The sequence below is a fragment of the Molossus molossus genome, unplaced genomic scaffold, assembly GCF_014108415.1.
Source record: "Molossus molossus isolate mMolMol1 unplaced genomic scaffold, mMolMol1.p scaffold_m16_p_19, whole genome shotgun sequence".
NCBI lineage: Eukaryota > Metazoa > Chordata > Mammalia > Chiroptera > Molossidae > Molossus > Molossus molossus.
In genome coordinates this window covers 34,543,778-34,614,979 of record NW_023425354.1, presented here as the reverse complement: position 1 = coordinate 34,614,979, position 71,202 = coordinate 34,543,778, and the positions used below count along the sequence as shown (strand labels likewise).

The window sequence follows — 71,202 nt, the reverse complement described above, 5'->3', positions numbered from 1 at the left end:
AGTGGAGATGGAGAGGGGTGTTTCTCGGGGCCTCCTTTTCTTCTGGAAAGAGGAAGCTTGCGGAGAAGACCAGCTCTGACAGATCATCTTGGGCCTCTGCTCATCTCATAAGAAACAGGGCATCCTTTTTGGCACTGGGTTCCCTATGCAGCAGGACCCCCCACACGTGCAGCATGCCTACTGTGTGACCCTTTGGGTTGCTCCAGTGGTGTGTAGTGCTTTTCATGAAACTGTCTTGTGTATTATACTGAAGCCTTGGTTTAGGGTGTTATGTTCGGAGTAGGAAGTGTTCTTTCCCTCCTAGGAATGTGGGAGGGACAGCCAGCACCAAAATAGTGAGATCTCTGTCCCAGGGACGGGACCTAGTCATCCGCAAGTGGCCTTTCTGACTTTTATAAGAATTCTTTCTGGAGTCTGTTCTACAAACTATTATTTAAAGAGTGGCATGGGTTATGTTGCTTAGTGATGAACCACATAACCTTTGGAATTGGGCTTAGATTCAAACCTCATTCCTGCCTTTCACTAGCTATGGAATCTTAAGTGAGGTACTTCTTTGAACTTCAGTTTTCTCATCCATAAAATGAAAACAATAATACCTGTCATATAAAATACCCCATCGAGGATAAAGTGAAATTATGTATACGATCTGACACATATAAATGCCCCCCAAATGGTAGCCATTGTTATTTGAGTCAGGATGGCACAGGTATGTGATAAGCACTCCTGTGTCGTGTCGTGTCCTGTCCGAGGGACCTGCCAGCCTCACTGCCACCTGCACTCTAATCTCACCTCTCCGTACCTCCTGTGCTGAGATAACAGTATGTTTACTAAGCCAGAGGCCCTGAAAGATCCTGCATTATTGGGGAAAATGAAATGCTGTTTCAGTGGAACTTTATTAGCTCTAAAATGAATTGCATTCATAGTCCTCAAAATGCAGGCTCCTGTGTCAACTCCAGGTATGACACTGCACAGCCTTTTCCGTCCCCATCACCTCTTCAGTGGTCGGCCCTGAGGATGTGCTCCAGTAGTCGGCCAGGGCCCTTGGGCTCTGCTGCTGAGCTGCCCTCGTGAGAAGAGCACCTGTAATCTCTAGGCTTTCCCCCCCACCTCCCAAGGCCGAGGCCTGCAAGTCCATTGAGTACGCAATGAAGAAGTGTCCTAACGGCATGTTCTCTGAGATCAAGTATGATGGGGAGCGAGTCCAGGTGCATAAGAACGGAGACCACTTCAGCTACTTCAGCCGCAGTCTCAAGCCTGTCCTACCTCACAAGGTAAGGTCCCTGCCTTCCTACCAGGACTGTCTTTCCCTTCTGCCTCTAAGGCTCCGAGGGCCAGAGTGCCATAGCCATTCCAGCTCTGGTACACAATAGGTTTGTTTTATATTCTTTGAGTGAATGAATGAATTTATTTATTCATTTATGGACTCTTCCAATAATGAGGGGTTGCTCAGTAGGCCAGTTGGACTCGGTTAGTCAGCACAGAGCCCAGAGGGCAGTGATGTCTCCCCTGCCCAGTGATGCTGGGACAGTGAGTCTGTCTGGCGAGTGACTTGTTGTGCTTGTCTTTTGCGTTTCCATTTCCTTTGTTTCCTCCCATGAGATAAATTATGGCTCAGATACAAAGGGGCTTTTGGGTCATCATCATTCATGAATTTGTTCAACAGATATTTATCAGGTGCTTAGTCTGTCCTAGGCACTGTTTGGACATACAGCAGTATAAAAATTTTTAAAAGTCCCTGTCCAGCCGGGGTGGCTCAGTGGACTGAGTGTTGTCCCATGGACTGAGAGATTCCGGTTCACTTTCCAGTAGGGGGCGTGCAGGAGGCAGCCAACCGATGTTTCTCTCTCACGTCGATGTTTCTCTTTCTCCCTTCCTCTCTCCCTAAAAAATCAATAAAAATATATTTTTAAAAAAAAGCCCCACTGGGGACATCTGGGAGCCCAAACCCCTGCCTTTAATGGGGCATTGAGAACCTCATTTCTCAGCCCTTCTCAGCTCTCAGGGCCTCTGGGAGGGGCATCTTCAAGGAAAAGCAGCTAGTGAGTACATGGACTTCCCATCCTTGCTGCCCCTTCTTTCCCACCTCAGAGCCCCTGGTTGCAGGCGCTGTGGTGTGTGGCTCACATCCTTCCTGCTGGCACAGAGCAGCAAGGCTGTTCGTTTCAGGTGTCCAGAGGACAGCCGAGCAGTGCTTCCCCGGGGAGCCCGGGTGCGCAGTAAAACGGCTAAGGCACGGCTCCTGGCGAGCTGGCCAATGGGCACCTCCTGTTACCCAGGAGAAGGTGAAGCTCAGCTTCCCAGAGTGCGAGCCCTCTCCCTGCTCTCCCTTACCAAAGTTTCGCTCACCTGTTTCTCCTGTGGCTTCGGCTCGTGAGGGGATTGAAACAGAGTGGGATGGGTGTGTGCAGATCTCTCCTGTCCCCGGTTTAAGAATCGCACGTGTGTATGGCCGATGTGCCCTGCCCAGGGGAAGAACTGGACCACAGTCATCTCTCTGGACCTCACTGCTGGCATCACTTAGTGGGGGCTGCCATGGATAACAGTGGGACTTCTCCCTGCCTGGAACTGTCAGAGACTGGGGCTCGGCCTTGTTCAGAAAAAGTCCAATTCCAAATTTCCTTTCCTACTCATTTGAAGATGGCTATGGGTTCAGAGAAGACTCTTCCTGCATTTCCTTGCTGCTCCTAGGGGATTCATTTCCCCTTTTCTATATATTTTCCATCCAATCTGTTTTTCCCCACAGATCTCTGCCTGCTCACCTCTCCTCCTTCCCTTCCATGTTGACCTGTCCTCACATATTCTCTGTTTCTTCCTTTTCCTCCAAACTCTCCTCTGTAGCCCACAGAAAGGGGCTCAACATGTGCCACCCTCTTCCTGGGTCTGGACAGGGGTTCTGAAGCATACCTTATTCCTTTTGTCCAGGTGGCTGACAAGGCCTAGGGTTTTTTTGCACAGTAGCTGGGCTTCCACATGTTGGTATTCTATGTTCCTTCTGGGGCCTGGGTTTTGCTTTCTGTGGCTTGGTTTCAGGTCCCTACTGCCTACTTCTCCCTCATCTAAGTGACCCTTCTGCCTCCAGGTGGCCCACTTTAAGGACTACATCCCTCAGGCTTTCCCTGGGGGCCACAGTATGATCTTGGACTCTGAAGTGCTCCTGATTGACAACAAGACAGGCAAACCATTGCCCTTTGGGACTCTGGGTGTGCACAAGGTACTGGGTCAGGGCAAATGTGCAAGACTGAGTGTGTGCGTGTGTGTGTGTGTGTGTGCACGCTCATCAGTCTGAAAGGGAAGAATTGATCACTCACTTAGGTTTGGGCTTATTCTTCATTTCTGAACTTTTTCTGAATTAACCCAGAGTTTAGATGTGTTTTTTGCATCAAACGGGGCTAGTATTGGGAACTAACTATAATTGGGTAGGTCTCCATTAAATGCCCTTATGGACCAGGGGCTTCAAAGCACAAATAGGACTTTTCTGTCAGGTGCTGCAGAGGGTCTCCAGAAGTAGACTGGTATTACCCACTTCTCACGCCCTCTTATTTTCTCCCTCATACCTACTGCCCTCCTTTTCTCCGACAGAAAGCCGCCTTCCAGGATGCTAATGTCTGCCTGTTTGTTTTTGATTGTATCTACTTCAATGGTGTCAGCTTGATGGACAGGTGAGGAATCTATTTTCAGTTCCAGGGTGGAGAGGTGGGGGTTCATATTATAAGAGGGCAAGGAAGGGGCTGGATCACACGCTTCTTTGAGCCAGGAGCTGGGCAGCGCCAGGGCAGCAGCAGAGGGGAGCTGAGAGGTAGCACACTTGCTACACAGCCACCTCCCCATCTAGTGTTAGGAAGAGAAGACGTGGTGACTAGATCTCATCTGTGAGAGCTTAAGTCACAGTCCCTGCTCCCCCGCCCCCCAACTTTCCCTGCTACAGCAAGATGGACTGTTGAGAAATAGACTGTTGACAAGAAATAGACTGTGAGCACAGTGGGATTTTCCGTTTATTTCTCCAACAGCACCCACGGGGACAGAAGGCAGATGGTTTTCAGCTCAGAGGTTTTGCTTTCGGAAAAGGCTGACAGCAGGAAGCACAAGATTGTGGGGGGTTGTGAGTGGGACCGTCTTAGGGAGAACGAGCAGTCTTGACTTAGCTGCCTCCAAATTCTTAGGCCCAAGAAACCAGTGTTAGCCTCTTCCACAGAGTGTGTCCCTGCCACCACCCTCTCACACTGACCCACACCCTCGCATGTGGAAGGGAAGGGAGAAAGAATTGTTGGGAGCAGGAGTTGGGTTTGGGCTTCGTCCTGCGGCTTACTAGCCTGCGGACCCAAGAACCAACCAGCCTTGGGCCTGGGATAAGGCAGGGTTGCCGGGGATAAAAAACAAGAGTCGGAGTCATTTCCCAGTTGGGACTGAATTCATACAGTCTGTTTGGGCTAGAGGCCAGTTCTCCCATGGCTCAATAAAGCAGACACCGGAACTGCAGGGTGAGGTGGCTCTGTGCCACAGCTCACATTGTCATCTTTGGTCACGGGGGAGCCCCTGTAGCCCTCTCGGGCACAACTGTTAGATACAAGGGCTTTAAGCCATGGCAGACCCTCTGCTGAAGCCAGATGTCATTGTGTCCCCTCCCTTTTAGAACTAATGGGGTGGGGGGTGCAGCCTGACCTGATCCAGCTCTCGCATCCCCTAGGCCTCTGTGTGAGCGGCGGAAGTTTCTTCATGATAACATGGTTGAAATTCCCAACCGGATCATGTTCTCAGAAATGAAGCAAGTTACGGTGAGTGAAGACTCCACCCTAGGCAGCACCCTAGTGGTTTGAAAGCAGGCAGAGAACCCTGGGGTCAGAGGTGACTGAGAATGCGTTAGTCACTCTCTTATGGGGCTGCTGACTGTGAGTACTGTCTCCTAGTCCCCTCTGAGGAGGGCTCCCTGTCTGGCAGGGACCCTGCTTTGCAAGCCCTTTGTTCTTTGTATTCAAGTCTGGGTATTTCCAGTGGGCACTTTAGTAGTGGGCGAAAAGGAACCACCTCCACCTCACTCCCATGCACCTTCTCGATTCCCACACCTCCTATTTTCAACATCTCTCCTGTTATCCCTCAGAAAGCTTCAGACTTGGTTGACATGATAAATCGGGTGATCCGAGAGGGGTTGGAAGGGCTGGTGCTGAAGGACGCAAAGGTAAGACCTGCAGCCTTGGCTTTCTCCTGCGCACTGAGCCCTCCTGCTGAGCCTTTCCAGCCCTGGCCAGGAGGTGGCAGTGTGGTCTGAGGGGCTCGGGGTGGGTGCTGAGCCAGCATCTCTCCAGGGTTGGAGCTCGAGAACAGGTTGCTGTTGTCTCCTGTGGTGCCCGGGGCCGAAGGGCTCTTCCCTGGATTGAGACGGGCACTGTGGAAGGTCCAGTTATGTTGTGGGAAGAGGTAAATCCCACCCTCATGGAGTTTCCATTGTAGTTCTTGGTCTCTCTCTCGCTTCCCCTCAGGGTACATACGAGCCTGGAAAGCGGCATTGGCTGAAAGTGAAGAAAGACTATTTGAACGAGGGGGCCATGGCTGACACAGCTGACCTGGTGGTCCTGGGGGCCTTCTACGGGCAAGGGAGCAAAGGTCAGGGTGGGCTCTGGTCCCTGGGATGATACTTCTTTGAAAGGCAGCACTCAGGGTACACGTTGGCCATTTTACTGACTTGATTTGCCAGCAAAGCCTATTGTGACTTCCACAGTTCTGGCCTCAGGGGCCCCAATCTAGCCATGTCACCCCAGGCAGTCAGCAACACCTGAGAGCTAAAGACAGGCAGGAGGTAGTCAGACGAGAATACCCTGTGTTCGCCTGGCACAGAGAAACTCACCACCAACTGTTCAGGGCCTGGCAGCTTTCCCCAGGGAAAACCTCCATTTATTTCCAGGCTGGAGGTGAAGCTGGGATCTGAGGAACTAGTACTGTTAGAACCTGCTATATGCCCGGCACTGTCCACTTGCTTTTACTTCTCACCAGAGTCCAACAGATTGTGTGATATCTCTAATTTACTGAAGAGGAAACGGGGGCTTGTAAAGGTTAACCCTGTATAGCCAGTCCGAGGCGGAGCCGAGCGGTGGGCTCTGGCTCTGGCGCTGAGGCCAAGGCCCAGCCCCTCCTCTCCAGCAGGCGGCCTCCCAGGGCTGTGGGGCTGGCAGAGATGGCTCCCTCCACCACAGCTCAGCCCATCCCCCCAGGTGGCATGATGTCCATCTTCCTCATGGGCTGCTACGACCCCAGCAGCCAGAAGTGGTGCACAGTCACCAAGTGTTCAGGCGGCCATGACGACGCGACGCTGGCCCGCCTGCAGAAGGAGCTGGACATGGTGAAGATCAGCAAGGTGAGGGCTGCACTTGGGGGACTGCAGGTATCGTTGATCTGTCTCCAGAGAGGAGAGCGCTGCTTGGCCACGGGAATAGTGCTCGGCCTCCGAAGTCCAGTGGAAACCAGGCTGCACGCCCTATGGGCCACACCGGCTCTGGGCAGGGAGGGCCCCTTGGCGAGGGTCAGCCTTCTGCACTGGCACCTCTTCTCATGGTCCCGTGACCAAGAGGGGGTTTGAGTCTGGTTTTGGCTTGGGAACAGCCCAGGACAACATCTTTTTTTCCTCCTGCAGGATCCCAGCAAGATACCCAGCTGGCTGAAAATCAACAAGATCTACTATCCTGACTTCATCGTCCCAGACCCGAAGGTATCAACCCAGTGCCTGCGGTCCTTCAGCCCACAATGAGCTTGGAAATTCTCTAGGGCCACAGAGAGGCCTTCTCAACCTCATTGACAGTCCACTAGGCGCAGGGATCTGGACTTTCAGACAAGTGACAGGCACAGAGATGGCCAGTCAACACTAAGGAAGCAGCCTCAGTAGAGAGGGAAAGAGACTGCCCATCCCCAGTCAGATGCTCTGCTCTAGAAGTGACCTGGCCGAATCCCTTCTTGCAGAAAGAGAAACTGAGGCCCAAAGAAGAGACAGTGCTTCCCTAAGGTCACATAGCAGAAGCAGCAACAGTGATACTTGACCCAGTTCCTGCCCGTTAGCCAGTGCTTGGGTCTCAGTCGTCCTGTACTGTAGCTGGTTGGGAGGTACTACTGCTTAACCCGTGAGTGACCTGCCTTGCTCCTGACAGAGAGCTGCCGTGTGGGAGATCACAGGGGCTGAGTTCTCCAAATCGGAGGCTCACACAGCCGACGGCATCTCCATCCGATTCCCTCGCTGCACCCGAATCCGGGATGATAAGGACTGGAAATCTGCCACTAACCTCCCCCAACTTAAGGTGCCAGCTGCATGTGTGTCCTCTGCCCACTGTCCCAGCCTTGAAACCTTGGGCGTTTGGCCTGTCCTCTGTCTTCTCCTTTCCCCCATTCCATTGAGACGCAGGGAGCTGTTAGAAGGGAGACCAAGCTGCTGCAGGGCCAGGAGCAGCAGCTCTAGGCATCAGGCCTGCTGGGGGCTGCGCCCTGGGTCCTGGTCTCACAGCCTCCTGCTGAGGGCTTGCCCCAGGCTAGTCTCCATGTTGTTAAGAGCTGGGGAACGGAGAACAGTGATGTTTACTAGCTTCTCAAGGAAACAGCCACAGTTTAGAAAAGCACCAAGGAAGCAGCTTTTCTCTGTCCGTCTTCCCTTTTTGTTCCCCAGCCACGTGTGCCTAAAACAGACAACACAGACCACCTGTGAGGCCAGCAGCTGAGAAAGGTCTGACACCACTTGCCATTGTCCCTCCCCTCCGCAGGAACTGTACCAGCTGTCCAAGGAAAGGGCAGACTTCACTGTAGTGGCTGGAGACGAGGGGAGCTCCACTACCGGGGGCAGCAGCGGAGAGAATGGGGGCGCCTCGGGGCCTGCTGTGTCTCAGAAGGCCAGAACCTCCCCCAAGCAGTCTTCTACCAGTGCCAAGAAGGCAGGAGGGAAGCCGAGTCACCCCAACAGCAAAAGTGGTAAGAAGGGAGGAAGCACTGTGAGGACAGACATCAGAGGACAGGGACCGGTTCCCATTCCAGCTCTCAGATCATGTGCTTCTGTCCATGCAGCTGACATTGACTGCATTCCTATTGGGTGTTCAGCCATGGGCCAGAATCCATGCTGCTGGCACCCTCCATCTGCTCAGGAAACCCGATGACAGGACTCTGGGAAAGCCATCTGACCTGGGCACTACCTGAGCTCTCCCTTCTCACCCATGCTCAGAGCAGAGGAAGGCCGGGCCCTCTCTCTGCTGCCTGACTTCAGGGTCCATTGTCAGCTCCTCTTACCCTCCTCTCCATTCTGATCCTGAGCTCTCTCCTGCAGGCCCCAAGCTGGCTGCAGAGCCTTCTGTGAAAGCGGGAGAGAAGCTGGTCACGAAGTCTTCCGTGAAGGTGGGGGAGAAGCGGAAGGCTTCAGACGAGACCCCATGCCAAGCAAAGGTGAGAGAGTAGGCATGCACCAAGGGGGTGTTCCCGCCCAGGGCTTCATGTTCCCAACACTGCACTTGAACTTTGAGATGATCAAAGATGTTTTCAGGACTAACAGCCAAACCTCCTCCCCTCCTGCGGCTGCTCTACCCTGTTCCCTCTTGTTGCCTTGCAGAGGCAGCTGGCCAGTGAGCAGAGGGGCAGAGCTGTGTCTGCAGGCAGGAGGTAGACAGCCCAGCCTAGCCAAGAGAGGCTGCAGGGACCACCCGGCCGCTGATCCCAAGGCACACTTTATATTAAAGGGGAGAAACCCAGTCTGGGTATGGGAGTGCAGCAGTGTGAGTTTGTGCTCGGCCAGCGAGGAGGGAGAGGCCACGCCCTGGGCTCAGTGGCTGTCCTCTCACCTGAGAAGCCTTTTTCCTTTTGTACTTCCTCCGCCTTTGACTACAGCTGTCAGCCACCCATTGAGACCAGTAACTAGGCTCAACCTGTGGGGAGCTGATGGCCCAAAGGGCAGACAGAGAAGTAAACGTTTGGTCACTATATAAAGTACAGTCATGCCCCTCTCCCCCGTCAGCCCAGACTAAGCACAGAAGTCTGGCAGCTCAGACCCCAAACCCTGTCCCCAGCAAACCTGTTGAGAACCTTGGCTGCCTTTTCCCTACCTGGAGCCCTTGAATCCAACCACAGTAATGTGCTGGGCTCCTGGCCCCAGCCTAGCTGTATGCAGGGGATGCTTGGTGGAGCAACATCCCTGCCCACTAGCCACTGATGTTCTCGGAGACATGTGTTTTTCCCTTCTCCAGGCTCCAGTGCTGAGACCTGTCCCCTTCCTCTAGGCAGGGTTGGAGGGGAGTGTTAGTCCTGTGTGATCTCAAGTGGCTGGAGGATAGGGGCGTTTATACCTGTGCCTTTTCTCCAGTAAACTCTACTCATGTCCTGATGCTAGCTGGGCTCTGTCTCCGGCTCTTGTTCTAACCCTGCCCTCTGGCCTGTGCTCATCTGCATGGAGACCCACCTGCCCCAGCACAGGATCAGCCCCACTTCTGGCCCCACCCTGACCCGCGTGCGTTTGCAGGTGCTGCTGGACATCTTCACTGGGGTGCGGCTCTACCTGCCGCCCTCCACACCAGACTTCAGCCGTCTCAGACGCTACTTTGTGGCATTTGATGGGGACCTGGTACAGGAATTTGATGTGGCCTCAGCCACACATGTGCTGGGTAGCAGGGACAAGAACCCTGAGGCCCAGCAGATCTCCCCAGAGTGGATTTGGGCATGTATCCGGAAACGAAGACTGGTAGCTCCCTGCTAGGACTGCTGCCTTCCCTCTGCCTCCAGGCCTACCCTTCCCTGTGGCTGGGGCAGAAACGGGCGGGGATGGACTTCTTCTCCAAGAATTGTGTCTTCCAAAACCCACACCCGTGCACGGTCTCTCTCCGCCCAGGAGTCAGGTGCTCTGGGTGCCACCAGGGAAGTCATTTTCTCCTACTGGTCTATTTAGATCTTTCAGATCTGGGTGCTGGTTTTGTCTTTTTGTTCTTTAAAAAGGAACCTTTCTTCCTCTTTGAAATAAAATATCTTATGGTTATCTCTGTCTTCCCCCAGTTCCACCTCCTGTAATTTCCCAAGTGATTACGGAGTGAAGTGAAGGCAGGGCTGCTGAGGTCTGTCCCCAGAGCCAGCCCAGTGGAGTCTTCCTCCTCCCTGCCTGCCCTTCACTTCCACACTCCTTTTAAAGTTGTTTCTGACACTGCTCTCCCTCAGAAATGCTGCTTATATTGGCAGACCTTGTATTCAGCCTGGCCCTTTTTACCAGGAATGAAGCCTCATTTGAAAGAAAACAAAATGAATTTTATTACTTGTCTGTGTTTTCTTGTTACAGGGTATGGGTCTGCTTTGAAGGGAGGGAACCCAGGATCAGGTAGGGAAATGAGACCCTTATGAAGAAAAAGAAGGTTGTTTGGGCTACTCCTCTGGGGGATACAATGCTCCAAGAGGATCTGCCTCCCCAAAATCTGGAAATAAGACTGCTCTTTAGTATAACCACCTGAGGACAAATCTATACAGCCTGCTTATAAAGAAAGACCCCTGTGCCACCGAGGCTGATTTATTTGCATAAAAGGAAAACAATGTAGTGTAGACAAGTGCTGTTCAGTACAACTTTCTGCACAGTGGAAACATGCTGTAGATCTGAATTAGCTAATACAAGTTAGCCACGTTGGCTGTTGAGCATTTGAAATGTGGCCAACACAACTGCAGAATGTGGCTAGTGCCTACCACAGTGGATAGTGCAGACCTGGTTCAAAGCTAAGCTCAAATTTCAACATCTAAGCTTCCGTTCCTCCAAAAGGAATGGGGATCGGAACTGCACCTAAATCATAGGGTTGCTGGAGAGAATACGTGAACTCAAGTTAAGTTCTGTAAAGCACTTAGCACAGCCTAGCTGAGTTGGGAGAATCCACAATGGCATGCATGTTCAGACCCTACCAGAGAGAGTCCTGGCTTTTCTCCACTTCCACAGCCCCCATCTGTGTGGGACATCTCACACTCGGTCTGAATGCAGGCTCCTCAGGTGGCCACACTGATTCCTGTGTTCTCAGGCCCGCTGACTCCTGACAGTTCCCATTAAAAAATTAGCAGGCTTGTGTATCCTCCCGTGAGGTAGGTGAATGTGTGTCTGGACCTATAAGATTGAAGACCACTATCTCCCCCAGCCCTCTGGTGTGTTCAGCTAAGGTAATGTACTCTATGGGGAGGCTGCTTGCCAGTCAGCTTGGAGGCCAACTTTAACCTGATGGACCTGGGTTTCCACCTGCTGGTTAAAATGTGTTGGGAGGAAGGGGCAGGAGGGGGAGGTACTGCCATCTCTGGCTCAGGACATCGGTTTTGAATAGGCACCATTCAGTCTGGCTTAAGTACTAGGAATAAGACACTCTTTTTATTCTATCCTCAGTGGAGACAAAAGCTGCTCCTCCTCTGAGCACTGACCTACATAAACTTCCACCCCCTCCAGCCTTCTCAGACCAAACTGGACAAGGCAGCAGAACAAGGCAGTCCCCTTGAGAATCTGCCAGAGGACACTGATACTGCCCTTTGGCCCCGCTGACCTAGACCCAGCCCCACCTGTCCTTACAGGGCGCTTACACTCAAGGTGCAAACTCACAGCAAAGGGGCGGTTCTGCTGGGTGTGATCTTCAATTCACTGTCTAAGGTGTTTTGCCTATTTCCTTCCATTCTTTCTGACACGATTTTCTTGGCTGCTGAGATTATACCATATACACGATTTTGTATCTTTTTGTGTATTTCCACAGACTTTGGGCTTTTGTTTATAACAGCAGACAGGTCATCCCAGGTGCTCAATGGGTCACAGCCCAGAACAATGAGGACAAAGGGCTTTGGCTCAGCCTCAAGCCTTAACACACTTTGGACAAGTCTCTCCTCAGACATAGGGCAGAAGTGCGCATAATCTAGCTCTCCCAAAGGCTGCATGCTCAGAGGCCCCCTCCCCTGGGCATGTGATCAATGAGGCATGTATGGGCCTGTGTACACACAGCAGTCTGCCTATGAAGCTGGGCCGACCTCAGCAGTTCTCCAACTACCACATATATCCAAAAGCTACCATCCACCTCTCAGGGTCACCTGAAGACTTAACTGGGCACATTGGCTGTCCTCAGACTCCTCTCCAAATACATCTTTAAGGCCCATCTCTTACCAAATCCATGTCAATGTCTAAACTCTAAACTCACTTAGTGCTTCTTCCTATCTAGTCTTACGATTGATTGGTCCTTTTTCTCCTCAGTTCCCATCCTCATTTAGGCTGTTCCATGGCCTCTCCCATATAGTAGTGAAATCTTAAGTCACAACACCACCAAGCTTCAGTTTCCTTGTGTGTTGAACAGGGCTCCTTGACCAAAGCCACATGACATGACCCAAGCATCTCCAAAAATGATACTCAATAGCATACCTGTGTGCACACACCTGGGATCAGCCTGTGGTTTATCAACTCTTGTCAGTCTTAACTATCAGACCTCTGGCAACCTCACACCAGATAGGACAGATATCTATAATGAAACTTTATTACAAAATTATAAAGCAGAGCTCTGTAACAAAAAATACACATTTGGGTTTGTATTAACACCCAAGTCAGAGAATCTTAATATAAGCCATTTGAAGTAACATATTCACATCCAAAAAATTTCAACGAATTTATACAATATATATTGAGCACTAATTCCTGTACAGCTTATTCTTACTAGTTTGGATCCAAGTATTCCAACGTTATGAACCAGTCAGCTTTCTTTTTTTTTAAGTCTCAACTGAAATTTCTAAACAATCACAGCAAAAGCCAAGGAATAATTGGAAGAATTATATGTTTTCATGATGATTAAAACCAACAAAAGATCCATGAGGAACTGGAAGGAGCATCAAAGGATAAAAGCCAAGTTTTCTACGTAGGTTAGACAGTAACTGAAATGGGGTTTGGGAATTCCCAACTTTTATTTGGTGTAATAGAAAAGATACAAAAAAAAAGAAAAGGAAAAAATCAGGGTTGTTTAACACCTTTTTTAAAGAAAACCATCACCAAGAGAGGTTAGAAGGCTTAAAGGCAAGTTCTTTCTCCAAAATGAGTAAATGACATCAGTTCTAATTCTTAGGTTCTTAATCAACCATTAGGATATTATTTTTAACTCGTCTAAGAAGCAAATTGGGAGGTAGGGAGAGGTAAGGCATTGGCAGAAAAAGCAAGTTTTAAGTAGGAAGAGAGCCAGCTTCTACCTTGAAGTTATTGCAAGACCTTAACTGAATTGCATATGCACAGACCTGCTTCACAGTGGAATTGAGGAGTAGCTAAATCCTTTGCCAAACTGGTAGGCATTGTAAACTACAGTAGTTACTGTCCAGCAGATAGATGTCTTCACAGGGAAATCTCAATTACCCCCAGTTCCTACAAAGGCTGTGGCCCAGAATCAAATCATCCAGGACTTAGTAAATGGCCCGGTCTTCAGCTGACAACTGCTTGATAAAATTTTGTTTCCCTGAAGGGGATTAGTGGTTGATAATGAAGGAAAAGCATAAATATGTCCGTACCGATAAATAGGTCATCTCCCACTACTTTCTGAGTCATGATTGCTTCTTACCATGGGGTGGGTGGAAGAGGGTGGGGGGTGGGGGTCTGCCAAGGCCCTCAGTGTTTAGGGTTTGCATAGATCATCCATTGGTAATGGGAGCACACGCAGCTCCTCTAATAACATGTATGTTTGTGCTTGGCCAAGCTGCGCCAGCAGACTTTTCTTTAGCCCTTTGGCTCTTCCAGTGGTGTGAAGACACTAAGAGGGCTCAAGAACATGACCTACTCATTGCACAGTCCTTCCTAAAGGGCCTAGAGAACGCTTCTTCCTCACCTATCCCCAAGTCAGTAGATAGAAAGGAAATAGGAGTAGGGAGTCCCCACCAACTTGGGGAATTAAGACTTCCAGCTGTCTGCTCAAGGGCAGAAACCAGCCTCATTCAGTACCTCTGATACCTCTTAAGTACTCTTACATGTCTTACATGATGGATCTCCAGGAACTTATGAGAAGTCTGGCTAGAGAAGAGCCAGAACCTATGCCTACATCTCTATGCCTTGAATGAAACCGTGTTTAAACCTACATGGGAAAGAGGATTCATTCTCTGGGGAGATGGGTTTAAAACTCATGTCTGTCGGAGAAGTCAAAGTTAAGCAAAAGCCATTGCTTCAACCCAACACTTTCCCTTTTCTCAAACTAAAATTAAGGATGGAGCTAAGTCAGGCCCCAGAGAAGAAGCAGAGAAGATCCATGCACCATCTCACAGACACTGGAACTTCCCAGCAGTTTGGGAACCAGACGCTTGGTTGGCTCCAAGGCCAGGTTGGGAGATTGGCAGCAGCTCCTAAACCCAGCACTGACAGGAGCAACTCTTAATAACTGAAGTTTTTCAATAGCATTTGTGTTTCATTTCTCATCAGAGATAAGTTTACTGGTCCAAATTCCGTGCTAAGGAGGGTCATTATTGGTCTGGTAAGCCAACATCTTTTCAGTCTGAAGAAACAAATGCATTTTAGGCAATATAGCAAGAAACTTTAGCAAAAGTAGGTTAAAGCACAGAAAGCCAGTGAAACCAGAAATAAATCCAAATGTGCTGGGGAGAAAGAGAACCATTTCTACCAGGACCTCATTGGTGAAACACAGGCAGTCAGCTCAGGGGGTTAGGTGGGGTACAGGAGGAAGGGAGGAAGATACGGTCCACATTCTGGAAAGTCCTCTCTCTTCATCAATTACCATCATCACCCAAGATCATTGAAACAGGGACATGCCCAAGCGATCTATACCAATTCTCACTGCCTTGGGCTCTGCCAGCCAAGAGGTACACCTCCGTGGCAAGACAGGCATGCCCAGAGGTGAGAGAGCATCTCTGCCTTGGTCTTAGGGACACTGCAGATTTTCTTGTTAGCCTGCCCCTCTGCAAGCTGGTCAACCCTGAGCCCAGACACCTCGCACTGTGTCCCTGTAAGGCACTGAAGAAGCCGATACCAAGCCCTCAGGATCGGAAGACGTGCACAGCGCGGATCACATATTGCCGGCAGATGGGACACTCATTCATGCGCTTGCCGCACTTGGTACAGGTTACCATGTGGCCACACTCCAGTAGAACACAGTCAATGGGAGAGTCCATGCAGATCCTACACAGGTTCTCCTCCAGGCTGGATGGCACTGCTTCCCCTGTACAAACACAAGGCAGAAAAGGGGCAGAGTAAGTGTGTGGAAGTGGGAGAGTGGAAGTGGGAGAGAACAAGCACACTGTGAACAAACCCCCAAATCCACATACTTCCCCTCAAAAAGATCTCCAAGAAAACACTTTTCCAGTACCAATTCCAGTTGCTTTACATCACACCTCCATAGGTCAGGTTACAGATTTGAAGAACAAAGTACCTGTACATCAAATACACCCTAGAACAGGAGAACTAAATAATAAATAAGGTAAAGTCCTCAAAGCTTAAAAGAAGTACTTTTCAGGCAATTGATACTGAAATACAGTGAATGAATGGCACTTAGGAACCATTATCCCGAGGCAGAACATGCTGAAAAGATAAAAATGGTTCAGAAAAGTTTAAAATAATCGGAACTGTATTGAATGATTAAGAATCACAAAGCTTATCCGTAAACATTATCAATTTAATAAAGCCAAGAATCAAGGGGTCCCCCTGTGCTATCCCACAAACCCCTCCCCCACCCCCAGGCTTCCTCAGAACTTCCTGGTGGAAGAGCCCAACAGAGATTATATAGCTCCCTCTTCTGTGCTATCCCCACAGAACTATATTCATACCCCCACGACTGTTCACCACATTGGATTAGAATTTTTGAATTTGCCTACTTATCTCCCCCACTATACTATGAGCTCTTTTTCTTTTCAATCCTCACCCGAGGATATTTTTCCATTTATCATCAGATTGGGGGGGCATTGATATGAGAGAGACACATCAACTGGTTGCCTCCTGCATGACCCGACCAGGGCAGGGGACGAACTGCAACTGAAGTACGTGCCCTTGACTGGAATCAAACCCGCAACTCATTGGTCCGCAGGCCAACGCTCTTAACGGCTGAGCCAAACCAGCCCAGGGCATATACTATGAGTTCTTTAATTCAACAAATTCATTCGATTTCTACAATTATATGTTTAGCACCTGCTTTGTGCTCTAGGGTCAGATATTCATCTTTGGATCCCTAAAATGCCAGTGATGTGGTAGGTATTCTCGAAATGTCTAATAAATAAACATCTCCCAAGGGGATGATAACAGCGCACACTTACTGAATGCTTACAGGTACCAGGCAAGGTCCTGAGAGATCTGCATATTTTAACTCATTGAATTTTCACAAAAATTATGAAGTATGTTCTCTGACTACTCATTTTACATATGAGGCAACTAAGGCCAAAGGGTCAAGTGGCTTGCCCAAGGCACACAGCAGCTAAGCAGAGAAGCCAGGATCCACATCCAGGCAGGAGGTGCCTTCTGGGCAAGTGGCCTAAGGGCAAGGACTACCAATATAGTAGTAAATGCTCAGTGCACAGAGTTCTTAATAACAGCTCACCATTGCCCTGGCAGGTTTGGCTTAGCAGTTAGAGCATCAGCCTGTGAACCAATGAGTCACAGGTTCGATTCCAGTCAAGGACACATACCTGGCCCTGGTTGGGGTCGTGCAGGAGGCAACCAGTTGATGTGTCCCTCTCACATCGATGTTTCTTTCTCCCTCCCTCCCACTCTATCTGATGATAAATGGAAAAATATCCTCAGGTGAGGATTAAAAAAGATGATAATAATAAAAAATAACAGCTCACTATCTTGTCTGAATGGTGAAATACAGTGGGCATGGCCAGTATCCAGGTTTAGTTACACAAACAGAAAAATATGCATGTCCAAAAACCCAGCCACCCCAGCCAGCATGTTTTAAATGGTAGCCTGACCAGGTAGCCATGAACAGGAACTGGACCGTACCAGTTACTCTACCACTCCACTGAGGAATGCTCCCTGCTCTGTTGCTTCTGCACTTTCTTTTCCTGTTTTCTGGACTATTCGAAAAGTCAGAAAACACTTGAGGTGGGCTGGCTGTGAAAGGTCCTGAAACCTATTTACCCTTCTGAGGAGTTGTTAGCCTTAACAGGGAAGGTTTAGAAAGGACTGAACTATACAAATACCTAAAGTGAACAGGAATAGTTTACAGAATTTCATCACTGAGTACTTCTCTCAGGAATAATAATAAACTCATTGACTCAGTTGCCAGCATTCTCCCAGGGAATCAGAAAAAGAAAGGAAGACACCAAGCGGATTAGTATGAATTATCTTGGCATCAAGGTGAGGGAGTGGCTCTAGAACTCCAAATGATTTGAGGGAACTGAGAAGGGCTCAACTCTTGATAATTTATCAGCCTGAAGACTCTGTTCCATTTTGAGCAACAGATCATTTTACTAAATAACAAACCTGGAGAATCTTTTGAAAGTTTAAAAATGCTTTGCAGGCTCCTACACTACTCTGAGAATGTTCTCTCTTGGGGAAGAACTCACAACCATATAGCCTTGAGGCTTTAAAAAGGTGTACCATAGTGTTTTAGAACGTGCCCAGATCCCGTCCAATTCCTGCAGTGCACTCTGGGAGTACTCAAAGGCTCAGTGGTGGTCTTTAACACACAGGTGGGTGTGTGGCAGTTGGGGTAGGATATGCATCTTGTGCCTGGAGAGCCCATGTGTGACACCTTTTTGAGCTGTCCCCAGAGCAGCTCTAGCACTGCCCAGCCCTATACAAAAACTAGACTCTCTCAGGTCATCACCCTTTCCTTTTGGTTGGTACCAGAAGCTGTTAAATATCCCAAGTGATTTCCCTGAAGGTACACACAGACCAGAACTGAGGGCAAACTGTAGGGGAAGGAGTGCCTTAGCACCAGCATGAAAAATGAACCAAATGTGACACGTGCCATCCCTCACTTTGTTAAATCTTTTACAAATGCTGGCTTCTGAGCTCTGCAAAATAAGTCTGCCCCCAGGTAGGCTGCACCTCTTCTCCCATTACAGGGAGAAAAGAATGAGAATGAGAATGAGAATTTCAAAAGATGCCAAGAAGCCCTGGTTCTCAGTTTCTTTCCACACCCTGTGGATACCGATATGCTCAGAATTCTTGGACGTTTAGCAGGAATTGGGGTTGAAGGAGGGGAAGGACAGAAGAGTTCATTAAGAGCCTAAGCGCACTCCCAAACAGAAACAACTACATACCATTTTGGTCTTCGGCAGCACACACTGAAAAGGAAAGAGAAAGATATCTGAATGTGTGATGACATGAGGGATCTCCAACCACCCTGCCTTTGTTTCTGACCTCTGTTTCCCTGCCGAAACCAGGATGGCCAAGAGCCCAGACAGACACCTGCCCTCCCCACTCACTGCACATGCTGAGAACACACAGAAAGCTCCTGCTGGTGTGCCTGGTCTAGTCTAGAATAGGGACTCCACTGGTTTGCATGAACAGAACTGCCAAGTAGAAAGGATGCCACATAAGCACAATATCAGCTCCTACTACTTTTAAAGCTAGCATTAAGTCAAGAAAGAAGCAACAGTCTGTTCCAGTCAGCCAGGGTGTCTGCATGAAGTTCCCAGGGGAAGCCATCTCCTATTCACTGTGTCTTCAAAACTCTAGGGTAGATTCTGCAGACAATCCCAAAGGGAAGAGTGAGTCTGATCAGGTAAGATGTCCCCTAACTTGGATGAATTTGAGCTACTGGGAGAGGAGGGCCTGAAATCTGACTTCAACTACTGTAAGCATTCAAGGAATCGAAATGTGGATCTGTGGGAACTAAATCATTTGGGGAAGGGAGGGAGGAGGGTTCCAAGCGACATCATTTCAGGACATATAGAGTTCAAAATAGCTAAACACATTTCTCTTCTGCAGGACTTTCCACCTTTACTAGTATAGTAACTACCATGAATCAGTAACAGGGGGACATAATATCAAGTCTTTTTTCCCCAAACTCATTTGAGCACAGACCTAGATACTTTAATGGGCATTGCCTGAAAATGACACCATGTAGATGCTTTGGGAAATGAATAAAAGGAAAAGCCCACGTACTGTCAAGCAGAAAGTCTTGCACAATGTGTGCTAAGATTCTCTTCCTAATCTTCCAACTGTTTAAATAAGTATTGTTGGAGGCAGTAGTGAGTGTGGTGGGGGTGACGTACAATGGGAAAGGCCATGAACTTAGACCAAGAAATCCTCAATTCAAATCTGGGATGAATAATGCCTATTTCACAGGCTGCTGTGATGATTAAATAAATGCATACAATGCCCAACTCAGTCCTGGCACTCAACTCCACAGGACAGCTATTATTAGATGGTGCAAATGTGTAAGGTGACCCCTTCCCTGGAAGATGCTGTCATGCTGCAGAGTGACAGCCAGCACTCCAGAACTCTGTGCAGCTGCCACCCAGACAGCCCCTCACCCAGGTGCTGGAGGCCCCCTCACCCAGGTGCTGGAGACCTTTCTGGTCCTTGTACAGCCGCGTCACCCTCTCCATCAGCTCCCACTTCTCACAGCAGCCCTTGTAGTTGACGAAATTACGAGCCAGAATCTCTTTCAGCTGCCGCACAGTCAGACCTTCAATGTCTTCCAGGTCAGTCAAGTCAGAGAGAGAAGCCCTCCGGCCCGGGACGAAGCTGTCTTCTGAATCAACAGACTAAAAAGGCAAAGGTGAGATTGGTGGATTCAGCTCTTACCTCCCCAAGTTCTCTCTCCAAGGACCCCAAAGCACTCATCACACCAAACTTCTGGTGATTGACCTCAAGAAGTAGGAACTGAGTCAGGGAGACTACCAGGCAAGTGCTTTGCAATGCACAACAGACCTGTCTCCTCCTGACAGTTCTGTGCTCAGGCACAAATAGCCACAAACCAAGCAGTGTATGTGAGGAGCACCAATTTGAGTCAGATGACCCTAATTTTGAATCCTAACACCTCCACTGATTAATGGCAAATAATATCAGGCAAGCTGCTCCCCTCTCTGAGCCGTCTGCCCCTGCACGGAGAGCAGTGCTAGCACACAGGGCTGCGCCCCTCTCTGAGCGGTCTGCCCCTGCACGGAGAGCAGTGCTAGCACACAGGGCTGCTCCCCTCTCTGAGCCGTCTGCCCCTGCATGGAGAGCAGTGCTAGCACACAGGGCTGCGCCCCTCTCTGAACGGTCTGCCCCTGCACGGAGAGCAGTGCTAGCACACAGGGCTGCGCCCCTCTCTGAGCCATCTGCCCCTGCACGGAGAGCAGTGCTAGCACACAGGGCTGCTCCCCTCTCTGAGCGGTCTGCCCCTGCACGGAGAGCAGTGCTAGCACACAGGGCTGCGCCCCTCTCTGAACGGTCTGCCCCCCTCTCTGAACGGTCTGCCCCTGCATGGAGAGCAGTGCTAGCACACAGGGCTGCGCCCCTCTCTGAGCGGTCTGCCCCTGCACGGAGAACAGTGCTAGCACACAGGGCTGCTCCCCTCTCTGAGCCGTCTGCCCCTGCACGGAGAGCAGTGCTAGCACACAGGGCTGCTGTGGAGACTGAATGTGGCAGCACAAGAAACCACCTAGCATGGTGCTGGCCTTTCTCTCTCTCCACTGCAGAGTTCTCTTTCCCTAGGAAGAGGCAGACTTCCCTGACAACCAATCCTCTGTAGGCATAGCTCCATGGCCCTGATAGCTGTGTACTCTGGACTGGCCCTGCCATGGCTGAGGCCTGACTCCCTCTCATCTTTCCTCCTGATTATCTGACCTCCTTCCCCGACAATGGCTACTGTGTGCTAGAAGAACAATAACAACAAGACCTGCACAGTAGCACCAGGAGCCTGCACTCTGGCAGCTCTTAGAAAATCAAGAAACTGGAAATTACTGGGCCATGAGGCTCCCCAGTCTCCACTCTGACCTCACAACTCTGCACTAACACACTGATAGTTTCGAAGGAATACTAACACCTAATTCTTCCCCTAAACAGAATTTCAGGACTACCATCACAGACTGATTCTTCTCTCTCCATTTCAGAGTCCATTGAGAGGTTCCTAACCACAGCCTGAGAACACCAGTGATAGGGCAAAGGCAAAGGCACAGACCCGAGCAGAGGCCCCACCTGGGTCTCCTCCTCAGCAGGTGCTCTGGCTGTGCTCTCTGGGTAGACGGGTTCTTCTCGGTCCTGAGACACATGGCCATTGGCCTGTGGGAAGAGAAAGGTGCCATCACATCTACAGAGATTTCCCAGGGATTTGCAGAGCATTGGCCTCTTCAGAGTTCACACCATGTCCCAAACAGACTCCCATCTCCCCCAGAAATCTGGAGTCTCCACAACAGTGTGACAAAGGCCTGCTCCCTAATACTGATTTTGTTAGGCAGAGAAACAATACAGAGTTCAACTCTAGAACAAGTGCATTAATTCTGCCCACCACCAGGATGGCATTGGCCCATTCACCGTCGATTTACTCTCAGCTTCAACACTCTGAGTGAAAGGAAAATCACATGTCCACTGTAGGAGACTGCTCTCTAAATTGCCACTGAATTTTTTCTTGACATTTACCTCAAACTGCCCTTCTTGTAATTTCCACCCCATCCTTGGTTCTGTCCCTCGGACCAGTGTCCACTATTCTCTTTCAAACTGTTCATATCATGTCTTCCCTCCCTCCACACTAAATCTCCCTGGCTTCCTCAACTGGCCCAAATGAAACAAAGTTTCCAGCCCCTCACCACCCTGTTCCCTCCCTTTTGGGCAGTCACTGCTCTCACATTCTGGAAATGTGCTCCAACCAGCAGGGTACAGGAGTACTAGGAGCTATCATGAAACCTGGTCAAAAAACTAGTTTAAAGCATCTAAGAGTCTACTAGCCTAAGATTACATAAGACAAATATTTGTGCTTTAAAAAAGGTTCATTCTGGCCCTGGCCAGTTTGGCTCAGCGGTTAGAGCATCGGCCTGCGGTTCGGTTCCCGCTAAGGGCACGTACTTTGGTTGCAGTTTGTCCCCGGCCCTGGTCGGTCGTGCGGGTGGCAGCCACTCGATGTGTCCCTTCACATCGATGTTTCTCTCTCTCTCCCTTCCTCTCTCTCCCTCCCACTCTATCTGTACAAAAAAATGGAAAAATATCCTCGGGTGAGGATAAAAAAAAAAGGTTCATTCTGCTTAGAATTCTAACTCCTCTAAAGGTTCCTCCCAGGTACTCCTTCAGGTTTTGCCAGAGAGCACAGTACTCAGCACTATGAGCCTCCTGACCCCATCACCATTTAAGCCATAAGCACCTTAACTAGACCCTCTTCACCCACTGCTCCCCCCAGGCGAAGGGCCTCCTGTAGGCCCACAGCAAAGAGGTGTCTGAGCTCACAGGCCTTTTCCAGTAGTGTCTCAGAGCATAGCAAATGGACAACCTAGGAAACCAGTCACCGCTGGCCCCAGCCACTCATCCCAAATTCGGATACACATATGGAGCTAATTAAGCAGCAGCAAGCAACTATAGTGGAAATGAAAGCAGAAACTACCACTACCACCAAAAATGCTAAATGAGAGTCAGATCACATGTATAGCATAAGAGGTAGGGGAGACACCCAAAGTAATGTCTTTATACACCTCTCATGTTCCCTGTTTTACGCAGATGTGGTACAGACTGGCTTCCTGGTGTCACTTGTAATTGCAAAAAGTCTTTCAGAGCCTAACCTGTTCCTAAATAGACAGCTTTTGTAAGCCCTTTTTTCTTGGAAAGAGAAACTGGATCTCATGCTGCAAAGCATGTTGTCTTTGCCCACTGACTAAATCAAAATCTATAGCTAGCATCTGTCCACAGTTTTGCTTATTCCACACACTTCCTTCCCTAGCAATTATAGTCACAGCATTAAAGGTAAAGGAAAGAACATGGTGGAGCAAGCGCTAGGAGAAGATGTGCATTCTAGATCAGCTCATGTATAGAATTGTCAGGTGGTCTTACACAAATTACTTAACTTCCCCATGTCTCTTTTTCTGGCTTGAAAAATGTAGTTCTCACCAGAAAAGGGCATGTGAGCTGACGTGAAGGCCCTCTGAAAACGTCAGAGATCAGAGAAGTACCCAATTACATCTGGTAATACAGTGACCTTTAGGTGCAGTCTGAAAATCTCTGGTTAACGACAAAAGCTTAAAACCTACTCCTCCTTTCAATAAAAAACTCACCTGAAGGTTCTGCAGGGAAAAACAATTTCCCCCAGTTACTCTCCTAGCTCCCCATAAACAGAGAGGTGTGCTCAACTGAGCAAAGGGAGGAAGTCATCACAGGAGGTAAAGGTGTCTCCAACAGACAGAGCCAGAGCTGAGGAAAGAGTTAAACTCCAGCTGGGGAGAAAGCATGCTCAAGCCAATGAAGGAGTACATGAGTGGAGGTAAAGTATGCTATCACACTGGCCTTTATGCCTCAGTGCCCATCAGAGCTGAATCAGGGGGCCCAGTCCTGGCAAAGGAGGTGATCACCCACAGGTAGCAACCTCCACACCCCTTGTGGGAACTGACAACATGAGTACGATGACAGCTCTAAATAGCTCAGAGCTCTTTGGACCCAAAACCACACTAGTCAATCCTCCCAACATCCTTGCGAGAACAAAAGTAGCCTGGGATTACTGACCTCATTTCATTGTTGAAGGCTCAAAGTTCATCCAAGGTGTTCAAAGAGTCAGTGACAAAGTGGATGTGGAAACAGAATGGATCTTCTAGGTCCTAATCCTCCTAAGGCACTAAAGTACAACTACAGGACACCATCGCTCCTTACACATGGTTAAGTCCACTGGTGCACTCTTACCCAACAGCTGGTTTGTGTGTCTACCTTCCCTCTTAGGCTTTCTGAGAGCAGAGGCAGTGTATTACTCATCTCTGTAGTTGCCACGCCTTGTTCATAAACTCAATCAATGGGCTGCTCTTGACTTACCATTTCCAGGCCCCACTGGCATTATGAGAAGGCAGCTACTGTTCAATACTATGCCAGCAGTGGCTGCCCAAACTGGCGAGAGAAGCAGCGCCTTTGTCTTGGTCAAGGTATTTCCCTACTGTTCCTCCCCTCCACATGTTCCTTTTTCCCCCATGTGCCTTAGGATGGTTACTAAGGAACCGAGTTCCCCATCCAGCTAAGACAGACCACAACAAAGGTGAGTAAGTGGGAAGGCAATTTGAACTGAACTGAGAGGTAACTGAGTCTTCTCAAAATATTTCTGGAACAATGAATTTTTTTAAAACTATGTAACTGGGATATGTTATGTATTGAACAAAAAACCTGGTACTGTGCATTCTTATCTCTGAAAAAAGCCAAAACCTGAGTATGATGTCAGGAAACACCACTCATGCATCAGCAGGCAGAAACGTTTCACGTAAGCAAGACTCTTAAGCTCACCCCCCACTCCCACGATGCAGGCAGGAGAGGAAACGAGCCCTCCAGTGGGCAGAGACTGCGAAGGAGCTGTACCTGCTGATTTTCCTGAGCCTGGGTTGCGGGAAGAGGAGTGGCCTGTGTGGATGAAGAAGGGAGGCTGGATGAGGTAGGAGATATTGTGCTGGCATGAGGCTGAGTCAGGAAGGCCTGCTGCTCAGGGAAGTCGGGGGGAAAGGTGGGAGCATGAGTCCTGCCCTCCTGGGAGATTACAGGCTGCTGGCCAAGCACCAAGAACACCAGCTCCTCTTTTTCCCGGCACATTTCAGTAGAGATGTCATGGAGGTTGAGATAGTCCCGCAGGTCCTTCACCTTCATCTTCATGAGCTCCTCTCGCTGAAAGGCTGTTGCTCGGAATCGTTGGCAGAGAAGGCAGAGGCGGGGCCCATTTCCTACTTGGCTCGAACAAGTCATGCAGAAATTTTTCTTACAGTCCAGGCAGGTCTGCTGCTTAGAGCAAGAGGCAGAGGAAACCACATCAAATTGTGAGAATAAGACAGAGTGGGCTGGGAGCTTAGGGCTGCCAAGCCTAGCGAGACTGCCAATCACTCTTTAACTAAGCTACCTCCTATACCTAAGGATACAAGCTAACTTGCAGATTTTAGGTTAAAAGCCACTCAGGTGGCAGGCCCTCTGTATGCATCTGTGTATCTGTGTACAGGACACTACATTTATTATCCCATGTGAGGCTTTATTTATTTTACTGATAAAAAAATGGAGGCTATTAACTAAGACTACCAGGTTTAGAATAAAAAATCCCTTGCCCAGATGGTGTGGCTCAGTGGATTGAACAATGTCCCATGGACTAAGATCCTGGTTCAAATCCTGGTCAGAGCACATGCCTGGGTTATGGGCTCAGTCCCTGGTTGGGGCATGCAGGAGGCAGCTGATCGATGTTTCTCTCTCACATGGATGTTTCTTTTTTTTTTTATCCTCACCCAAGGACATTTTTCCATTTTTTGTTCAGATAGAGTGGGAGGGAGAGAGGAAGAGAGAGAGAGAGAGAGAAACATCGACGTGAAAGGGACACAACGAGTGGCTGCCACCCGCACAACCAACCAGGGCCGGGGACTAACTGCAACCGAGGTACGTGCCCTTAGTGGAAACCGAACCCAGGTCTCTCTGGACCACAGGCCGACGCTCTAACCGCTGAGCGAAATCGGCCAGGGCTCTCACATAGATGTTTCTATCTCTCTCCTTCTCCCTTCCCCTCTCTCTGAAAAAAAAAAAAAATTAATAGAGAAAAATATATTTTTTTAAAAGAATAAAAAATCCCTACATTTTGCCCTGGCGGGTATGGCTCAATGGGTTGGGCAACTTCCTGTGCACGGAGAGGTTTCCAACCAGTGTGGCTCAGTGGATTGAATAACGTTCCATGGACTGAGACGTTCAAGTTCAATTTCCAGTTAGGGCACATGCCCAGGTTGTGGGCTTGATCCCCAGTAGGGCACATGCAGAAGGCAGCTGATCTATGTCACTCACATCAATGTTTTTTTTCTCCTTTCCTCTCTCTCTAAAAAAGTCAATAAATTATTCTTTTTAAAAAAATCCCTACATTTTTATTGTCTCCCTCCTTCACTTCTTGTGGTGTCACCTTGGGTGTGTAACTTAGCTTCTCTGGCCCTCAGTTTCCTCATCTATAAAATGGAGGTGGTAACAGTATCTACTTCACAGGGTTGTTATAAAGTTAAGAGATAATACATTTAGCATATCTGACACAGGCGTCTACAATAAGTGTTAACTGTTTTAATTATTATTGCTAGGACATATGAGGTAATGATGAGAGGCAGATTAAAATCCTGAACTATGATTCTTTTTAAATCCTCACCCAAGGACATTCTCCCATTTTTTGTTCAGACAGAGTGGGAGGGGGAGAGAGAGAGAAACATCAATGTGAAAGGGACACACTGAGTGGCTGCCACACGCACGACCAATCAGGGCAGGGGACAAACTGCAATCGAGGCACGCGCCTTTAGCGGGAACCAAACTCGGGTCTCTCTGGACCGCAGGCCGACACTCTAACCGCTGAGCCAAACCGGCCAGGGCAACTATGATTCTTTGTAGTTGACTGCTGAGATAAGAAAGCAACTGTATAAAGGTTGCGGTGGTGGTTGTTTTTACTATTATTAATTAAATTTATTGAGGGGTCACTATATACTATACCTAGTTTGTCATTTAATTTTCAAAGCAAACCCTGCAAAGTAGGTATTCATGTACCTCTCTGTTTCACAGACAAAGCAACTGAGGCTGAGAGTTACAAGTACCATATTCAAGGGCAAGCAATAAACAGCAGAGCTAGGGTTCATCATACTCAAAGTCTGTCTGAGTTTAATGCCCACAGCCATGCTCTTTCCACCAGTGCATGTTGCCTAACTCAGTCTCATTCAAGCCAAAAGCAGTACTGAGTCAAGGGCCTGGCTCTCTATCTCCAAACTCCCAACTCAGTGCGCCATCCAGAGGCTGGTGCCCAGGCTCCCCCACCCCAGGAAGGCCCTCTCAGAGTGCTGGGAATTCAGTGGTGTAGAACAGCACACCCAAGACAAATATTTAGATAGCTATAGGAGGTCCTCTGGACACAATTTAGGGAGTTCTTGTTTGTGAAAAGTACAGAGTGTCTCAGAAGGGCAACAAGAGGGCCTGGCAGGAAAGCTGGTACCGCCTGGCAGCAGCAACTCCCACAATCACAGAAAACACAATACATGATGGCTTGCTCAACTCATGGGAAGCAAATCGTCAGCCTCTCGCCCCACAGCTGAGTGAGCACAGTGACATCTGACTGAGCTCTGCTGCAGCCAAGAGTGGGTCACATTTCCACAGGATAAGTACTTCCAGAATACACTGGGATGATCCTGGAGGGTACGCTCACTAATCATTTAAAGAAATAAAAAACTTTTCATCCTTTGGTGACTTAAGTATTAACCTAAATATTTCTGCTCCTTTTTTTCTAAGTATAGAAAGTGATTCAAGCCAACAAGAATGCCCAAGAGACTTAGATTGTCCCAGTCAACATCACAGAAACTTGTGTGGGGCTGAAGTACAAGTCTGCATAGCTGAGATGGTTATATTTAGTGCTAAGTGTCATTCGTGTAGTAAAGAGAAATGGGAATAATGTTTACCACCCAGTTCTGACTATTAATACTTAGAAGGCATTGCAAAAGGACACATATCAAGCTCCCTTGTTCTCTATAACCAGACAATAAAATGTTCAGCAACTGACTTCAAAGGACGGCTGCACTAGCATCTAGACGGTCTGGGACCAATAGCTACTCGGGTGGAAAATGGATGTCTGGGTTTGGGGGGTTCTTTCATATCTGAAGCTTTTCTATTGGAATATAAAATGTGTTTATGATGACTGATAGGAAGAGGCCCCGATGTCACAACGTTGTAGGTCCTGACATGGAACATTACTAAGTCAATGCAGTTTGACAAGACCTAGCTTGACACAATTAAAAAGCCCTGAACTGCTCAATCAGTTAGACCTAAACAATGCTCTATTCTTTCTTCAAGTGGTTGTGATTTATTGGGTGTAGACCAGAATGCAAAGACAGCAACCCAACCTCTATCCCTACCCCACCCCCGACCCCAAGAGGGGCTCTGAAATCAGCCTGCATCTGAAACACACCCTAAAGGAGAAAGATAGAGCTCTAGGCTAAAATCCCAGTCTGCAGAGGCAGGAGAGAACAAAGGAAAAGGAAATACTGCTGCCCTTCAACAAATGTGGGCAGAATGAGCAAAAGAATCATGCAGGTATAAATTCTAGCAAAAGATGCAAACTGACTAACAAAGTAGCATGAAAGATGAATTAGTGGAGCCAACATGCCTGCATAATGCCAAGAGAACACACACACATCCAGCATCAAAAGAGCTGGCAGTAGCCCTGGCTGGTGTGGATCAGCTGGTTGAGGGTCTTCCCATGCACTGAGAGGTCACCAACTCGATTCCCAGTCAGGGTACATGCCCGGGTTGCTGGCTTGATCCCTGGTGGGAGGCGAACAGGAGGCAGCCGACAGATGTTTAGCTCTCATGGATGTTCCTATCTCTCCCTCTCTAAAATAAAATAAATAAATAAAAATTTTTAAAGAAAGAATTCTTTAAAAAGGTGTCAGTGGCACCTCAGGCAGGCACTGCCCTCAGGGATGCCAGGTGGGTTGTTCTCCTTTCCTAATCTGCCATCCCTTTATTGCTTATTCTTTCCCCTTCCCACCCATATTCCCAGGAACAGGCAAGGCCCCCTTTCTCCCTCTCCCAGCCCCTCATCCTCACTGTCCTCCCGACAGGCATTCCCTGCTGCAGCCTACTGAGAGGGGAAAGGGCAGCCAGAGGAGTGGCACAATCAGGATATGTCCTGGCTGGCCACTTCCTAGCTACGGGAACAGGTGCAGAGCAGATAACCTCCCAGAGAATCAGATTCCTCACCTGTAAAATCAGGTAGTCAGTCAGTCTAAGGACTACTGGAAGTATCACATGAGATAATGTATATTAAATCTTAGCATAAGGTGGTATACTCACAAATAGGTGCCACAGTCATCTTTTATTCTCTTTCCCCTTAGCCTCATCTCTGAGATTTTGCCAGCACCTAGGAACCACCCTCTTTCCACTCAGATTTGAATACCTCGTATGTTTCCTAACACAAACACCTCCCCCTCTCCCTCCCCCTCCCCCTCCCCTCCCCCTCCAACTGGTCCAACTAAAAAGACTGAATGGCAACCTCGCTACAGAATGTCAGGGCTGCTGCTGAACCACCGTAGGTATTACCAATACAGATGGGATATTTGGCCACTTCTCTACAAGATAGAACCTCTAGGAAGACAGCAGATACATCTTACTTATGTTCTCTCTATAAAGCCTTAATGCTATCTGTGCTTTGTACCGAGTAAGCATTCAGAAAATATTGACCACACAAAGAAAAGAAAAAAGGTAGTAGGACCCATGTAAGCATTTCAATTCGACTGCTTCTAGCAAAGACATTTAAAAAGCCCATGGCTGTTAAATGCCAAACCCTTCCAGTAAGAATGCTGATCCACTTAAGCATGAAATTACAAATGAAAAATTCTAATAGAAGAAAAACATCCTTAATATTCACAAAATTCGCTGTGAATCACACAAAATTATTTCCTACTTTTGTAGCAAGAAAATATTGCAACAATAACCATCTTTTACCATCCAAACTAGAACTTGCCCCCCTCAAAAGCTGTTCTTGCTTCTGCTTTCTTCTTATGTCTGCATGGCTATGTATTTGCACTCACCTTCCTGTCAGACCGCTCTCTGTTAAGCAGGGATGACTTACTTCATCTCTGCCTTTCTAACCCAGGCAATGCCTGACACACAGTAGATATTCAATAATTTATTTTCCAACAAATAGGGGGAAAGTTCCTTATTTTAATCATTTGCCATGCTCCTAGGCACCCAGGCCAATATTCTATCAGCTTCAAGTTGACCTTGCCCCTTACTTTTCATCTGCCTTCATATGCCATACACACGCTATCTTAGTAGCCAAGTAACTTGGTATCTCTGCATCTCCTATACTTTGTAAAATGGGTTAACAAGCAGTACTTCAGAGTATAGAATGACGAGGTGCTCACTAAATGGCAGCTCTATCAATCAGTCTCAGTCTGGTCCAGGTTCTGATAACTTCTCACCAGGTGTCAAGTGTGCAACACTAGTGAAGCCATGTCTACTACCTGAAACAGGACTGATCAGGTCTTCCTTTGTTTAAGTCTTTCTGATAGTTCCTTCTCTGGTGGCTTCAAGCTCCTTACTATGGCAGTCATGGCTCTTCACCACCTAATCCCAACTTTGTTCTACCCTAACTTCCCATATCCTGCACTCTGGCCAAACAGGCCATTCACAATTCCCAAATATGCCTTGCACTTGCCCCACATCTGGTGCCTTCACTTCAGTCACTGCTCTGCAAATCAATAACCTTCCTCAAATGATGAGCTAGAACAATCAATTGACCAACAATGGCTGATTCCTCAGTGCTTACCTTACTCAGCTGACTGTTAGCAGTTCTTTGTCAATGTGGACCTCCTTAACCAGACAGTAAGCACCTGAAGGAAAGGCCAAGGCCTTCCTCAGCTCTGTCTTCACAAAGCTAGAACCACCAGCTGCTAGCTGGCTGTGAGTACATTTCAGCATGGAATTGTCAGCCACAAAATATTATCTAGTCTACTTTCTCTTTTTCAAATTATTCTCAATTGTCCACTCATTCATTCATTTATTTAAAATTTTTTATTGCCTATCTACTATATGTTGGTCACTGGAGATACAAACTGACAAAAATGCTCTGGCTGGTTTGGCTCAGCAGTTAGAGCATCAGCGCACAGACACGAAGAGTTGAGGGTTCAATTCCCAGTCATGGGCATGTATTTAGGTCGCAGGTTCGATCCCTGGCCCCAGTCGGGGTTGTGCAGAAGGCAACCAATCGATGTGTCTCTCTCATAGATCATATTCTCTCTCTCTCTCTCTCTCTCTCTGTCTGTCTCTCTCTCTCTCTCTCTCTCTCTCCCCCCCCTCCCTCCCTCCTTCCCTCCCACTCTATCTGAAAATCAATGGAAAAATATATTCCGGTGAGGATTAACAACAAAAAAAATTTTTTTTAATTGACAAAATCTTTGTTCCTATGTACTTAGCTGGGAAGACAGGCAACCCTAAAACATATTTATGCCAGGTAGTGATAACCACCATAAAGAAAAAGCCCTGGCCGGTTTGGCTCAGCGGTTAGAGTGTCGGCCTGCGGTCCTGAGAGACCCGGGTTCGGTTCCCGCTGAGGGCGCATACCTCGGTTGCAGTTTGTCCCCGGCCCTGGTTGGTTGTGCGGGTGGCAGCCACTCGATGTGTCCCTTCACATGGATGTTTCTCTCTCTCTCTCTGTTCCTCTCTCTCCCTCCCACTCTACCTGAGAAAAGAAAAGAAAAGAAAAGAAAAGAAAAGAAAAGAAAAGAAAAGAAAAGAAAAGAAAAGAAAAGAAAAGAAAAGAAAAGAGGAAGGAAGGAAGGGAGGGAGGGAGGGAGGGAGGGAGGAAAAGGCCTGGCCAGTTTGGCTCAGTGGTTGAGCATCGGCCTGCGGACCAGAGAGTCCTGGGTTCAGTTCCCACTAGGGGCACGTACCACAAAAAAAAAAAAGAAAGAAAAATAAAGCATCTTCCCTTTCTCACCTAACCAACCATCATGCTCCTGCCTCTGGGGGAGGTTTCCTCGCTCACTTATATTCTCTCTTCTGACTCAGAAATGTCAAGAACTCGCTAGATACCCTGGTTCTCCCAAGTTTCAACATGCTTGACATGCTGATCCCGAGCCTGGATCACCACCACTCTCTTCTTCACCCTTTTTCTCTCCATTTCCCTTCACAGAATATAATTAACACTTTTTTTAAATTTTTTACCCGAGGATATTTTTCCATTTATCATCAGATAGAGTGGGAGGTAGGGAGGAAGGGAGAGAGAAAGAGAGAAACATTGATTGGTTGCCTTCCGCATGATCCCAACCAGGGCCCGGGATGAACCGCAACCAAGGCACGTGCCCTTGACCAGAATTGAACCTGCGACACATTAGTCCACAGGCCAAAGCTACAACTGCTGAGCCAAACTGGCCAGGGCTAACTAACATTTTTTTAAAGGGGTCATAATGTCCCTCAGACATTGAAAAACTGTAGTTAAGTTTTTAGAGAGTCAAAAATTATACATGAATGTATGACTGTGGTGGGGGGAGGGGTCAGCGTTAACCCCACACTTTTCAAGAGCTAACAGAGAGAGAGAAATTGTTCTTCTGTAAAACAGGAACAAATAAGTACAGATTTCATAGCCTTTTGTAAGGATTTGATGAAGATAAGGCATTTGAAATGCCAAACTCCGTGCCAGGCATGTGACAAGTACCCTACAGCCCTCCTTCCATCTCATCTCGGATCCTAACTCCACCCCACCATCTCCATCACCAGAAATATTGAGGCCATGTGGCCCCTGAGTCCCTCCTATTCTTCACTTCAGTCTCAATCTATTGACTCAATCTTCCGTCTAAGTATAAAAGGGACAGCACCTCTGCCAACAGAGCCACAACTCCCTGCCCAGCTGCAGCAGCCTCTCAGGTCAAGTTCTCAGAGTGCCTGGGGTAGCCAAGCCAATCACAACAAAGCTCTGCCACGTGCCCAATACATCCAGCACAATACAACCTACAAGGTACAATGCCAAGCCTCCTCCATCATCTTAAAAACAAAGAGTAGGTAGGTCAACACTTCAAGCTGCAGAAGTTCTGACATGTTCAATGTCTTCTGGGAGATAGCTTAAGAGTCAAAGACCTGGGTTTGAAGCCTGACTCTGCCATTTAATAACTATGGGATCTTGAGGTGCTACCTAAGGAGAAGGAAGAGAATAAATATTTTAATGTCTCTCTTTTTTTTATTCTCACCCAAGGACACTCTTGCATTTATCTTCAGATAGAGCAGAAGGGGGAGAGGGAGAGAGAAAGAGATAGACAGAGAAACATCAATGTGAGAGAGAGACATCGATTGGTTGCCACCCACATGACCCCAACCAGGGCCGGGAACAAATTGCAACCAAGGTATGTTCCCTTAGTGGGAAATGAACCGGGTCTCTCTGGTCCGCGGGCTGACGCTCTAACCACTGAGCCAAACCGGCCAGGGCTTAATGTCTCTTTTGCTATTTTGTCAGGGACTTGACACATAGTTTTCTTTTAATTTTTTTTTTCTTTATTGATTTTAGAGAGAGAGAAAGGAAGAGGGAGAGAGAGCTAGAAAAATTGATGAAAGAGAACATCAAATGGCCGCCTCCTGGCTGCCTCCCACTGGGGATTGGGCCCACAACCTGGGCATGTGCCTTGACCGGGAATCCAACCGGTGACCTCTTAGTGCATGGGTCGACACTCAACCACTGAGCCACACCAGCCAGGCTGTTTTTATAGTTTCCTTTTACCTGTTAAACTCTAAACCTTAGTTTCTCATAAAATGGGAGTTTAGGAACCCTAAAACCTACATCAGAGAGTTATTGTGAGGATTAAATGAAACAAACCTAAAAGGCTTAAAACAGTCCCCAGCATACAGCAGATGATTTAAAAAGCGTTTTTTCCTCTCAAACTTCCCATTATCACCACTTTAGCATCCCATTCTGGGCTGCAAACCTCTCGGTCAATAGAGGAATGCAGAATGCAGTTCTTTCTCCAGGTCAGGGTTCACTGTTAGCCCTAGTGGTGCTTGACCAGAGAACACACTGCCTCTGGGAGCTAACAAAGGGAGGGCACACACCCACACACCATTACCCAGCCAGTAAGTTTCCTTCCTGCTCGCTAATCTGAAAAACATAGCCACCAAGCATTTCAAATGAAATCGCTACAGTACATAAACGCCAGTCTATGTTGTTAGGGTCTTGATGTACCTAAGACGTCCTTGACATTGCTTTCAATAAAATGAACAAGTTAATCTGCAGTCAGTCTCTTTATGACGGCAGCTAATAAAGGAAATAACATGGAGTGCCTACTACATTCCAGGCACTGTACTAGGCACCCTTTGTAGCTTATCTCTCTCTCTCTCTCTTTTTCTTTATTGATTTTTGAGAGAGGAAGGGAGAGGGAGAGAGAGAAAAAAACATCAATGAGAGAGAACATCAATTGGCCACCTCCTGCATGCCCCCCACTGGGGACTGGGCCCACAACTTGGGCATAGCAGCTTTGCCCAGGAATTGAACCGGCAACCTCTTGGTGCATGGGTGGATGCTCAACCACTGAGCCACACCGGCTGGGCAGCTTATCTCATCTTATTTTCAGAACACTGTGAGATGGGTACAACTATTATATCCCTATTTAATAAATGGGGGAAATGAATCTCAAAGGTTAAATCACACAGCTAGTAAGTGGCAAAGCTGCTATCTAAATTCAGGTCTAGTCGGCTCAAATCAATGCTGAGATGCTTTGATTTTGCTTAGTTAGTTTCTCCTTTATTACATCTGTGAAAGAAATGGGTCTAGGTTACTGGCACTGCATAAGCAAAAGCAAGGCAGGAGGTATGACAGAAAGGTCAATGAGCTGGCCCAAGGGCCTGAGGTTGTAGTACGCCGAGAAGTCAACACTCACCTTCCTGGCCATGTTTGCAAAGTGGGCCCCACAGGTCTTGCAGCTTGGTTCTGAGCCTGTTGGGGAAGGAAAGGAGCTGTACCCAGGGTTGGAATAGGCTTGCGCCCTGGCTCCCTGGGGTGGTGGGGCCTCCTCAGGCTGTCCATCCAGGCAGAACCAGTTGCAGCAGGTTGCCCACATGATAGAATCTGGTGAAAGGGAGAAAAGGAAAAAAGGTCAGAAATAAGACACACCTCTACTGCGTTCCCATTCCTGAGGGCACAGGTAAGCTGGGATATTCAAATCACTGCTGCTGCCAGTCAAGGTGAGAATGAGTTGGGCCACTGGTTTCCTGCCACCTCCTCCACTACCACAGTTGCCTTTGCATATAAGAGACACCTGATCTGCCAGGACTCACAGGCTGCCAAGTTGGCACACCTTTGAAAGGCTGCTGATCCCTGTTTGGATTTAATCTGAGATCTAACTTCAAATAAAACATCTTGTGTAGTGATTACAAGTGGCCTAACACCTACTTTATTCAGGAACATGACCTTGCCCTAGAGCTCATAGACAGAATTTTATCATGCACACATACACTATACAAGTCCACACTCGAGTTGACCGTTTTACTACTTATTTCCTGTATATAAGTGAGGCAATCCAGGCTAAAAGTAGTCAAGGTCTCCCTGGCCGGTTTCTCAGTGGTTAGAACATCAGCCCGAGGCCCAAAGAGTCACAGGTTCGATTCCGGTCAAGGGCATGTACCTTGGTTGCAGTTCATCCCCAGCCCTGGTCGGGATCATGCAGGAGGCAACCAGTCGATGTGCCCATCTCACTCTTTCTCCCTCCCTCCATCCCACTCCATCTGAAGATAAATACAAAAAATAAATGTCCTCGAGTGAGGATTGGGGGAAAAAAAAGAAGTCAAGGTCACACGCTAATATATAGCAAACCAAGATTCAGAAAACCCAGGTCTGACTCGAAACCTAATTTCTTCTCCCTAGTGGATGCTGCTACCCCCTTGGTTTCTCTTCCCACCAGCCAGCAGAACTAACTACTCTTACACTTGTACCTACAATCCTACGTAAACTTCCATCACAGCACCTGTAACGGTTGCACAGACACACTCACCCTTTGTTTTCCACCACTAAACCATACATTCCTTGAGAGCAGTGACCACTTCTTATTCATGTCTGTACCTTCCACTAGCAGTGTCAGGCATATAGCAGATGCTCAAAACAAATAAAATTCAGCTTCCTTGCTCAATCAGTGTCTCTGTGAGTTTATTAAAAAGTTTTGCATTATTATTCCCAATTTACATACCAAATACAGGTACTAGGAACAAGGGGATTGGTGGTTTAAGGTTACAAAACAAAGAGGAGCCAATATCCCAAATGTCGGAGTAACCTAAAGATGGTGAGCCAGTTGGCTAAAATGCCAAATATTGACGTAATAGTGTGCTTTTCTCAGTAGACCAAGGCAGTCAATATGGACTTTTTTAGCCAGAACTCTAAGTGTACAGAGATAATAAATGGAACATTTAGTATTACTCAATACTCAATTCACACAAAAGAATGGTACTTTCTGCTCTGCCTCCTGACTTCTTGAAAGTACCTTTGTTAAATCATAGTTCAAAGATGTGATAAACTGGAAGGAACTAAGAAGCCAACAGGTTCAATCTTGGTCCTTTTATAGAAGAAAAGAAAGAGGCTGAGCAGAGAGAGAAACTTCCTGGCTCACACAGCTATAACCTTAGGCCTCTGTCTACTTTAGGGTCTTTTTAGCTTACCAACACTGCCTTCAATACACCTGTGATATAATCCATTCCCTGTCATAGGCAGGTATGATTAACACCTGTCCCCTGCACTTGCCTGTGACCCCATGAGAACAGGGACCATGAGTCATACAGTACTAAGCAAATAGGTGGCTCAACAAGGACTACTGAATGAACGAATCACATACAAATTTAAATCTTAACTAAGCACACATTCATTCCATTTCCTACACATCCCCCTCTGACTCACTATTACTTGCCTAAAGACTTTGTTTCCAGAAGATAGAGACATAATCTGCCTTACTTGCAGTTAACAGTTCACATGGAATAATAGCAGTTAATTAAATGAGTTCTTTGTTATTAAGAGAATGGAGACAACAATAGAGTAGTAGCCCTATGAAGGAAGGATTCTGTAATTTTTTTAAACATGTTTTTATTGGTTTTTTTAGAGAGAGAGAGGAAAGGAGGGGAGAAACAATATGAGAGACATCCATCAGCTGCCTCCTGCACGCCCCCTACTAGGGACTGAGCCTGAAAACCAGGCATGTGCCCTGACCAGGAATAGAACCGGGACCTCTCAGTCCATGGGACAACACTCAATCCACTGAGCCACACTGGCGGGACTGGATTCTATAATTCTTTTTTTTTTCAATCCTCACCAAGGACACTCTTTTTCTTTTTTCCTTTTTAAACTTATATTTATTGTTGAATGTATAAAGACTTTTTTTCTTTATCTACAGATAGAGTGGGAGGGAGGAAGAGAGAGAAAGGGAGGGAGAGAGAGATAAACATCGATGCAAAAGAGACACAATGACTGGTCGTGTCCCACGTGACCCTGACCAGGACCAAGACGAATCGCAACCTAGGCACCAACCGAGGCACGTGCCCCTGACCGGAATTAAACCTGTGACTCATTGGTCTGCAGGCCGATGCTCCAATTGCCGAGCCAAACCTGCCAGGGAATGGATTCTATAATTCTTTAAATCATCTGTTGATAGAAGCATCTGAGACCATCTATATTAATACAAAGAACATAGGATCTGGGTAAAACATAGGTCCTAAGCTCTGTTTTACTATTTATGGGCTATGTTACCTATTACTAACAAGTCATAACCTTTCCATACTTCATCTTTCTCATCTGGGCACTCTCTTTTGGTGAAGCACTAAACGAACATCAGTTGTTGTTGCTACTACCATAATAACAATACTTTAACTACAATTTCTCTGGAAACGCATAGGCAAAAAGCAAACCTAGAAGTTCACAACTACCATTTGGCTTTCTGGGCTTGTCCCAAGATCTTTGCCAGAATTAGCAGTCTGGGTCAATGAACTGAAAAGGTGGGGGAAGGGAGAAAGAAAACAGTCTTGGATGAATCCCAGGGTCTCTGATTTACTCAACAGATGGACAGCGGAATCATTAACTGGGATAAAGCCCTCAGGAGAAGGCACATGTCTATGTGTAAAGGAGAGGGTAGATTAAAATGAGTTGAGTTTTGTACCTGTAGGACATGCACATGTATACAGAGCACATAAGGGTTTGGTCTCAGTTGCAGATGCAGGTTTGGGAATCCTCAGCCTTCTACAAGTATGTAAACCCAGAGTGGAGCAAAAGATGGATGGACAGTCTAGGGCAGAAGAGAGGCAGGTCTGGGAGAACCCTTAGGAAGACCTGATCTAATGGGCAAGCAGAAGAAACCAACCAGCAGAACAGAGAAAGGAACAATGCTCAGAGGTGGAAAAACTGAAAGAGTATTATGAGTTTCAAGAAGAAATTATCCATACTAGCAAATGACCTGGAAAGTAGAATACAATAAAAAAATGCAAAATGCCCACCCTGCTGGTGTGGCTCAGTGAATTTAGCATCATCCCATGGACTGAGAGGTCCCGGTTTGACTCCGAGTCAGGGCACATCCCCAGGTTGCACGCTCAATCCCCAGTAGGGGGTGTGCAGGAGGCAGTTGACCCATGTTTCTCCCTCACGACGTTTCTATCTCCCTTCCTCTCTCTCTAAAAAAAAAAAAAAAAAAATCAATAAAAACATATTTTTAAAAATGCAAAATGCCCAATGGACCTAGTTTTAGGGAAATGTGGGTATGCTCTATGCCTGTGCAGTTTAGGAACATAACTATAGGTTGGGAAAGTGAATGAGAAGTGAGGATTTGCCATATGCTAAGGATAAATTATTCTTTCAAGAAACTTTTGACTATAAACAGGAGAAAGAAGGCAGTAGCTGAAGAGGATCCAGGTAAGAGAAATGTACATATATTTAAAGACTGCAGAGGAAGTCCCCAACAACTAAGAGATTATAGAGGAAGGAATCTAGCAATAAATGATGGGAGTAAGGGCCAGGAGTAGAAGGAAATTTGACACCTAGTGATCAGATTTTGAGTGGACACTTTCAGACAGGAGAAAAGTCACCTCTTAAACCAGAGAGTGGAACAGAAGTGAAGACAGATATAACCAAAGATAAGCTTACAGCACAAGCAGAGAAAGGTGAAAGAATGGAATAAAAAGCAAAAGGGGTGCCCTGGCTGGTTTGGCTCAGCAGTTAGAGTGTCGGCCTGTGAAACAAAGAGTCTCGGGTTCTATTCCAGTCATGGGCATGTACCTCTGTTGCAGTTCAGTCCCCAGCCCTGGTCAGGGTTGTGCAAAAGTCAACCAATCTATGTGTCCCTCTCACATCAGTGTTTCTCTCTCTCCCTCCCTCCCTTTCCCTCTCCCTTCCTCCCACTCTACCAGAAGAAAAATACCCTCAGGTGAGGATTAAAAAAAAAAAAAAAGCAAAAGGGGGGAGGCGATATATTTAAACACAAGAGGAAAACACACTTTTCTTCCACAGTAGGAATACATGTTGCAATTTTTTCCTAAGAGATAAGGACTTTTCCACAATGGGTAGACCCACTTGTAAGGCACAATCAGTAGGAAAACACTGGAAAGCTGGCCCACTGTATATCGTTTCAACCCATGTGTTTTATAAGCACTTAAGAAGCACCAGCTATGTGCTGGGCACTGGGGATACCAAAAATGATTTTGACAAGGTCCTTGTACCTAGGGGACTTCGGCACAGTAAGGCACTAAAGCTCATCCTGATACAAAAGCTAAGAAAGCTCTTCCTTAGCTGGGAGTCAAGGAAATGTATCTACCTCAGCACTATTTTCATTCTCTCAACTTTGTTTCTAACACACACACACACACACACACACACACACACACAGAGAGAGAGAGAGAAAGGGTTATTATGGAAAGGGCAAGGTGGAAAGACTCTCCAGTGTTAAATACCTCACACCTGCTCACTCAAACAGAACAAGTTCACCAAAGTCAACAAACTACTAGGTTTTACTCCTTCTGACATATATTTAAATACCAAAAAGACATATTTCCTAATGTGGTCAGTTAAAAGTCCCCTCTTTCCAAACTGGAAAGCCCTAAGCCTAAATAATAACTATCTTCAGGGTTATTTCAGGGAGTGAAAGAGTTTGTACTTTTAACATTAGCATACAAACTAAACACTTTCTCTTGGGAATATTTTTTCATCCCCCAGCCCTAAACAGATTCACATAGATGGCATCTGCTTATATTACTTAAAGGACTGAAAGTGGAACCAATTATGAGGTGTATACAGAAGTCTCCCTTTGTTGACAATTTTGAAAAACTTCCCTCTCTGATCTGCAAACCTCCTAATGTTGAAAGAAAATGATCAAATCTTTACTGGGGGCTTGAAAATTCATTCTCCAATTCCCCTTACACTCTTCAGAAAAGAGAGACTTGGAGATGTACAGTCTCTGACTGCTATCCTACTGAGTTTGTTTGCAAACTGCCAGGTTCTCCTCTTCCACTTTGCCTACAGGGAAGAAGAATGAGAGATGTAGGACTGGGGTGAACAAGAAAACTTACTATTCCCTATGGAAGAATCCTGTGGTATGAGGCAAGAATGACTAGCTAGCACGTGGGATTTTGTCAGCTTGATAAGTATGCTGGTATTTCTTGGGAGACTGAGCCCTGCTGAACAGGAAAATTACAGTGCTAACCCCAGGGTAAGATAAATGACCTATCCCAGGTAGGGTGAGTACAGTCAGAGTGAAGAGGCAAGAGGGGAGGTAATGTGATTTCTTCCCACAATCACTTCACTTGTTCACCTGACCAAGTTAAATAATTTTAAGTGGATCAGTGGTTGTCATGAGCTTACCCATGGAGGAGAGAAGGGTCAGAATGGACCCATTGCATAGAGGGGTCAGAATGTCAGTGTGCTAGTAAAATTAGTGCTAGCATGCAGTGAAACTCCAAAACCACCTTGCTAATCACCAAAATCTACAGCAGTCAAGTCAGGTATCCAATCTGCTATGATTTTAGTTAACTGGTCTGTATGCCAAGGAACCTCTGCAACAACAGGCTTCACGTGGATGCAGAGACAGCAACAGTTAGGAATTAACATACTTACAGCGAACTCACTGTATAGGACTTTATAAACATGCTTTAAAAGTAAAATGCCCCCGCCCTGGCCGGTTTTGCTCAGCGGTTAGAGCGTCGACCTGTGGTCCTGAGAGACCCGGGTTCGGTTCCTGCTAAGGGCGCATACCTCGGTTGCAGTTTGTCCCCGGCCCTGGTCGGTCGTGCGGGTGGCAGCCACTCGATGTGTTCCTTTCACGTCGATGTTTCTCTCTCTCTCTCTGTTCCTCTCTCTCCCTCCCATTCTACCTGAACAAAAAATGGGAAAGTGTCCTCGGGTGAGGATTAAAAATAAATAAATAAATAAAGTAAAATGCCCCCAATCCTCAAAGAAGTACCTTTCTGATATGGCAAATCAGAAAATGACTAGATGGCAAGCCCTACAGAATCATTTCCAGTTTACTGAGAGAGGTCTGCCTACTGCCACTACCGTGTTCCTGGAATTATTAAAAGCATCTATGCTCTAAGTGCATAGAGAAAAGTATCCCACGTTATGGATCATTAATACAAAATGGGCTTTGCTTCATCTTGTATATTATCCATAAAAAGCAATTAAAGTACAATTGCAATGGCTTTGAAAGGAAAAGTATGAAAAGCCTAGCAATATGGCTTAGCTATGCCTCTTTGAAATAACTGATCAATAATTACACATTTTAACAAGAAAGTAGTCATTCATTGGAAGGATGCTTATCCTCCAGGCACTGAGCTGGCTACTACCCCATGTTATTTCATGTGACCCTCACAACAATTCTGGCAAGGCAGATTAAGTTCTTCCCATCTTGAGGTGAGAAAACTAAGGTTTAGATAAGTTAAGTGACTTGAGAAAGGTCATAGCTAAAGGGTAGTAAACCAGGATTTGAACATAAGTTGCTCAGACCCTGAAGCCTATTAATTCATCAAACTTTAACTTAAAATTTATTAACTTCTCTAGTTAAATTTCAATTAAAAGGTTATATAAGAACCTGGCCAGTGTAGCTCAGTGGTTTCAAAGGCAGTCCCATGAACTGAGAGGTCCCAGTTCGATTCCCAGTCAAGGCACATGCCTGGGTTTCGGGCTCAATCCCCAGTGGGGGGTGTGCAGGAGGCAGCCAATCAATGTTTCTCTCTCATATACATGTTTCTATTTCTCTCTCCCTAAAAAATAAAAAAAAAACACAGAATAAAAGCATTTTTAAAAATATAAAAGTTTATATAAGAGAGGTTTTTAAAGCATCTAGGATATTTGTAATTTGTAAAAAACAATTAACAAAGAAAACCATTTTGACCCCATGCCCCCCGATCCTCAGTAAAGGCCCTTTTCTCTGCTCTCTACATCAAAACTTCTCCAAATATTTGACTCTACTTCCTCAACCTCTAATTCACTCTGCAGCCTCCTCCAGTCCACTTAATCTCTTTGCGAGATCACCAGGAGTTCCAAGTGGCCAAGTCCAAGTGACACTTCTCATCTTCATCTTAACCTCCCAGCAGTGCCGGACAGTCACCCTCCTTCCCTCCTCCTCCCTGAAACATTCTCCCCGATAATCATGTCTGAGCTTCCAGAACTCTGCACCCTGGGTTCCCCTCCTACCTTAAAGCTTCTTTGCTGGTTCTTCCCCTTCCTCTGTTCTTAAATGCTGGGAGTGCCTGAGTGTCTTTGATGCCCTCTCCATCCCACTCTCTCTACCAAGGAGACCCCCAGTTAGTGGCTTTAAAAACTATGCTTAAGCTGAAGATTCATAAATTCCCATCTCCATCTCCCCTGCGCCCAACAGTGGTTTAAATCACCATCTCTCATCCAATACTCACATTTCTCTCCACAGGCCCTTTGAACTTGCTGGTTTGTTCCTTCTGCCTGGACTCTTCTCTCCAAAACATCACATGCATGACTCCTTCTCGTCATTCACCCCTTATTCTAAATATCACTTTCTGATCTCATGCATGGCACTTAGTACTAGCTAGTATTATTCGCTTATTTGTTAACTGTGTCACCTAACTGAAATAAAAAATCCATGCGGGCAGGAGCTTTGTGCTCTACTGTATTTCCAGTCTAGAACAGCCTCCTAACTAGAACCCCAGCTTTAGTTCTTGCCCCTTTCCAATTCTTTCTCCACAAGGAATCATCTACTTCCCCCCTCCCCCCAAAACACACACTTAAAGCTCTTTCATGGATTCCCATTTCATTTTATAGTAAAAATCCCAAGCCCTCACATGAGCAGAAGACCCTGCCTGTGCCACCAGTCGCTGCCTACCTCTCCAATTCATGCCACACTCCTTCCCTCACTCACCACTCAACTAGGCTTCAAGCCATGGTACCCTTTCACTTGTTCAAGCATACAAGCTCCTTCCTGCTTCAGGGTCTCTGCACTTGTTCTCCCTGCTCTCTGTCGTCCTTCAGGTCTCAACTCAAATACTGCCTATTTAGAGTCGTCGTCCTCAGTCACACACACTCTCTCATTGCCCTTTTAGTTTGCTTCACATAACTATCTTCATCTGTAATTACATTTATTGTTCACAGTCTAAGGGCAGAAACCTCATCTGTCTTCACTTGTTTACCCGCATCACCTAGTACACTGCCACTTCACAGTAGACACCCACACGCTTTGTGGAACGAACAAACTGAGGCCAAAGAACATCCAGTATTTTATTAATACAGCCAATGAAGCAAGTACTAGTTATCTCTCCTTAGGACCCAAAGCATTTTATCAATATTTATAGCGACATAAAGTGACCATGAAAAAAAAAGTCCTTTATCGAAAGCAAAGGGTAGCTAACCTTTTTAAGTCTGTCTCCCCAACCTGTATGAAAGAGATAATGTTGTAAGGTAATTGCAGGGCTGAGAAGTAACATTCATAAAATGCCTGACCTATATTAAGTGTTCCATAAACAGCACATTAAAATAAATTACTATTAAATTACCAGTTAGGATTCTAAAAGGGCAACAGCCTAGATGTTTAACAGTGATGACTGGCTGGAAAGCCCAACGTCCCTCTCTCTCTGTTCACCCAGAGCCTGAGTTTCCTACCAAAGGACTAGGTTGGGTGGGGGCTCTGGCACAGCTGATCGCATCACCCACACTATACACAATCAATCATTATCCTGAGAACTCACCTGAAATTTAAAATCATTCTCAACTTTGAAGGTTGCTTACTGTAAAAAATAAGTTAGTCTGGAAAGAAACTTGAACACCCTTGAAACTGTTTAATTCAAAACAGAATCTCAGAATCACAATTGGAATTTTCCAGTAAAACTGCCTGTGGTGTCTACCTCAGAAGGGGAAGATTTACAAGGCTGTTGACAACACAATGAGCATCAAACAGGGCAACAGTTGCATTTGTAAGTAAGCAACCCACAGAGTGAACCATATTACAGACTGGTCTCACTTGCTGGGTGTGGGACAAGAAGCTTGCTCTCTGTGATATTGTGATTATTTCTGAGCTATTTATTTAAGAATAAAGAATTCAGAACACCTAAGTCATAGAGGTGACAAGTATATTGCAGAACTCTAGAACCCAAGGCCTGAGTGAGATCAACAGCCCTGCTGAAGTGGTACATGGGCTGCATAAACAAGGGGTACTTCACAAGGCTAGAACACAGCAGAGGAAACAGTCCCGAAAGGCTCTAAAACCTAATAGACATTTTCCAGGGCAGTCCTTTGGATGTGGGTAATGGATAATGCATATTTCCTAGATAAGAATTTCATTTCAGGGCTAAATATTTAGAAAACAGAACAGTCTAAAAAAAAGTTCCCAAATAAACGTTTTACTTTAGTTTTAGACTCCGTCAGACCTGACCTTAAATCCTGGTTCTAACAGAGTAGCTGAATGAGCTTGAGAAAGTTGCCTCTCTGAGCTTCAGTGTAACAGGAATGAACATACGTCCACTTCACAGGCTGGAGACAGAGCAGGTGCTCAGTATAAAGTCGAGTATATCTTTACTGGTCAAGGCATGAGGCAAGTACTAGGCAAGTTACCAGGCTCTCAATCTTAACAGAAAGAGCAGAAGGCAGTACTGTACATCCAGTAAATGGTAGGCATTATCATAAGGCATGGGACTAGTAATGTTAAGCCTTCAGTCTATTCACACTGACATGATAAAGATTTCAAAGACACTAGAGTTTGGGCTCAGAGTCCTCTCCCCACTTCCCAAGTAATACTTTAATAAAAATAGTCAAAGCTATAGAAACTTTAGGTGAGAGAGAGAACCTGCTGTGTTGTTACTTCAGGCAGCAGATACAAGGAAAATTGAGGGAGTTATTCAGACTCGGGGGTCCTGAAATCCCTTCTTGGATGATCCCAGAAAATTTTATGTTTTAGAGAAAAGTAAAAACACTACAAAACACCTAACATGTGCCAAGTGAGTTGTTATGTTTGTATCTATTGTTTCATTTAATACAATAATCCTGCCCTGGCCAGTTTGCTCAGTGGTTAGTGTTAGCCAGTGGACAGAAGGGGTTGCAGCTTCAATCCCCAGCTCTGGTCAGGGTCTTGAGGGAGGCAATCAATCGATGTGTCTCTCTCACATCGATATCCCCCCCCCCCATTAAAAAAAATCTATAGAAAAATATCCTCAGGTGAGAATTAACAACAACAAAAATACAATAATCCTGCAAAAAACAGAATTAAAATGCTCCTTTTGTAAATGAGGATTGGGAAACTAGACCAGGCTCACACAGCCATAGAGTGACAGGATATATGTCCAAGTTCTTTAATTAATTTGTAGTCCTACAGAAAGAGGGGGGTCTTCTTTTACCACCTATACTCCCTACCCTTAGCACAAGGAATTCAAGGGCCTGTGCACTGGATCAAGGTTAATGGACTGACTGTGGGAGAAGACAACAGAAACCACCTAAAGTAGCTAGCAGGGAGGAAGTATTTAATACTAGTTTCTACTCCCTTCTAGGGACACCAAAAAGGGATACGTACCTACCAAGCCAACATTTTGACTTGAGAACCTTGAAAAAGGTACAGAAACCTTGTAAAAGGTAGAGAGAAAAATCATCCCTGGGAACCCAGTGTTTTAATTTATACATCCAATAGGTCATGTGCTTTCCTACTTACCACAATTTCAGGGTCCAATGCTATAGAGAGACCCCAATTTTCTAAAGATAAAGCCCTTAATCAACATCTAGGATGTGTTTCACTTTCTATTCTGGCCCAGCTTTGTTCCAGCTGAGTAGGATTTGTTTTTTTGGTTTGTTTTTTTTTTTCACTTAATTGTGTCAACTACAACTACTGCTCTATTACTTTCCTTTTAATAAATTTTCCACTGCTAACCATTAAATAAAAATGAAAGTAAATTCTTAGAGCCCAGGACCTCCTTCTCCCTGCTCTTAGCTCCAGCTACCCTACCATTTCATTCTTTCAGTTCCTCAAATGCCAAGCAAGCTATTTTCTCAGCCTTCACCACTGTTCCCACCCTAGCCCTCGCATGTGGCATGTATTATTCAAGGAAACCTCTGACCCAGTCACAGCACCTTGTACACCTCCCAATAACTGTAATTCATTCATCTGATTATCTATTTAGCAATTCTGTCTGCCAAACCCTCTTCTAGTTGCTAGGCATTCCAAGAAGAACAAAAACAGGCAACGTCTCTGCACTGCATGGTGATAGCATTCTGAGGGATGAGCATTCAAGTAGCACTGTATTTGACAACTGCCCAACAATTTGTATAATTCTTTTTAAAGTATTCGTCACCCGTGGTTAGGGTACAGAAAGTGAAACAGGAAACGAGTGAATCTACTTTATATTGTTAGTACCAGCCTTAGTGCCAGGTAAATGTGATCACTACATATTTAGTGAAATATTACTAATGGTAACAGCATTAGAGCCTTAAGGGGGAATGGGGCAGAAATTCATGCTTGAAAACTCCACAATCATGATTCCAGGGTGATCAGAAAATTAAGGGGTTTAAACACATATAAAGACATAAATATCTATAAGGAAAAGCCTAATAGCAATGCCTACCTCATATATGCTAAAGATAACTTTCATATGTCTGGTAAGATTACTTGAGAAATAAGAAAAGAATGGTAACAGACTACCTTCTAAAAGTAACAAAAATATTAAAATTGGCATTTAATACAGCATTAGAAAACCAGAAAGAGCGAGCCTCGAAGATGAACAAGACCATCACTTCTATCCCTCTCCCTACATCAAAAGGCCAGGAAGGCTTCCATGCCCTCCAGGAACGTGGGCTTGAAATGGTACTGTGATGAGAATTGCAAAGAATACAAATAAAAATGCACACCACCCATAAAAATGGAGAAGTAAAATAACAGAGAACAGAAATCAAGAGAGACAGACCTATACCAGATACACCCAGGTCCAAGCAGAACTTTGCCTGTTGCTGTTGACACACACAGCACAAGCAAGGTGGAAACAGAAACATGACGAAAGGATGTGTGAAACAGAACAGCACAGGGTTTTGGAGCATAAAGTGTTAAAATGACAATATAAATAAGGGGAAGAAAGGAGAAAGATTTTACTTGCCACTAGTAATAAATGAGCTCTTTTCCTAAAGTAGTAACTTCTGTAAACAACTGAAAAACATACATAATAATCACAAGTTATAAATGTTCTTGGAAACTCCCTGGTTTCAACTAGTCTAAGACAAATATCTGCTGAGGGACCTCAGCATCTGCTATGTTCAGGGAAAAGTAATTCTAACCAATGGAGTTGTGCCAAAATATCACCCTCGGGGTCTGACCAATTAAATGGCTGCTTCTTAGTGTGAAGTTTAGGGGAGATGACAGATTGAACATGGCAGCAGAGAAACCTACACATTTAATTTCAGCCCAGGCATTTTGCCCCAAAGGATGAGTCAATCAGGAAAGAAAGCAGTTCAGAGTAAAATCTCCTAACAATGCTGAAAACAAAATAAACGGACCTGCAGTTTAATTACCACAGGATCCTTCTTCCATCAAAACTGATGAGAAAGCTCATCAAGAATAAAGAGACTCTGATCCCCCTCATACTCTCTCGTGTGGGAAACAGGACTTACCAGATAAGCTTTTATGGACCTTCTGAGGGAAGAAGCTGCTTTCACGAGATATTATCACAGTGACTGACTAATGGGTAACTAGGATAAAATATGTTCATGAGCTAGGGACTAGGGGAGAGGATTTCTGGCACTCCTATGCCCTAGGAAAAGGCAACACTTCAAGACAGGCATTCCGTCTAGGATCAACATTAGGCGTTTTACCTTTCCATGTGTACTGCACGAAAGTTACTGTAGACAAATGAGCTGTGGTGTAGAGAATGAACAAAGACTTTAGATTTTGATCGTAAAGCCTAGCACATAATAGATGCTCAATAAAAGTTGGGGGGAGGGGGGGACATGCAGGAAGCAGCCAGTATCGATATTCTCTCTCATCGATGTTTCCATTTCTCTCTCCCTCTCCCTTCCTCTCTAAAATCAATAAAGGGAAAAAAATTAAAAAATAACAACAACAACAAAAACATTGGCTATAAATGACTTCAAGAAAATCATTTTTAAGATTCTTTAAAGTGACAAAATTTAATTGCTCTATCCTCTACTTTTTTATTAGACTGATACCTTTAATCAGACTTAATCTGTTTTCCAATGATGTTCCAAGAACTAAATGACTCCAGGCCCCTTCCACCAGCTCTTAATTTTCTAATCCCCGAAGAACTCCTCTCAGAGGTAGTCATAAGTGTTTTTGCTTTTGTTTCATTTTTTCTTAAAGAGAGAGAGAAACATTGATTTGTTGTTCCACTTACTTAAGCATTCACTAGCTGCTTCTTGTATGTGCTCTAACTGGATATCGAACCTACAACCTTGGTTACCAAGACGATGCTCTAACTAACTGAGCTACCTGGCTAGGGCGAGAAGTGGTTTATCCTTGATGCAACCCTAGGCTGTTACATTTCTTCCCAATTCTACCCCACTGCTAAGGTATTTGTCATTTTTCCCACAGTCCAGCCAGTTTAAACTTTTTCCCTTAGTTCCTCAACCCCTCTTGTCCACCAATTCAGATAATTGAACCCATATACCTCTGCCCCCCACCTGGTGCTCCATAACTGCTTGCACTGCACTGAAGTCAGATGGGATTTTGTGATAAATCCAGGGTAAATTCAGACTACCCACCCCCTTCCTCCCACAGACCTTTGGCTTGGTTTGATGTGTGATCTCAATCTGAAAATCATGCTGACTTTCTGAAATGTTTTCTGCTCCTGCCAGAATGTGTGATGCCTACCTAGTACCTATCCCAAGAAGCAGAAAGAGATTTCTAAGTTTGCCTGTATCACAAAGAAAACCTCTGTATTCTCACCATAGTCTCTCCTTGTGAACACATGTGCTTAACCTGGTCTCTGAGTTTTACTCTTTGCCTATATGTCCCACAACAAAGTGCAAACTGGCTCATCTTTTCCACTCCTTTTTTCCTGAGAAAAAAAGACACCTGGGGGAAAAAAAAGGATAACTGTGCTGATACCCGGAAGTAATGCTATTCTCATCAATGTTGAAATGTGCTACTACTTTACCCATTTGCTTCTGAAATTATAATGTGAAAGCATAGCCCTCTTTGCAATGTGGCAAGGATACAGAACATACAAAACATAGGACCCAGACCTTTACATGACCCATATTCATTAGCTTATGGTTTGAGAGCACCAGAATGGACCTGTTCTGAAATAACTGAAGCAGTTATACCCACTAAGATCCCAAGATTACTCCCCACAGGTACTTATTCTATAACCAATCCAGTCTCCTGGTGAATATAACAAAGCAGATTTCACAGTGGGAAACAATGAGGAATGGGAGTGGGAGGGTCAGAAAATGGGGGTTTCTAAGACTGTTTACCAGCTGAATGACCCCCAAGCAAATCACTTATTTAATCTCTTCTACAGAAACTTGCCAAGGGGTTAAACAGTTCAGCAGTTAGCATTAGATTTTCAGCCTTCAACACTCAAGGAAATTTTCAATTCAAAGACTAAAATCAGAGTAATTTGTAAACTACCTAATTTAGGAATTTAGGAAACACTCAAAAGATATGCTAGAAATCCTGGAATCCAACATAAGGAACCTATAATTTAAAAGGATGATAAATTCTAGGCTAAGATCTATTGCTTTTTTTTTTAAAGCCAAGCACAGCTTGAATCCCACAACTACCAAAACAAGCAGATCAGCAGTCAATTCAGTGGTTTCATGTTGTAAAACATATGGACGTAATAATGGTGTAAGCTAGGAAAATCCATCATGCATCACCATCAGGAAGAAAAAAAGGCCTGATCCCTAGAAGAAAGATGTATATCTGTATATAGGCAAGGGCAGTAAAGGACTAATTGCCTTAGCTCCTTTTCAAACCAGAAACAGAGACTTCTTCACTCACACTCAAACATTCAAAGTCTTTTTTAACCACAGCAAGTTTCAAAACACAGGTACACACATTACAGTAAAGACAAATACATCCTGTTTGCACTTGACTTCCCGTTCTGGGCTGTTTCTATACACTGCTGCTCCCTAGCCACAGACAGGTAGATAAACTTTCATAACTACCAACAAGGAGGAAAAATCTGGACAGTATTTCAATGACAATACAACACATTATTCTACGAGTCAGGTTAAAACAGTCACCTAAAAAGCACCAAAAAACAATCATGGGCCTCTCAGTTTCTAGATTTCCCATGCCTCTACTAACATCTGACCAAGAATAAACAATAAAAACACAAAAAGTGCTGAGAGAAGAAAATTAAGGCTGAAACAAAACTTAGAATATAAGGGCGGGGGGCGGGGGGGGGGGGGATGGATGTTTTTATCATTAAATGTTGGCTTCCTTTCAAATGTAGAATGAACAGATTTCTGTCAGCCAGTCCCCATTGAGCAGATTGCCAGAAGGGAACCACCCAACCTGCTACCAACTAGAGTCTACTTTTCAGCACTGCAAAAGCATTCAGTTTTGGAGACCAAAGCCTCCACTTCAAGTGAAACTTCCACTGCTTTCAAAGAGCTAGCAGTTCCCCCAAATCACATGCAGCACTGGGAGTAAACCCTAGACAATGAATACCCCAGTGTTTATGGCATTGTCATTCAGCCTCTGGGTTTGTTTTCTCATCTGGAAAATAGGAGGGTTGGACTACACTAATCTGTAATGTTTCTTCCAGCTGTAGAAAAAATTCAGGGATTCAGCACTAACAGTTAGCAGAAGCTTCTGTGGTTTCCTGCGTTATTTCTATTGTCAAATAGGATGTCTCTAACATCCCACATCCCATAGTGTGAATATATGCATTGATCTACCTTCCAAGTACCCAAGGATTTTGTCCCCCTTTCCCTTGAAATGTAGATCAGAAAGTTTCCCATTTGAAAACAAGAGACTAACAAACCTTAAGGATTGTTCTTTACACATGGTCTTTTTATTAAGATCTTAAGGCAACCACGCTGGTCATATGATTCCTAGGGAGAACAGAGCCACAAAAGGATGGAGAAAATCTGACCAGGAGCACTCCCACACAGTGACTGCTACTGGGAAAAGAATGAGACAAAATCTGGGTAAGAGTGGTGAAGACAAGTACTATGAGTCAATGCAAGAGAAAGCACAGCAAGTTAAAAAAAATAAATAAATAAAAAGGAGGGGAAGAAGAAAAGCAAAGAAGGGAGAAGTAATCTAAACCAATGAGCAGAAAACTTAAATCTGAAATTCTGCTTATTCATTCGTTCATCCAACAGATATCACATGCCCACTATGTGCAGACACAAGAGGAGATACAAAGGTCAACTAGACAGATCTGCACAACGGAGGTTATGGTCTAGTAAGAGAAATAAAGGCATGTATGCAAACAACTGAAAGATGTGGCAGAAAGTGTATTGTGCCATAAAAGAGACATAAAAGAATCCTTTACTGTGAGACCCAGAGGAGAAAGTGGTTACTCCCAATGAGGGATCAGACAAGGAGCTTCATAGAAAGAATGACATTCAAAGCCAAAAACACAACAGAACCAAGGACACCCAAGTAGGAAAATCAAGGACATATAGGTACAGTGAATAACTGGGTTTGATTTGAGACATAAGTGGGCACAAAGGGAGGGATGGTAATACTAATAACTAGTGATTCAGAGAGCCATGGCTAAATTGAATAGCTGGATTGGAGCCAGACTAAGTATTTCAAAATCAGACCCATAATTTGCATTTAAATTCAATGGAAAACGAGGCAGAGGATAGGGGGAGGCTGACAAATTAGGAACCGGAGGAATCTTATAACTTAACCCATAAAATTAAGATAATAAAATCAACACAAAACCAATGTGTACAGATATATAAAGTCCCTCTAAGCCTTAGAGTCTAAGGAGATACAATGTCTTCCAATCCAAAAATAAGCAGAGAGAAAGACAAAACAGCTTGGATGATGGTATTAATATATTTAAACAAAGAATATGACTACATCCCCCTGGCTGGTTTGGCGCAGTGGTTAGAGCGTCAGCCTGTGGTCGCCCTGGTTGGAGTCGTGCGGGAGGCAGCCACTCCATGTGTCGCTTTCATGTCGATGTTTCTCTCTCTCTCTCTCACTCTCTCTCTCTGTCTCTCCACCCCCCCCCCCCACACACACACACACACACTCTATCTAAACAAAATGGAAAAATGTCCTCGGGTGAAGATAAAAAAAATTAAATAAAATAAAGCACAAAAGTTAAAAACAAAAACAAAGACAGAGGAGGCCCCTTTGACCCCAGAATCACCCAAGCAGAGAAATACTGGAGCTAGGTAACACACCATCTTCTCTGCAGTGGGGTAAGGTTCTTTCATGAAGCTTAAATGCAAACAGCATACAGTAGCAGTTAGGGATATGGGTTAAAGAGTCAGAGGGACTTGGTACCCATCTTAGTTCAGCCTCTTACCAGCTTGGAGACAACCTTGGTTTCCTCATTTGTAAATTGAAGAGTATGTGCCTACTTTGCAGGAGGACCACTGGGAGAATTAAATGTCCTACTGTATGCAAAGCACTTAGTACAGTACCTGGCATATAGTAAGCAATCAATAATCTTCACTTTTGTGTAACTGTGTCCTTCCCCACAAACTATTCTACCATATTATTCTATGCTCACCAAGCAAGCTTGATATCATTACATTTCATTTCTCAGATCTCTTGATATAGAAAACAATATCCTAGCAAAATCCACAATCCTGTTACCAAGAAAGGAATCTTTCACTCTAAAATAATAAATTGGCATTTCTTTCTGAGCACTGTCACTCAAGTCTAAATAGAATCCTGTCTCTAAAAGACTGATCATTTTCAGGTGCAAACAAAATACATATTATGACTTAAGAACCAGACCTAAAGCACAGTAACCAAAAATTCTCAGGGGTCTTCCTGACAAGCTGGTCATTAGGCCAGCCCTACATAATGTCACCCTCAATCTACAACAAGCCAATATGGATAATACTTCACCTTCCACCTCTGTCAGACCCTTCAATCATGTGCTCTGGTCAAGAACTTTTAAAATATATATATATATTTGTTTGCCCTGGCCAGTTTGGCTCAGTGGTTAGAGTGTCGGCCCACAAACCAGAGAGTCCCGGGTTCGGTTCCCACTAAGGGCACATAACTTGGTTGCAGTTTGTCCCCAGCCCCGGATGGGGTTGTGTGGGTGGCAACCAGTCGATGTGTCTCTCTCACATTGATGTTTCTCTCTCTCTTCCTCCCTCCCTCCTGCTCTATCTGATCTGAAGATTAAGGCAAAAATGTCCTCGAGTGAGGATAAAAAATTAAAATATATATATATATATATATTTTTTTTTATTGATTTTTAGAGAGAGAGGAAGAGAGAGGGAGAGAAACACAGATGCGAAAGTGAGCTTCCTCCTGTACGCCCCCCCTACTGGGGTCAAGCCCACAACCCAGGCATGTGCCCTGACCATATACCCTGACTAGGAATCGAACCAGCAACCTTTCAGTGCAGGGGACAATGCCCAACCAACTAACGGAAAGCCACACTAGCCAGGGCTATGGTGAAGCACTTTATCTCCCTCTCTAACCTTTCTAGAGGTCAAAGATCCCATCTTATCCATCTTTTATTCTTTCCTCCATATCCCAATATACCTTGCATCAAACAGAGCCATAATAAATTTATTGTAAGAATGAATTTAAAACATAAATTTTCTTAACAACACAATACACTGCAATTTGTCATTCCTGCACCATAGGGCCCTTTCTGATTTACTGAACTCTATTCTATGTTTTCCTTCCCCTTTTCTCCTTCCCTCCCCAACCTTTCCAACACCTGAGCGACTAAGTATTACAGAAAGTCAGAACACTATTTTATTTACGGGGTTCCTAAACAAATTCATACACTGGAACGGAGCCATCATTGGGCTTAGAAATCTTTTATTCACCTGTAGTTGATGTTTCCACATCAACTTTCCAATGAGCACCGTTGTTATACACGGTTTAGCACATGGGGCCTGGGGTCAGAACTCAGTCTTCCCATGTGACTTTAGTCACGGTGCTTAATTTAACCTAAACTTCATTTTCCTAGTCTATAAAACAGAGTACCTAAATGAGGTAATCAATGCAAAGCCTTAACACCACAAAGTGCTCCACAAATGATAACTATTATTGTTTTCTACTTTGTCTAAAATAATCTTCCAACCCTTATCACCTGATCCACACTTCTCTATCAGATAACTAGAAACCTCCTCACCTACTTTACCAAAATAACCAATTCCATCCATTTATTCTGAGACAGCTGTGGTACAGTGGAAAGAACAATGGAATCAGGAGTTCAGTGGCTGCCATATACTAGATATGTGGCCTTGAACTAATTGCTTCATCTGTGACTCAGATTCCTCAACTGCAAAACTGATATTTTAATATGTTCCTTACAGAATCACTGTGAGAATTAGATGGAAAAATATGAAAAAGCATTAAGCTGATAAAGAGGGAAAAGAATAAGTGAGGTGATAAGACTTTTAAAGGTGACTAGGTTTCAAATCCCAGTTCTAACATTTAATTAGTTGTGTGACCTTGGGCAAGTTAAATTCTCCAGTCCTGTTTCTTGTCTGTAAAATGGGGAAAATAACTTCACAGGGTTCTTAAGAGTTTTAAAACAATGTGTAGACTACTTTGCATGTTGATTTCCCATCCTCCTCTCTGTCTCTTTTTTCTTCTCCATCTCAAAAACTCCCCTTTATTCACTAGATATAGTGGAGATGTGCTAATTTTTAAAAAATTAAATGGACCAAAAATTTAATTTTTTAAAAATTAGCACATCTCCACTATATCTATATATAACAGCAAAGTAGACAAGCACTACTATACAAATACACTATGTTCTATCTAAAATATAACACTAAAAAGAAGTTTCAAGGGGTAAGATAAAAATATAGAAAAACTTACCCCTAATATTTCCTTCCCATACCCCAAAGGAAGTTCTTACTTACCCCTAGAATTTGGAAATTCATTTTGGAGGTCACTACACTATCAGGCAAACTGTTCAAAGACAAATAGAATAGACCTGATATAGCTCCTAGCACAGAGTAGATGCTCAGTAAATACTGGTCCATTACAGTTTTAAAAAACCTGCCTTCACACATACTTCTCCATGCAAGTTTGTACAAAGTAAACCCTCTGCTCTACTTCCCTTTCTCTTTCATTCCCAACTTTCCCAACAGAGTAGCCGCTACTCTGCTTCATTTTCACATCAAACACTTGTTCATTAACTCCACTCCAGTCTACTGAAAGCCCTTTCTCCAAGGTCACCTATGATATTCTGAGGCTAAATGCATGGCTTTTTCTTAAGTCCTTAACCTTCATGACCTCCCCCATACACCAGTGACCTGTCTATGTTCTTCCTTCAGTCTTTCTCACAGTCTCCTTATTCCCCTACAATTTCCACTCAGTGCAATAGCTTGACTCTCCTTTGACTTCAAAGACCACTCTTCTTCCTCTCTCCTTCCCAGGTTCTTTTGTCCTCTAAATACCCCCTAGGGCTCCATACTAACCATTCTTCCTTTCCTTCTCTAGTAAATTCTGTTGGTTCTACATTTACAATATATCCTGCAAATATCCCACTCTCACTACGTCCACTGCTATATCCTGCCTTATATGCTACTTTCTTTCTCAAGAACTATAGCCAATACCTACCTTCCTAGTGGTCCCCTCTTTACCACTCTATTTGCTATACAGCAGTCAGGGTAACCTTTTATTAAAAAAATAAAATAAAATAAAATAAAATAAAATAAAATAAAATAAAATAAAATAAAATAAAAAACCTCTGCTTTTAAGCTTTCAGAGGTTTCCCACCATGCTTTTTTGTAAAGCCTAGACATATAAGACTCCATATATGGCCCACAAGGGCTCCATGTGTTATGGGGCCCTCCCTACCTTTCTCACTTTACCTCATGATGTTCTCCCTCTGCCTGCACCTCACTCTAAGCCCTTAGTGGTCTCCTTTCAGTTCCTCAAAAATAATAAATTATTTACTGCCTCCAGGCCTATACATTGTAGTTCCTTTCCTTCCTGGAACACTGTCCACAGCTCTTTTCACAAAGCTGGTACCTGATCAGTCAGACTTCACCTCACCTTTCCTACAATGCAGTTGTCTGACACACAATGGAAGTTTATATAAGTATTCACTTAATGAATAGATTCCATAGTCTTCAGATAACTCCAAATCTAAGTATCTAGAATCAATCTTACCCTTCTATTTCAGTACTTCATTTCTAAATGCCTGCTAGATGTCCTGACCCCAAATTTAGCATACCAGGTACACTCAGAACCAAACATTCATCTCTTCTGAAACCAGTTCTTCCAATATTCTGAAATTATATGAGCAATATAATCCCCACATTCTGCTTCAGAACTATGATTCTCCCATTCATTTGCTCCATCTGTCCAAAATTATAATCACCCTTTAAAAATGAATTAAACTATCACTTCATTCATTCATGCAATCACTTATTCATTCAACAAATACTGAGTACCTTTTTATTAAATATGGTTTTATTGCTTTTTTGATAGAGAGGAAGGCAGAGAGAGACAGAAACATTGATGTGAGAGAGAAACATCAAGCTGCTGCCTCCTGCACGCCCCCTACTGGAGATCAAGCCTGCAACCTGGGCATGTGCCCTGACTGGGAATTGAACCGGGACCTCTGAGTCCATAGGACAATGCTCAATCCACTGAGCCACACCGGCCAGGCCTAACTGAGTATCTTTTTTTTTTTCTCCAATTCCTCACCCGAGGATATTTTTCTATTTATCATCAGATAGAGTGGGAGGGAGGAAGAGCGAGAGAGACAGAGAGAAACGTTGACGTGATAGAGCCACGTCAACTGGTTGCCTCCCCCACCACCCGACCAGGGCTGAGGATGAACTGCAACCAAGGTACGTGCCCTTGACCGGAATTGAACCCGTGACTCACTGGTCCGAGGGCACTCTAACTGCTGAGTCAAAACTGCCAAGGATTACTGAGAATCTTTTATGAGGCAGGTACTACTTCAGATACCGGAAATCAAAACATACTTTGTCTATTACACATCAGTCAAATAATCATACAAATATTTAATTATAAACTAAAAAATGCTATGAAGGAAAAAGTGCTAGAAATTATGATAAAAAATAAGTGAAGCATCAAGAAACACTCCTTTGATGATGTACTAACTGAATGAGCTATAATTTACATTAGTCCGATTGGAACGTAGAACATGTCAGGCAGAGGGTTCAGCTAAACCCTGGAAGCAGAAGACCAGCAGGCTTATCTTAAAGCATCTACTATTCTCCTTAAATATTATACCTGTTGGTCTTGTTCCCCTCCCCCAACCGTATTGTCATTTTACTAACAGTTCCCTGAGAGAAAGGACACAGAGCGTCTCTTATGTGACAACACCCTCAGGAGATACCGATTCACATGTATGGCACCTGAGTTCATGATTGTAAAAGCTTCCAGATGACTTTGATATGCAGCCAAGTTCATAAATCATATGCCCAAATTACCTATTTAATAAACATATACTGACTATTCTCTCATTAAAAAATAGGTCAGTGTGGTAAATTGTCTCCAAAATTGGCAACAATAATCCCAACCATGCTGCATACCCTTTTCCAGTGTGACTGAGACAGTCTATCCTTGTCCATGTCCCCTAACTTTGGATGTGGGCTACACTTGTGACTTACTTAAACCAAGAGCATAGGGCAAAAGTGACAATGTATGACTCTCAGGCCCAGGCCTTAAGAGGCCCTGCAGCATCCATTATGGTCCCTTGGAAGCCAACCATCATGTAAAAGGAGCCTGATCTAGATTAATGAAAGATGAGAGGCCAAGAGAGAAATGGACCTCATGGAGAAGAACCAAGATGTCCCTGCCAACAGCCAGCACTGAGTCCCCAGATATTTGAGTGAAGCCATGATAGATCGATCCTCCAGTCTAATCAACATCACATAGAACAAAGCAGTATATCCCTCTTCCCTGAATTACTAACCCACATTTTATGAGCAATAAAATGGTTGTCATTTGAAGCCACTAAAAGTTTTAGAGTGATTTGTTACTCGGTAATAGATAAATGAAACAGTCAGAAATTCAACACTCTCTTTTAGCAGTCATTCAAATGTTTCTCAACTTGGAAGATCAAGTAACACTTTTTCATATTCATTAAAATTATTCCTCCTTCAATTTAAGGCCATTTCCTTTGAAGTACATGAAGAACAATTAATCAAAATCCTCCTGGCAGAAACTATTCTTGTATTTGAAGATGATAATCAAGCCATTCCTTAGCTTTTCCTTCTCTAGGAAAACATCTTTCCTTTTTTAAAAAAACTTATAATGATAACTTATTTTTTTAACTTTTTAATCATCTTTATTCTCTCTGAAGTATTCAGGGACCAAAACTGGATGTCACATACCAGTATCTAACAGAGATTATTTCCTAGCACTTATGGTTCATCTTTCTACAATCAAATTCCACATAGTCCCAAACACAGCATATTAGCACCCCAAGAGTTATGAGTTAACCTACAAACCTAATCACTTGCTGTGAAACCTTTTTTGCTCTCAACACTCAGCTTACTCCAGCCCTGGCCAGGTAGCTCAGTTGGTTCAAGTGTTGTCCCACACACCAAGGTTGAGGGTCCCAGGTCAGGATATATATAAGAAGCAACCAATGAATGCATAAATAAGTGGAACAACAAAATCGATGTTTCTTTTTCTCTTGAAAAAAAAAATCAATAAAAAATTTAAAAAAAAAAACCACAACACTCAGCTTATTCCACTTTGTGATGACTCCCTTCACGCATCAACTTGGTCTGACACTCCACTTTTGCAGTAGGAGGTTTTAACAAATTCTAGACATTTGAAGCACAAAAGAAAAGTTTAAGAGATTGGAGTAGGCACACTATTAAGTTCAATCAAGGTCTCTCAACACTGTAAAGGCCTTTCCGTAGGTCAGGCAGGCTCTGGGTACCTCCTCCTTATACCTCAAAGATGAAGGGGCCTTGTGAAAGACAAGATCTGTAGCACTTGCATAATGAGCAAAGGTACTTGTGCTGTAGAACCCAACAAGGTATATTTGACTACAAAGATACAAACCAGTTGCTTAAGGCAATGTAGAAACACATTTTCTCTCCCAGTCTTACCTGAATGTATGCTTCAATGTCAGAAATAGCTTTATAATCACCAGTAAAATTGAAATAATAAAGTCTACCCAACACAGGGGATTGTAGGTATCAAGTAAAATGATACAAGGGAATAATTTTGTAAAGTACTATAAAAATGTTTCAAATGTGACATTACAGAATTCAGTTTCAGCAAGCCCTATATATCTTCAAGCTAACTTTGAATGTTTACCAGGTGATATATACAGAATAGGCACCAGGAATCCAAGTTCTTCAAACAGGAATCAAAAACATGCCATCTTATAAGAGAGCTTATAAGTTTTCTAATACTTCCAAGAGTAATAAAGATATGTGGACCAGAGGTTGACCCTGGAGACCCACTTCAGCCACTGTCTGATGAAAGTAGGTCGGGGACCGGGTTCAAGTCAAGGTACTCAACAGACTAGTGGAAGAGACACACAGCGCTGTGGAAATTTAATAAGAAAGAATAACTCTATATGAGAAAGTCAGAAAAGGTGTAACATACTAACTCAGTCTCATGGGGGATGAGTACTTTGCCAGTTAGAGAAGGGGAGTCCACTAGGAAAAGGCAGAGTCCTAAAAGAACATTGTATAACCAGGAACTAGAAAAATGAGAAGTTCAGGGAGGTTAAAGAGGAGAGAAATTGCTAGAGAAAGGAGAAGGAGATAAAACAGGTAATAGTAACATATAGGATAGGGTCAAACTGTGAAAGACTACCTATCAAAGCAGGAAATAAGGAACCAATGCCACTCTGAAAACCTGAGATTGAAAAGATTAGATTTGACCTTTAGGAATATAACTTTGGCAACAATATGAAGATGGAACACAGAAAGACCTATGGAGTGGCAAAAGTCCAGTCAAGATTTGATAAGGTCTGAAGCTAGAAACTCAAATTCCTGGAGACAAAGTGGGTAAAATCTTTATAGAGTGTAAGATCTGGGAGAACGGTGGTATTTGTAACCTTAGAAAAGTGCAGGCCCTGACTAAAAGTATCTGCACACAAAATTTTAAGCCATCAGGCTTGTTAAACAAAACATCTAGTTTTTTACCTCTGGTGAATTTAGGCAATACAATGAGAATAAAGACACATCAAACAGTACTCTGAAACAGTAGTAATCAAAAGGGTTTAGTAACCATAGATTTAGCATATTTAGAGAATGAGGCATAAAGAGAGTAAACTGGAAAGTTTGGTGGATATAAGTAACAGAGTTCAAACATACAGCAATATAAGCAGATAACAGATACTGGGTAGGGGAGATAATGAGCTGTTATGTACGTATTGAATTGAAGGTGCCTTTTGAACAACCTCGTAGGTTTGTCAAGTTAGACAAAGTTTGTTAAGATTTGTGAAGCTGGAAATAAGGATCTGAAGTTTGGGAGAAACAGCTGAGCCAATAAATACTGAGAATAGTTGAATTTATGAGTATGTTAGAGATCCTTAGAGGAAGGGGGTGGGGGAAGAATAAAAACATACCCCAGGCAAAATCTTGAATCACCTCAACATTTATGGGATAATCAAAGAGAATGAGAAGAAATAACAGGAGGATACTCTGGAAACTCAGAAGAAACAAGGTGGCCTTTAAGCCAAATGAAAATGTTGCTGAGGGAAAAGAATGGTTCAGTAGTACCAAGAGGTAGACAGAGATTAAGTAAAATGAAGGCAGAAACCAGGACATTGGGTTTGGTAATTAGGAGTCTACTGGTGATCTTTAGGAAAACATGACTAGGATAATGGGGGTGGAAACCAAAATAAAGGGTTGCTAAGAGGATCAGCATTGTGCAAACAGAGTATAGGCTCTTCCTCCTTCGATCCTTACTGAGAACCTATTATTTGCCAAGCATCATGGATATAATTCTAATAAAAGACACTGACTCTCAATATAGCCCATGACTGGAGCAAACACAGGGTTCTCCTGAGTACCCATACAGTCTTGGTGAATAAAAAGAGACTTCATGGCCTGGGGTGGGGTGGGAATCAGACAGAGAAGGGCAAAGGAAGGGGAAATGGAGGACATCTATAATACCCTCAACAATAAAAATAACTTTTTTTAAAAAAGCAGAGACTTGCCCTGGCCAGTTTTGCTCAGTGGTTAGAGCGCCAGCCCGAGGACCAGAGAGACCCGGGTCGGTTCCCGGTAAGGGCACGTACCTCGGTTGCAGTTTGCCCCCGGCCCCGGTTGGGGTCGTGTGGATGGCAACCAGTTGATGTGTCTCTCTCACATTGATGTTTCTCTCTCTCTCTCTTCCTCCCTCTCTCCCTCCCACTCTGTCTGAAGATAAATGCAAAAATGTCCTTGGGTGAGGATAAAAAAAAAAAGCAGAGACTTCATTGAGGAAGAGTTTTCTAGGCTGAAGCCGGTTCACTAAGTTTAAGTTGGGGCAGGGTGTTTGGAGAAGGCTTATTTGTGCAAAGGCTTGAGGCAAAAGAGAATATGGATGTTGGGGGTAACTGTAAGGAGCAAAAGCAAAATTTGAAGGTGGCAATTACCTAGTGTTGAGGCTGAATATTTAAAGTTTAGAGGTAAAGAGAGGAAGAGATAGGGCGGTAGCCTCCACAGAATAGGGATGAGAGGAGGTTCTTCATAATACCTCAGAAAGGAGTATGGAAACTCACTGGTAGACAGTGAGTGTTCTCTAAAATTCAATATTCATGATCACTAGACAGACAAGCAAATGTGTTTGCCTCTCTCTTCCTTTAACAATAGGTTAGTTTGACTAAACTATTTCTCACAAAACACAAAAAGAACAGAAAACAAGAGGAAAGATGGATAAAGCTGTTAATCTGTTTGACTTTTCTAAGGTTGATATAATAAATGATCTAATTAGGTCTAAAACTACATCCAGATGCCAAATGAAATGAAAACTTTCCCCTGCAAGTCCCAAAGAGTTAAAGAATTAACTTTAAGATACCCAAAGAGAAGGCAGTGACTCACTTTTGAAGATTAAGGATTTTCCACTGCAGCTCAGTCTAGCTAATGAAACTAAGAGAAACAATCTGGGGTTACCTGATTTTGCCTGTTTCAAAACATTGCCAGGGCAGAAAGCAAGCTGCCTCCAGTTCCTGCCGCTGAGGTCCTTGGAGCCATATTCAGATGAGATCATCTCAGGAACCAACAGCAGTGGCTTTCAGGCAAAGTGAATGGTGCCGCCTGGGGACATATCTTTAGTAAGCAAGATTGCAACAGAGCAGGCAGTTTACCCAGGGCAGTGCTGACTCATCCCAGGCAAAACTCACATTTCCCAAACAACTCAGCCAGAGCCAACCACAATCAACTGCAACCTAGAAAGGAAGAGATGCCCCACTGGTTTTTTAAAAATAGAGTGCTGATTACTGGGGACAGGTAAACCTCATTCCCCTAGAGCTGGTCACCCAGAAAGTTCCAGTGGTCATTTTCTGAAATTTCATCTGAGAATAGCTGGGGCTCAGGACAGCAAGATTACTAAAGGTAGCAGGTTCACAGCTCTGAAGATTTCCCCCAAGAGACTGATAAAGAAATCACTTTGCATTTACAAATTAGAACACCTAGGTCAGAGGACTAGGGGAACTTGCTCAGTCATCTCAGGCTGTTTAAACCATAGGGTGAATTTATGTCAGCTCTAACCAGACTAGCTATTCTTTTTCCCCACTAGGCCTTCTCTGACTTCTCTATTTCCTTAGACAACGCAAGTTCTCTAATTAAGACAGAAATACTGGAGGGTTTTTTGTTTCATGAGTTGTCACATTCTCTATACTAAAGCTAAGTTATCTACCATCATACCTACTAGATGCTTAAGGAATATAGGAATCTGTGAAAACTGCATTAACACTTACTTTTAAAAGGAAAATCCCTAGCCCTGGCTAGTTTGGCTCAGTGGTTAGAGTGACAGCCATATACCTTAGGGTTTCAAGTTTGATTCTGGGTCAAGGGCACGTACTTGGGTTGCAGGTTCGATCCCTGGCCCTGGGTTGTACGGAGGCAACCAAATGATGTTTTTTACACATCGATGTTTCTTTCTTTCTCCCTCCCCCTCCACTTTCTCTAAGAACCAATGGAAAAAATATTCTCAGGTGAGGATTAACAACAACAAAAAATCCTTAAATTTATGTTGATTCTCATTTATTAGCCAGTTTACTAAAGAATTCAATACTGCCCAGCCGCTGTGGCTCAGGAGGTCACTGGTTCGATGCCTAGTCAGGGCACATGCCTGGGTTTCCGCCTTAATCCCCAGTGCGGGTTGTACAGGAGGCAGTCAAGAGATGTTTCTCACATCAATGTTTCTATCTCTCTCTCCCTAAAAATAATAATAATAAAACATATTTTTAAACTTTTTTAATCAATGAAAAAAATTTTTTTTTAATATTCTAGAATTATTGGATCATCAAAAGCAATGAATTATTATTGAATTTGCCCTATCAGGCTAGAATTGGCATTCGTGCTATACAAAGAAAACTAAAGATCAAGGAAGTTCTTGTTTTTCTATGTGTTTTCATTTGACAAAAAAGAAAAGAAAGTTTACATCAGATCCTCCTGTTCCCTGCTCAAAATTTCCCAGGGTCATTAGTTATTTTTCAGCCCAGTCATTCCAAGCCACCACACCTAGCCTCATCCATCCTTCACAGTAGGTCTCACACGGTTATAAATTTGATGCAGCTGCCAACCCGATGGTCATTCAATAAATGTTATTAGGTCAATTAAAATATACATGTAGAACATCATAATTTGGGTTTAAGAAATGATGCTACTGCACTTAATTCTATTCCTTCTCAAGGGGCAAGTTTTTAAAAAAGTTATCTATCCAACTCACTTAATCCCCTTAATTATATTATTCCAGTAGGATGGTCACACTGAGCTTGTATAAGGTTTTATGTTCCCTCTTTTATTTCCTCCCCTTCAGTGTTTTCCTTTTCAGAAAATGGATGTGTTTAAGATTTTCCTACAGTGTATGTTAATTTAGTCCTTTTCAAATGATAAAAGCATGTTTATAGCAGTTAACGACCATTATCTCAGGGACCACACTTTAAAAAATATTGCTGTAGTGAATGATAAGTCACAAATATTTTAACATGAAGCAACTCCCAATGACCATACAATATACACAAATATGGAACCTCCGCAAGAAAAAAATACAGTATTATTGTCAGAAACTTCAGACTCATTCTGTGTTAGTAAATAAGGAAGAGATAATCCAGATGGCACTGTGCCCAGGAAATAAATGTAAATTATATGAACAGCAAAATGAGGGACAGAAACACCAGAAGTTCCTAACTGTGCTAAGATAAAGGCCATTCAGATGATCATTTCCTTGTTTCGGATTCTGTACAGTTCCAATCATTTTCCCTAAAATATAACCATACTCCATCCTAGTTCCTTCTTTAAACTGGAAAGGCCAAGGATTGCACATTTAGAGCTTTAAAAAGCTTCATAAAGAGGTTTCATGAGGTTAAATGAAAACTATGAGAATATAAAACTATATGAGGAATTTAAAAAATAAGTGTGGCTTTGTACTTAAGTTCTTTGAATGCATTATCTTAAAACTCAGACAAGCAATTCACCACCCAAAGCTATATAGGTTTACTGTTTATGGGTGTTCACTACAAATATGTTAAAGGTGTGTGTGTGTGTGTATATGTTTTGTGTATATAGGTATACACACCATATCCATATTTTTTTTTAATCTTCACCTGAGGACATTTTTCGATATTTTGTTCCGACAGAGCGGGAGGGGGAGAGAGAGAGAGAGAGAGAAACATCGACGTGAAAGGGACACATCGAGTGGTTGCCACCCACACGACCCAACCAGGACAAACTGCAACCGAGGTATGTGCCCTTAGCGGGAACCGAACCCAGGTCTCTTTGGACCACAGGCCGACACTCACTGCTGAGCCAAACCGGTCAGGGCATATCCATTATTTCACTTGAACAGGAATATGTAATGCCATTGATAAACCCACATTTGGGTTTTTTTTTTTCCTGTATTATATATTAACATTATAAACAGTAAGCAGGTTTGTCAAAAGAGAAATAAAAATATTCATTTCTCAGGATTCCGTAGTCTTCCAAATGCATTGAAAATTTCCAAAAAGATATGGGAAAAGACACATGCCAGAGAGGGAACTGAAATGGGAGCAGATCAACAAGGTATTTTTAACTTTATCAGTATTTGAAAATTTTTAACAAGTATATAACCAAATATTACTTGGTAATTTAAAGTTTAAAAATATTTTACCATTTACAAACTACTTTAATCGTGTCCCTTTCTCACTTTCTCCTCTCTACACCTACCTACTTTCCCATTCCCAACATCCTAAATGATACTACACATTTCTTATTTTTAACAAAATTAATCTTAACTATGTCCATATACATTTTCTGATTCACAAATGGTGAACTGATAAATCCAAAATGCAGTGGCTGTATCACCATATTATGAATTAGGGCCCAGCCAGTGTGGCTCAGTGGATTGAGCATAGTCCCAAGGACTCAGAGGTCCTGGTTGGGGGCTCAGTCCCCAGAAGGGGGCATACAGGAGACAGCCAATCAATGTTTTTCTCACATGGATGTTTCTCTCTCTCTCTCTTCCTCTCTTTAAAAAAAAAAAATTCAATAAAAACATATTTAAAAAAAGAATTAGGGACATTGCCAGATTCTAATCTTTGGTGTTCTGGTATCCTGTAACTTTTTTTTTTTACACTACTGTACTTCCTCTTCAAAAAGGACAATATGGCCCTGGCCAGGTGACGCAGTTGGTTGGAGCATAGTCCCATACAAGATTATGCAGGTTCGATTTCCAGTCAGGGCACATACCTAGGTTGCAGAATCGATCTCTTGTGCATCTGGGAGGCAACTTATGGATGTTTCTTTCTCTCTCTCTCTCTCATCTCTCTGTCCTCCTCTTTCTCAAACATATCCTGAGGTGAGAATTAAAAACGAAAAGAAAAAGGACAATATGCTTGTCAACCAAACATACATCGTCTAATAAATCACAGAAATTAAACATGAAATATGAAGTAGTTTAGGATACTCAAGAATCAATTCTAAGGGTACTTAAATCAACAGGAGTGCTTATTGAAAATAATCACTGCCCATCCCAGTTCCAGACACTGAATTCGAAGAAGTGGTGGGAAGCCCCAGAGTCAGAATTTTTAATAAGTATTTTCTTCTCCCAAGTGATTCTGATGCAGAAGGGCCTTGGATCATGTTTTGAGAGACAGGTTATAGGGATGTTCCCTAAACACTGTTCCCAGTAAAATTAAGTTTTTGTCAAATACCACAAACTGAACAGTAGTCTCACTGAGCATATCTTAGACATTAGTCCCCTTACCCACAAGAACCGCCAAGAACATAACAATTGAACTGAATTTATTTTGTCCATTATTTTCTTCAAGCCTCCAGAGACAATTATCCTAACTACTTTTAAGGATTTTAGCTGTCACCCACAGTCGTGTTACACTGAGACATTTTCACACCTGGGATGCAGTACAAGGGGCTTAATGGAATTTTTACAGCTGTGAAAATTAAAGTTCATTTGACTCAACAGAACAGTCAAATAAAACAAAGCAGAAAACCTTCCCAAAGACAGGGGTTGAAAGGATAGGCTTCTGACTTCCTGATGAGACAGTTTTGCCCAGAAATTCAAACCATGAGATGCTATATAGCTCATATGTCTTGAGAGTACCCAAATGTCAACTTATCACTGCAGCATCAGTCAACCCAGGCTCACTGTAACATTTGGAAGCACAAACCTGCTGTATAAAATGGCCTCTCCTGGGAGACAAAGACTGTCACCATGGCGGGAATCATTCCATCTTGGGGCCAGAAGGACCAGGCAATCCCTTTAATCTTTAACAAGCCACTTTCATGTTCAGATACAGGAACTGGCACTGTGTGTGGCACAACCCACTTCACAGCACTTTGCTACAAAACAACCCCGAAGCTTCGTGAGGGCACTCGGGCTGAGTCTGACCCCTCTGATGCCCATTACCAGAATCTGTTCTGTAATGTAATTGTGGGCACTTTACTATCCACTGTGGTGTAATACTTCAGAATTCAGAAAGGTATCCAATATCAAGGGTATAGCAACAGCCTACCTCAGGTGCAATGAAATACTAGGCTCCTAAATGCCAGGAACTGAAAACATGGGAAGCTTGCAGGAAAAGGGAAAATCCAAAGTTGTCAGGACACAGTCTAAGGACCTAATGACAAGATAGAGAGAAAGGAAGTCAGCAATGTGACCCAACTGCTATCTTGGGCAGCTTACTTTAGACACCTGACAACGGAAATCTGGAACCATCTGATGGGTATAATTTTCTATACAAAGCCATTTCATCATTTTTTCCCCTAAACTACGAATACAGAAAAAAGGGCAGTGAAAAGGCCCTTGTCATCAAACTCCATCACTTAAACAACTCCAACAAGCTTCATGATGAAATGACTAGTAAGCTCCTATCATAGTCCCCAGTAATCAGAGCAAAGATTCTGTAATTCCACTTAGAAGAGTTCCTGAATTCATAATTCTTCTTTACTGTGTACCTCTGGAATCTTCTCTTCCCCCACCCCCCAATTCCTCACTCCATACTCATGTCCTGCCTCCAACAAGTCTAACTTCCTAAATGTTCACCCTGGTGTCCACTAAAAATGCCACAAGATTAAGTTACCTTCATACAGGTCCTCAAGTCTGGGAGGCCTTTGTTGACATGTATTTCATCTTGACGGGTGATGTCTCGCCAAGAAGATAAGATTACCTGTTCATCTAGAGTTAGTCTTCAAACTGGCTTCTGTTGGCTATGGAAATAAAAGGATAAGACTGCACAGCTTGAATGTCCCATCAAGGTAATCAAAGTAATGGAAGAGGGAGAGAAGACAGAAAGAGAGATTTCAAAATAAAGACTGAACTGTGTATTTCAGCAGCACTTAAGAAAACATTCTATCTGACTAAGCAGCTGAGGAGTAGACAAATACCCAAAGGATTGTACATTCTCTAAAGATTATTGTGTTCACTGTTCTTCCTTCCCTCAAGGTTCTGCAAGAGATCACATCATAAAATCAGATGCGCTACTTATTTTTAAAATGAATATATACTAACATCCAGAATTCTACTAATTTACTTGCAAATAAAGCTACAACCTTATTTTAACCCAAACCCCTGTAAAAGAAATAAAATACATTTCTTTTAGGTCTTTCAAAGGTCTCTCTCTAACCCCTTTTACAAGGAAACAAAAAAAGGTTAGAAAAAGGAACCCAAAGCTTTGTCTCAGGTATTAAGTGCTTTAAAAAAAAAAAAAAAATCACAGGGAAAAATGCCTACAATATATTATCCATTGAGGTAAAAAAAAAAAAAAAAAAAAAGCACTGTAGAAGAGCAGGTGGGGAATACACACACATGCACACACACACAAATATATACACAGAATACATACATACATACATACAAGGGTAAGCAAAAAGTAGGTTAACAGTTGTGAGTGCGCAAAACAATTCTTGTATTATTTATTAATTATTGTATTATTTTCCATAAGAACTGTAAACTCACTTTTGCCCACCCCATACACACATAGAGAGAAAGACACAAAATGCATAGTTTAAAATGTCTAAAACATTTTAATAGTAGTTACTTCTGGTAGAAATGGGGGTTTACCTTCTGCTTTATATATATACTTCTGTGCTATTTTAGTATTTCAAAATGAGTAGTGTAAGCTAATTAGTATTACCAGAAAGAAAGAACCTAAGATCACTTCACAAATACAATGAAACAGAACAATTTCAACAAGTTTAAGGGCCATTCTAAGCCAATTTTTCAGTATATGTAAGGCTATATTCATTGAGGCACATTTATAAAGAATTAACCAAAAATTCATAGTTTGGGGATAGCACTACTTGTTTGTGCATTCACCATCACTGGTAGCATTATGCTAGAAGCAGGGCTGTTCTAAGTACTGCCAGATAAAGGGAGAGTCTCACGCTCACAGTTCTTGTTTTCCTCTAAGTCTAGTCTGGCTTAGTCTTCCCTCTCTCAAGGAAACCATGGCAAGAAAATTAAAAAGCAAGTCAATAGACCACTGAATACTGTAAGGAGTCAGAGCCACATGGAGGGTAAACAACACACAACTCAAAAATCTTCACTATTTGTCAGTTAGATCAGTTTTACTAAGTAACCTGATGAACTTAAAAACCAGATATGCTATCTATTAGAAAAACTAAAATAAAAAGGATGACAATATCAAATACTGGCAGGGATGCAAAGAAACTGGATATCATACATTGCTGGTAGGATGGCAAAATGGTACAGCCACTCTAGAAAATAGTTTGGCAGTTTTTTAAAAAAAATTAAACCATAAGATATGGCAATTGCATTCCTGGGTATTTAACCCAGGCAGATTAAAACTTGTATCCACACAAATGTTCATAACGGTTTTATGTGTAATAGCCAAAAACTGTAAACAACTAAAATGTTCTTCAATAGATGAATGGTTAAACTGTGGTACATCCATACCATGGAATACTAAGCAAATAAAGAAGAATGAATTATTGCTACACTCAACTACTTGGATGGAGGGCACCATGCCAAGTGAAAAAAAATGCCAATTTCAGATCATATACTATTATGATTCCATTTCCATAACATTTCAGAAATGACAAAATTATGGAAATAGCAAATAAAGTACTGGTTGCCAAGGATTAGGGATGATGAGGGAAAGGGGATGTATGTAACTGTAAAAATGCAATTATTCATTCAACTGTCCAGCCACTATGGAGAACTAAAGAAGGTGAAAACTTCGTAAAGCAAAGCACATTTCATATTATTTTGTAGTTCCGCCTATGAAAATTTTTTTATAAAAATTGTTTAAGCACAGATCAATTGCTGGTCGAACCACCTGAAATACATTTCAGGAACTCCAGGTATCTTTATCTGAGCTCTCATAAAGCCATAAACAATGAGTCAGAAGGCAGAAGTAACCCCTGTAGAATGAACTCTAACTGCAATTTCAGCTCAGTATTAGTGGAAAGTGTCCTGCTTAAAATCGAAAGCATCTAAAAACTGCACCAATGAAGACACATAAATTGTCAAAGACGGGGTTACCAGGTAGGGCACCTCATACATGACAGGCTTCTTACCGCAAAGAGTTTTTCTTACAAAAGTCTCTGTTGCTGTCTTCAAAATGTGAAGGAGAGGTTAGTGGAAAAAATTTAAATGATGCTTCCTCCGTGATTCTCCAACCCAGTCCTCACAGAGTCTCACACATACTGAAAGCAGGACACGTGTCTCAAGCCCAGACAAAAAGTTTTACTTTCTATACTGCTCAGAGCTTCTTACTAAAGTAATCTATCACCATTTATTCCACTATCACAACATGAGGCCTCGTGGGGGACCAACATCTATCATGAAGACGTCCATTTATTGAGAAGGCCTACTGACAAACAGAAAGAAACTCAAAAAACAAAAACAAAAACAAAAACTACCAATAAATTCTCCTCTAACCCAATGCTTTAAGTGTTTAGCCAACTGTGCTTTTAAGAGTGACTAGTTTATATAACAAATACAATTATAATTTTAGAATTAGGAATAAACTATAACACAATCCTTCAGTGATACCAGAACTAAAATTAGTGAAATAAGTAACAAGTATTGTTAATATCATCTTTAAATCACATTCCACACAAGGAGGCCCATGTATAAATGGATAATTTTAAGCCCACACTATATGAAATGGAACTTATTTCTAAAGACCTACTCTGAAAAGTAATCACAATAGATGAGCTGATGGAGTGTGAGGCAGCTGTAACCTGGTGGTTGAGAGCTGGGCCTTTACAGCCAGACTACTTGGGTTCAAACACTGTGTGGCCTTAGGCCCACTGTTGATCTGTAGAGCACTGTAGATAATAGTACCTATACCTCATAGAATTTTTGGGAGGATGAAACGAGTTCACATAGTCCCTGGAACATGGTAAGCACACATTAACTGCTGGTCATTTTTATGCAGGCAAAATATGACACAAAGAGAAATATCACACAGCAAAATAAATATCAGTCTTTTGATCAGTCTTATAC

General features: G+C 44.0%; 2 protein-coding genes and 1 long non-coding RNA gene across 19 annotated transcripts in view; 1 reads left to right on the top strand and 2 right to left on the bottom strand.

Annotated features, from left to right (window-relative positions):
- The window catches only part of LIG3 (DNA ligase 3), a 22,345-nt gene extending 12,133 nt beyond the window's left edge, over positions 1-10,212 (top strand). Inside the window, exons 9-20 of one of the 2 annotated variants that reach the window (XM_036268889.1) lie at positions 1,116-1,271; positions 3,080-3,211; positions 3,580-3,659; positions 4,685-4,772; positions 5,096-5,173; positions 5,475-5,598; positions 6,204-6,346; positions 6,623-6,697; positions 7,131-7,277; positions 7,734-7,938; positions 8,288-8,403; positions 9,470-10,212. In XM_036268889.1, the coding sequence (XP_036124782.1) occupies positions 1,116-1,271; positions 3,080-3,211; positions 3,580-3,659; positions 4,685-4,772; positions 5,096-5,173; positions 5,475-5,598; positions 6,204-6,346; positions 6,623-6,697; positions 7,131-7,277; positions 7,734-7,938; positions 8,288-8,403; positions 9,470-9,703 (1,578 nt within the window). In that variant the 3' untranslated portion in view covers positions 9,704-10,212. The remainder of the gene's footprint in view (positions 1-1,115; positions 1,272-3,079; positions 3,212-3,579; positions 3,660-4,684; positions 4,773-5,095; positions 5,174-5,474; positions 5,599-6,203; positions 6,347-6,622; positions 6,698-7,130; positions 7,278-7,733; positions 7,939-8,287; positions 8,404-9,469) is intronic. The other variant, XM_036268888.1, reaches the window with a different exon arrangement.
- A 1,914-nt stretch (positions 10,213-12,126) lies between these two features.
- On the bottom strand, positions 12,127-68,069 carry RFFL (ring finger and FYVE like domain containing E3 ubiquitin protein ligase). Of its 16 annotated transcripts, none has more exons than XM_036267681.1 (10): positions 67,811-68,066; positions 67,244-67,348; positions 62,181-62,324; positions 34,417-34,604; positions 24,650-24,787; positions 24,302-24,415; positions 21,041-21,124; positions 19,413-19,623; positions 18,172-18,195; positions 12,132-15,131 (listed from the first exon to the last, which is right to left on the bottom strand). In XM_036267681.1, the coding sequence occupies exons 3-10, from the start codon at positions 62,275-62,277 to the stop codon at positions 14,950-14,952; spliced, it is 1,038 nt and encodes a 345-aa protein (XP_036123574.1). In that variant the 5' UTR covers positions 62,278-62,324; positions 67,244-67,348; positions 67,811-68,066; the 3' UTR covers positions 12,132-14,949. The 16 variants fall into 16 exon arrangements, with proteins under 16 accessions (XP_036123566.1, XP_036123567.1, XP_036123569.1 ...); XM_036267682.1 differs by having other exon boundaries at positions 12,133-15,131; positions 24,374-24,415; positions 67,811-68,063; XM_036267668.1 differs by having other exon boundaries at positions 12,136-14,450; positions 14,903-15,131; positions 24,302-24,787; positions 67,811-68,067.
- LOC118633743 lies at positions 47,237-49,100 on the bottom strand. The gene is made up of 3 exons (XR_004960258.1): positions 48,886-49,100; positions 48,150-48,293; positions 47,237-47,837 (listed from the first exon to the last, which is right to left on the bottom strand). It is a non-coding gene; the product is annotated as an uncharacterized LOC118633743 (long non-coding RNA).
- Positions 68,070-71,202: the final 3,133 nt, after the last annotated feature.

Bases quoted from the DNA above. Each gene is read 5' to 3' on its own strand.
- RFFL (XM_036267667.1), bottom strand. From the start codon at position 62,277: ATGATCTCATCTGAATATGGCTCCAAGGACCTCAGCGGCAGGAACTGG. The intron at 19,624-21,040 runs GTGGGGCCTCTG...TTGCCTTTTTAG, and splicing joins CTGCTGAGGAGGAGACCCAG to TCTGTTGATTCAGAAGACAG. The intron at 18,196-19,412 runs GTGAGGGGGCCT...TTTCCTTTTCAG, and splicing joins GAAAGGTCTCCAGCACCTGG to TGTGTGCTGCCGAAGACCAA.